Raw genomic sequence first — 60,948 nt, 5'->3', positions numbered from 1 at the left:
CCTCATCTGCCCAGAACATATTGACCCAGGTCAGCATACCGCCATATCCTTCCCGACATGCTTAGTAGCCAAGTCCGTAGAAGAGTGGATCCACACACTATGTACACAAATATACATTTGGCCACATTTTATTATACGATTAATACGAATTTATTAAACATGGTAACAAATCGGTAATAGATGGAACTGGTAGGCATATTATAAATTCGGGATATTAAATCATCCTGACCAGCCAGATCTGCGCATGGTCAAAGACGAGTATCAGACCGACGCAAACTGGCTTAGTCTCCACATCAGCCAGTTTGGTTCCGCCCTCCACAGGGAGCGTAACCTGTGTAGGAGACTCGGTCGGACCTGGTCGGACCTCATCTCTCCCCATCGATTGTATCCTATAATCCCCGACATTGCCCTTATGAAGTCACATCGCCCTGTATCAATGCAGGAAGAGAAGCAGAGCAGAATTCGTCAGACTTGCGTAATTAGTGAATAGAGAAATGGTCGTGGTTTTATGCTTTCTTTGATTTTTAATGGGCTATTAACGGCCGTATAAGTATAAGAAATATGAAGGTGAGGTACAATTTTATTAAAGTGAGTTATTTAAATATTTTTATAGCCCTGACCTTGTTAAGCTTAAGCCAAAAATGATAGTCATGTAACGACCAAAACTCACTGCATGACTCGGCTGACTATCATTGAGGATTCTTAAGGTCCGTACTACCACCGCATTTGCGATGCGTTGCTTTGCGATGCGGTGCGGTGCCGCACTGCATCGTACTGCAAACTACTGTATTGCGATATCGCAATAAAGTTAAATACATTTTAACCTGGTCCTGGAAATGCGACGGCGATCCTGACTTTTAGACCACCCTCGCTATATAGGGCTCAAATATTACTATTTCATCAAGGTTTAATATTCTAACAAGCTTAAACTAAAAGTTTCATCTAAGGAGTCAAGCTTTAAACTATTAAGCAACAATATCCAACAAGCTAAAAACTATTTTTTACCCGCTTTTTAACAAGCTAAAACCAATTTTTGAAAAGAAGCTTTAACATCAATGTTTTCATTGTAAAACCATCTAAACAATCTTTAAAAATACAGTGACCTACCTAATATTACTAATCTATGTTTCCGATGATATCCAAGAAGGGTCAGTCCATGTCGAAACAGATTGAGTGTACACCCACCCTCTTGGATTTTGCTCTCCTTTGGCTCAGGGGTACCTTTCATGGATCCTTAGGTGAGGCCACAAGAACAAGATCCAGATTCCATTTCGTTTGAATGGCGGTCAATCAAAGTTTGGCGACCTCGACCAAAATTGTGAATTTAAGGGGTCCAAATGACAAAGTGCTCTTTTTGAGGGGCACTTTCTTCTTAATTGAATCAGTTGTGATCCTCTTTTTGAATGTGGTCACTCACTGGCTGTGTCTGAAATACCTAATGCCAAAAAGATAGATTTCGAATTTCGTTGGGATTTCAGAGGGGTCAAAATCAGCACTTCAGTACTGTTCAATCAAATTATCTTGATTTTGAAGGACCCATGATAATGTCACAGTGCACTTATAGGTCCTAATTATGTTCAGAATGGATTAACCATATGCCAATGTCTATGAGCAATTAAAAAAAAGAGAAATTTCTAGACCCCTACAGAATTTTAGGCCACCTCTAAAGTGGTTCAGCCACAAATGGCACTTAAAGTCGGCAAATTTTGACCCCTAATAACTTTAGGTGTACACCAGATATGAATTTCTAGTCTTTTGCATCTGAAAGAATGTAGTTTAATGTTACTAGGAACATAAGATTTGTTTTGTATTTTGTGTGTTTTAGTATTTAAGTTGACGCTTTCAAAAATAGTCATTTTTGCCTAACATACCATGCATACAGGATACGGTACAAAATACCAATTTTAGTATGATATTTTTTTATATTTTTGATCACTTTATAGCCATTTGTATTATTTATCCTGATATTTCAAGTTGCTCTTGAGTCAAGTAATAAGAAAAAACTACTTTCTAATCCTCTGTATGGATTTTTAAGGGGGTCAAAAATGCACTTCCTGGCAACGATGCACATGCAAAGTACAGGTTATGGGGTCAAATTTTCAGAATGCTCCCAATTATGTCAAGTAATATATCAAATTACTCAGTATGGTCATGAGGATTCCAAAATGTATAGTTTGTTATGTGTCAGACCTTTCAGGAGGGCGCTATGACGAAAAATGTTCATAGGTCAACGACCTTTTTGAAAGTATCAAACACAAAAAATACAAAACAAATCTTATGTTCCTAGTAACATAAGACTACATTCTTTAAGATGCAAAAGACTAGAAATTCATATCTGGTGTACACCTAAAGTTATTAGGTGTCAAAATTTGCCGATTTTAAGCCCCATTTGTGGCTGAACCACTTTAGGGGGGCCTAAAATTCTGTAGGGGGTCTAGAAATTTCTCTTTTTTTGAAATTGCTCATAGACATTGGCACATGGTTAATCCATTCTGAACATAATTAGGACCTATATGTGCACTGTGGCATTATCATGGGTCCTTCAAAATCAAAGGTAATTTGATTGAACAGTATGAAGTGCTGATGTTGACCCCTCTGAAAGCCCGGCGGAATTCCGAAATCAATCTTTTTTGGCATTAGGCATTTCAGACACAGCCAGTGAGTGACCACATTCAAAAAGAGGGTCACAACTGATTTAATTAAGAAGAAAATGCCTCTCAAAGAGAGCGCTTTGTCATTTGGACACCTTAAATTCCCAATTTTGGTCAAGGTCCCCAAACTTAGATGGCCCGCCATTCGAAACGAAATTGAATTTGAATTTTTTCTTGTGACCTCACCTAGGGGTCCATGAAAGGTACCCTGAGCCAAAGGAGATCATAATCCAAGAGGGTGGGTGTACACTCAGTCTGTTTTGACATGGACTGACCCAGAAGCTAAAATATTGTGAAAGAGGGCAGGGCTTGAGTAATGAGGGAAATTACGGGTAAAATACATCACGCTTTTTTCGAGAAATTCGCCATCTTGAATAAATGCAGAATTGCGTCATGCAGTAAAACGATGTCAAACGCGCTTGAAAATGCATGATACGCGAGCGTAAATTACCGTCAAAATGAGCGTACATCAAGCGCTTGTGCTACGCGAAAACTTCGGAGCTGGCATCACCGGTTTTGTAACCAGCTCTTTTACGTCAAAAATAGCTATAAAAACGTGAATTTTTGAACAAAATAAAGCTTGTTTGATGGAATAAAAGGTATGTTTGTACAGTTAAAACATGTTTAACCTTGTTGCGAAAGTTTAATATGATAAATTTGCAATTTGTACCTTATATAGCGCGGGTGGTCTAAAAGTCAGGATCGCCAATGCGACGAGTTGCGTTGAGTTGCGGCAAAAGTAATCGATATATCGGCATCGCAAAGCAACGCATCGCAAATGCGGTGGCAGTATGAACGGACCTTTAGTCAGTGGGAGTGGTCTAGTTCGTAGACAGTAGACACATTTCTGATTGGTCAATCGCATGATTTCGGGTGCCGTCTATCAGGGCAGGCCGTAGACGACCACACGTCATCATGCGTCTTGATAATGCGTAACACGCGTGTAGAGCTAGAGCCGAGGTGCGCGTATGTATCGCGCTGGATGCGTAGACTATTGCGGTTGGCTCTCATGATCGAGAATTTAATATTTTGGCTATAGCAGTACGCGCAACAGAATACGTGAAGTTGTAAACAAGTTTCGTTCATTTTATAATGAGGGGAGTTTTTATGACGGTAACTTAGTTTTTGCTTAAAAAATTGTTTACAGTTATTAAAATAATATTTAACTGACTAAGAATGAGAATAAACGATAGGAATTTTTATTTTGCCTATCCTCTACCTATGTCTGATAGACGACACTGTCGCAGGGCTTCAACTGGCCCTATATTTCCTATATTTTTGAACTTTTCCTATATTTCCCTATATTGTTGTAAAATGCCCTATAATTCCTATATTTTAATTGTTCTTCAAAATGTTCGTATTTGTTTTTACGTGCACTGCAGATATTTGATCAAATCATTATTTCTACTTTATAATATTGTGTTCCAATAAAGACAACTGAGGGACTCTATGACTATGTGCTCTTTTATATTTTGGGCTTCAAAATAGCAGCACTAATCGAATTGGTTAAAATTAACATTTCTTATTATTTATGGAATATTTAAATCGATATGAAGTTTCGAAGTATGAAGTACACTGCAAACACCACATAATTTGGTATAGGTGGAGAAGGTAATTTACTGGTATATTGTTTTAAAAATCACTATGATTTTAGCTGACATTCACATAAAATTCTTATTCAGTTAGTGTGTCTTGTCAAGAATACACACAATTTGATGGTTTCAGCTATACATAATGACACGATACTGGATAGTCACAGCGCACACACTGCCATGCAATTGGGACACATGGGCTTGTAGATTTTCAATGCAAGTGCGCGAACTAAGATGGGCAATTCCACGTTACTCGCGTTACATTTTTGATAAAATCAGCACATTCAATGTCATATAAATACAATTGAACAAAGAGTTGGTTTATTCATCTTCTCTCCACATGTACTTACTGACCCAACGTATCAAATCACATGAACTTTAATTTTGTAAATAACTAGATGAAACATTTATTAGCAAAATGTGATTGTGACTCACATTTAAAAAATTACACCTTCAAAATTAGGCTTTTACTTATTCAATATTTCTCCTCAAACAAACAGCTGCAGACAAAAGTTTATACCACTAAGTAATTACCTTATATCTCAGCTGTATTACAGAAACAAACACCAAGTATATTTGAGATTGGTATTTTTAAAATGGCCAACTTTAGCTAAATTGGTGCGTGACTCAAGCGTTACGTGACTCACAAGCACGCTCACTATTTTGATTACATGGTCCCACTTTGAAAGCTTTAAACACGCTCAATTTCATTTCCATTGTGGTCAGTTTTACTTTAGCACTATAAAAATACTGCAATTTAGCATTAAAAAGGACCCTCCCCTCTGGGGTGGGGTGGTGGTGTGGTGGGGTAGTGGTAATGGGGGCTAATGATGGAAATTTAAAAAAACTGGCAATTTGAATAAGAATACAATTTTCATATACATTTATTACATAAAATGCATTGAAAAACTGTATGGAAACATTCATATACACCAGGCACAAAAAGAAACTTGTCAGTTATAGTCATCCTTGCTGTTCAACAACCTGATCATTTTGGATTATTCTGAAATATACATTTTGTTAATTGGACTTTGCTTTCTCACTTGACACCCTGTTCGTAAAAATTGAACAAGAATTGACCACGACATGCGCCTCCAAACTCTCAAACCCCAAAATTAAAAGTTGCAATTTCAACTATTTTCAATGGGATGCATCGTTGTGTTGTACACAAGCACCACGGGCCGATCAATAAAGCACACAGTGTAACAGGCACAATTGAATCGTTAAAATTGCAACTTTCGATTTGGGGGGTTTAGAGGCCATATCTTGGTCAATTCTTGCTCGATTTTCATGAACAGGATGTCAAACGAGAAAGCAAAATCCAACTAACAAAATGTATATTTCAGAATAATGCAAAATTATCAAGTTGTTGAACAGCAAGGGTGACTATAACTGACGAGTTTCTTTTTGTGCCTGGTGTATATGCAAAACTGATATAGACCATTTAAGGTTTGCAAAATGGGTTCCTAAAATTTTTCCGTATGTGCAAAGAGGGGTAAGGATTTTTTGGCAGGCCGAGAAGAGGATCAAGCAATTTATGGCAGGCTGAGAGTGAGGTCTGCTTATTGCAGAGCCCCTAGTAGCAAAATATAAAAGGCTGCCGCTGATCAACGTGGAACACATTCCTCAGACTTGATTTATTCATCTTCTCTTTCCATGTATCAAATCACGTAAACTTGTAATTTGTGAATAACTCTATCATGTAACGATGTAACATTTATTGGCAAAAATGTGGTTGTGATTTTGGTTACAAAAATTGAGCTTTTACTTTTTCAATATTTCTCCACAAACAAGAAGCTGCACACAAAAGTTGATACCACTAGGTAATTACCTTTTACTGCAGAGTGTGATCGGAATCCGTCCCTCACGTGAGGGACGGACATCAATAGATTAATTGCTGTGTTTAATTAACCCTTGTTAGAATTTATTCCTTTAAGTTAGGTTAATATATAACCCTTCAACCAATAGTTATTTCATGCATGAAAATGTTGCCACATGTGCATCAATTATTTCACTATACAAAATTTTCACGTGTGAGGGACGGAAATCAATAGAATAAGCAATCACCACCATTAGTTACATCTTCAAGTTTTCTATTGAAACTTATACACATGTTTAATCAATATATACTTTTCATGAAAGAGTAATGTTCCATCTCTCCAAAAATTAAGAAATTTGACCCAGTTTGTTTTCAAGGCGTCTATGAAACGGGTCGAAAGTTTATGTGAGGGACGGACATTTTCTATGTGAGGGACGGACAAAATGTTACAAAATTTCAAATTTGGCAAGATTTCTCCAAATCCACCACTAATGCTATCCTTGACATCTAAATGCAATGCAGTTGTCAAAATAATTCAAGTTCAGTGGAAATATCATATGATTATACCCCCTAAATACTTGTGTGAGGGACGGACAGCTTGTCTGTGAGGGACGGACATATGATGCCTAAATATCTTATTCAGTGTGTATTTCACTTTTAATTTCAAATTACACAGAAGTTTTACTTCATGCTGTTTGTTTTCAATACCCAATTGTAGTTTTACTGATAAAGAAGCAGTAATTTACAATAATATTAATTGTAATAAGTTGGTGTGAGGGACGGACAGACCCTCTTTTTTTGCAACAGGACCTTCAATTCCAAATATTTGGGAGCATGACCTTTAGGGATTGGCCTGAATTTGTTTTAGACAGACTCTCTGACTGGGTAGAAGAATTGGGTTTAATATTTAGTGGCCAAATATTTTCACTCAACATACATTGGTACCTGTACATCCAAAATAAGTTGGTGTGAGGGACGGACATGTCGGTCCCTTAATTAATTAAGGACTAATAACTCTCAGATTTAAAGATTGGTAATTTTAGTTTCTTTATCTCTAGTAAGGTGAGCACTAATATTGATAGATAGGGTGTATGCTATTTTAATTCCTTAGAATATTTCTCAGAGAAACAGCTTTTTGGACTGAGGGACGGACAAAATTTCTAGCATTCACCTTCCACGACCTCCAACTCTCTTCTGAAAGACATCTAATTAAAAATCTCATTGATATTTCATGTGGCAGGGGTTGCACTATTGATATGTAAACAAAAATATTTTCACTCAACATACATTGGTACCTGTACATCCAAAATAAGTTAGTGTGAGGGACGGACATGTCCGTCCCTCACATTAATTAAGGACTAATAACTCTTAGATTTAAAGATTGGGAATTTTAGTTTCTTTATCTCTAGTAAGGTGAGCACTAATATTGATAGATAGGGTATATGCTAATTTAATTCCTTGAAATGTTTCTCAGAGAAAAAACTTTTTTGGATTTTTATCCGTGAGGGACGGACAAAATTTCTGGGGTTCACCTTCCATGACCCCTCCTATCTTCTGGAAGACATCCAATTAAAATTCTCATTGATATTTCCTGTAGCAAGGGTTGTACTAATAATCTGTAAACAAAAATTGACAATAGCATATAATCTCTTTCTAAGAGAAGTATTTTCATAATAATGCAACATAGTGTCCGTCCCTCACGCTACAAATAATGCACGCAACTTTAGCGGCACGGAAAACACAAAATTTGAAACAAATTTTTCTTTTTCTGTTAGATTATTAAAATATAATCCTTTCCACCAAATTAAAACCATTTTTTATGGAAATTTGAATAAATCCTATTTTTTCACCAAATGTTACCCAATTTCCGATCACACTCTGCAGCTATACTACAGAAGCAAACATTAAGTACATTTGAGTTTGGTATTTTTAAAATGGCCAATTTAGTGTGTGACTCACGTTACCTTACATGACTGTTACACTCACTATTTGATAACACAGCCCAATTTGAAAGCTCTAAACATGCTCTATTTAATTTATATTGTGGAAACAGTGGAATTCAACTTTAAACATGTTCTTCTGTTCTGGGGTTAGATGGAGAAACTGGGGTAGAATGGTGGTAGTGGGTGTTTATAATGGGTGTTTATAATGGAAAGTCAAATTGTGAATTTGAATTCACAGAAGGGGACAAAACGGTTTCCAGTCCTGCAATTTGTTAAGTGATGTACAATAATTATGAGTCCTGGGGAGGGTAAAATTAGGAGGAGAAGTTTTAGTGATTATTTATGGATTATTTTCTAGCCCTACTGTATAGAGAGCTGTATAATATGTGTGACTCAAGTTATAATATTGTGACTCAAGCGTTACATTGTGACTCAGCGTTACCATTTTGAATAGTCTGTCTCTGGTGGTACAATTGTAGCAAACCAAAAACCTTATGAAATAATTATGAGTTATGACCCAAACCAGGAGGAAAATGAAAGGGAACATTTATAACCCTTTAGATTTTTTACTGCATTAAAAAGTTGTTCTTTCTGTGACTCGCGTTACATGCTTAACATTATACAACTTGCCGTTCCATCCTGACCATTACCAACACAGCTTCCTAATTTTTTATTTTTTATTTTGACAAATTATGTATCAAACAACACTATCACAAAAAAATTGTTTTTGTTCCATATATTAATGAGAAAAAAAATTAATTACTTTTGACTATCTGCTATTAACAAAATGTAGGAAAATACATTAAATCCTTCAAGTCAATGAAAAAAAAATACTGCAGCTGATATTCATTTGAAAATTTCTATTTTGTTAACTTTAAAGGGTGTATAATCAAAATATATCATCAATCATTGCCAATTGCAAAGTTCATATTTTTGAAAAAATGTCATTTTAACATGGAATTGCCCAGAACATGTTTCAGCAGCTTAAGATGTGGGCAGATTTGGTGAGATAGTTCATGTCCATGTTGTCTAGCTGTGACTTATAAGTATAAAAGGTGATCAAGTTGGTGCGCATCTGGTGGTGTCAGGAAGCATGTTCCACTCTGGGGTGATCCAAGGATATAGTGACTGCAAATAGCCATTTTGGTTGGCTCTGATGCAGGTGTAGAGTGACCTGAAGACTGCCTAGTATATGTAGTTTTCGGAGTTTTGGTTTGGATGAGATGTGATGTTACTGGGTATGATGTCATGAGTCTCCTTGTAGATGGGACATAGGCGGGCTTTGGTGCGTCTTGATTCCGGTTACTCCCAGTCAAGGCGTCTCAATATGTCAGAAGCACTTGTCTTGAATAGTCATTATGGACAAACCGGGCTGCACACCTCTGAATCTTAATTGTTAAGGGTGTCAATATTGTTTCTCTGGTGAAGATCACATATTGTCGTGACAATATTCCAACAGTGGGCAGACAAGTGCTTTTTACGCTACCTCCTTTGTTGACTTGTCACAAGAGGATAAGTTTCTTCGAAGAAGTCCCAAAATTCTATTTGGTTTTATGGCAATCTGATTTATGTGTCTGTTCCAGGTAAGGCTGGATGAGAGCTCTACTCCCAGGTAAGGGTAATGATTAACTTCGTCAAGCAGACTGTCTCCCATCTTATAACGGTTGGTCCGGTTTACAATTGGCTTGTTTCTTTGAGTGATTCTCATTAAAAAGCATTTGGAGTAATTGATTGAAACCCATTTTCCAGTTGGTTTCCCAGTTACAGACTGAGATGGTTTATGTCATTTTGAAGAATCCTAGAATCTTCAACAGATTTGATTTCTTGATATACAATGCAGTCATCGGCGAATAATCTCTCTCTCTCTCTCTCTCTCTCTCTCAGACAGGTTGTCAGGCAGATCATTGATGTAGATTAAAACAGCAAAGGTCCCAATTAGTGTAATTTACTATGTGATAAACCAAAAGGTCCACTGCACTTCCATTACATTATACTGTGCAGTAGAATATTACAATAATTTCAGTATCATTCCTAAAGTCATGTTGTTTCTACATTTTTGTCCTATTGTCTGTTTTACATGCGCAAGTGTAAGGTCTTACATATACTTCTAATAAAGCAAATTAATTTGTATATTTTTGAAAAATGTGATGAATTACTGACACTTTTGTGTGATACAAAAAACAATTTTGTCAAAATTTGAGCAACACATTTATCCCCAATTCATTACACATGATCATAGGCTTTCTTGAGTGGTGGATAGGAATGGCCAAGGGGAAATGGAGGAAGCCATTTCCTGTGCAAATTTGCACGCACTAGTAAGAAGAAACTGTTAAATACAGTGAATATGGTACATTTTGTGTAAAATATGTCGATAAAAAATCCTCTATTCTATTATATATCCATCATTTGCCCTATATTTTACTATATTTTTTCCAAAATATTCCTATATTATCCCTATATTTTTTCGCAAATTGGCCCTATATTATCCCTATATTTTTGCAACAGTTGAGTTGAAGCCCTGCTCGGACAGGCGCCGGCATCCACTACTCAAAATATTGGACCTGCCTGTCGTCTATCACACGGTAGAGGATCTAGGCAAAATAAAAATTCCTATCGTTTATTCTCTAATTCTTAGTAGCCCTAGAACTCTGGCCATAGTATCCGTTTTTTACTTCTACTAGGGCCAGAGGCACTTACATTGAAAAATTAAATTTGTTGGAGATGCTTGAACGATCCAGTATAAAAAATGACAGCATTTCAATGCTTGATCGAACCAATACAAATGTGTGTCAGGTCACTAATTAACATGATAAAACCCACTTGAGAACACACAATCGCCGGTCATTTCTAAAGATGCATTTATACTCCATCGCTTTTGCAGAAACCTGAATCGCACGCATGATCAGTGTACTAAATCGCCGTCGTATTTGCCTGCTGAGCATGCGCATGATTCGCTGTTTTTCAAAAGCGACACGTAGGCCTATATTGACACCCTCTGTCGGTCAACGTTCTCTAAAATTATACACATAACTTGTGTAGTTAGCGACAATGATTCAGTCTGATGATGAGTAACCCATGGGTATAAACACATCTTTACACAATGACTAATTTACATAGGCACAAAAGACCGTGTTCATACCGCTACTCAGCCAAACATGGCAGAGTAGGTCCCGGATCTCGGTACATGTTCCTATCTCCTCAACGTTATACCTTTCCAACAAGGAAAGAGATACGAAAGGCTAACGCCTAATTCTTAGTCAGTGGGAGTGGTCTAGTTCAGAGACACATTTCTGATTGGACAATCGCATGATTTCGTGTGCCGTCTATCAGGCCGTAGATGACCCCACGTCATCATGCGCGTCTTGATAATGCGTAACTCGCGTGTACATGTAGCAGGGCTGTCAACCTTTTGGAATTGCTTGGCGTGAGACAGAGACGTACCGGGATTTGCGGACTCCAATGTTCATTTTGTACCAAGAATATTTAAGCCACGGCGCTCGGGGATGTAAAAAGGGGGGGTAGGAGCAACAAATTGGCTTGACGATGCGTGAGATTGTACTCATTTTCCAGCTTTTTGCGTGAGATTTACTACCTAGGCGTGATATTATACTACCTTGGCGTGAGACCGTGAGAAAGTGACCCAATGCGTGAGACTCACGGCCAATGCGTGAGAGTTGACAGCCCTGACATGTAGAGGTGCGCGTATGTATCGCGCTGGATGCGTAGACTAGTGCGGAATACGTACGCGAACGCACTAGCAATAAGCGCAACAGAATACGTGAAGTTGTAAACAAGTTTCGTTCATTTTATAATGAGGGGAATTTTTATGACGGTAGCTTTTGCTTTAAAAATTTGTTTACAGTTATTAAAATAATATTTAACTGACTAAGAATGAGAATAAACGATAGGAATTTTGATTTTCTGAGTAATATACCCATAATTAATAAACTTTCCAGTAGAAAACAAGCTAATTCCTGTGAACTGTGTGATAGCCTAATCTATTGGTTCAGCACAGAACCGAATATACCCAATTTGCTGTGTGCTTCTATACGGAGACCCAAGCACCTCAAGATTTCAATAGAAAACATATTAACATAACATACTGCAGGCCTTGCCGTTTGAGGCAAGCGATCGCTCTCGTTTGCCACCGCTCGCCCAAACTCGATTTCTAGTGAGCGATTTTCCACTCGCCATGGACACTATAATATCACTTGCTGCGAATCTCACAAAATCAGCCAGCGAATCTGCAAATTCAGTATTTAATCGATTTTGTACCCCTCATCGCGAAAAAAAAGTACAAATTGAAGCGCGCATTTGAATGTGAATACCATTTTAAAACCGAAGCTCTACTTGATTATATACCCCAATACGTGTATTGTGAAAATCCAACCACTCGCCTAGCATCGATCATGCAAGCGAGTGATTAACCATTCCCCTTTAAAATTTAGACGGTAAGGCCTGCTAGGGGTCTAATCAACAGCGCCAAATTGGGTGGTAATGTTGCCGGATCATTTTCTAAGATTATAGATGCCAAACATGCATGGCTAAAGTCACTAGGTGTCGAGATAATATCGGAAATATCCATCTTCATAATCAGTTGCACACCGTATGCTGTTTAGTTGTCAGCTTTGTAAAGCACAATAATTTATTTTTTCTGTGAGAAATTAAGCGGTGCTGAGAACCGGTAGAACTATTGGACCAGCCGCCTCTGTAAGACACCGATAGGGCTATAGGACCAAAAATGATGTCGTGCCTTACCAGATATGATCTAAAAAGTATTCTATTGCGCAACCACAAAAAATTCAGATTGTCATTTGTCATACATGTTTTAACTTTATGCTTTTGTTTCTAATTTTCAGATGCAATGCTAGAAATTGTTTGTCATCAACTATTGAAGTAGATGAGTGTAGTATACCAGATCTATAAGCAGACATTGAAGACCAACAGAAAACCCAGTGTGTCAATATCCTACTCAACAATCCAGCATCACATAATCTTGCACTTCTGAGTCAAGAGTTTACATAAAATAAGCTATAGCGCTCCTACTGAGAATGGAAATTCAACACTGCTTTAAAATGCAACCTTAATTGACAGAGATGCTTTTTTAATGAACACCTCGTGCGGTAACACAGAAGTCAGAACAACAATGGAAACTTTGTGTAAAGAAGAGGGACAAGGCGATCACATAGGCAGTTTAAAAATGTCCCATGATGTAAATCAAACTGAGGGTCAAGATTCGGAGAAAGGTAGTTGTGAAGATGGTGTTACAGACCCACAGATTGGGCCACAGGGTGATGGTGAAGAAGTGAAGAGCAGTGAGTGTACGGAAGAAACTAATGAGACAAGCAGAAGGGAATCAGGTGCAGATAGCCAAGAGTGTGATGCAATAACTAGTAACCAAAAAGGAATTACACGTCCGGAAACAGAGAATAGGACTGTTAACAGTGATTCAATGGTGTGTGAAGCCAACAAAGATAACATTCCAGATTTGGAAAGTAATACTAACAACATGCCAGATGTGCTTTCCAAACAGCTGGAATCAAAAATGCAAACTGCAGAAGAGGAGGATGCGGATTTTGTTGATGCTCAAGATACTTTGGAAGAGGAAGATGCAGAGAGGTGGCAGGATGCGAGTGAGCATGTTGTTTTGGAGTCCTCCTCACAAGGTCAAGATGTCAAAGTGCAATGTCAAGAAAGTGACACAAGAACTACATCTCAACAAAAGCAGAATGAGAATGCGGCAGTTGGGGAAGATGAAACGCCTTCATCCGACTCCGCAGATGGGCAAGATGATGCAGATGCCTTTGTTGCCAAAGCGATGGAGGAGGAGGATGAGAAGAAAGATGAAGAAAAGAGTATAGAAGTAGATGAAGCAGCCCGTTTAGAGATGGAAGCATCCATGACGGAGGAAGAAAAAGAGGTAAATCAGATTAGAGTAGGAGTGTAGCCATGGGGACAAATTGCCACCCTAACAGAAATTTTTCAGAAATTAGTTCTTTTTTGCCTGGGGAAACACCATCAGTGCTTATTAATAACAAAACAAAATACATCAAAATCCTTTTAATTTAGTATGACTATTAGCATTTCAGGGATTTTATTTCAAAAGTCATTTTCCAGCAATGTGTGTGTTCTTTCATACATGCTGGATTTCACATGTTCATATAGATGCATGTAGAGGGTGGATTTGAGTTGTTCTTTTATAAACAACAATTTCCCATGCTTAACTCAAAGTGTGGACTTGGGTGGGTTTTGTATTCAGGTATTCAATTTTGTCCTTGATTTATTCTCTCTACAGGCCAAAAGAGATGAGGCTCAGGAACACAAGAAATCTGGCAATGAGATCTTCAAGACAGGAGGTGAGATTTAAGAATTACCTGGTATATAATGAAGGGACTGCCTTTTTAGAGGTGTGAGAGCAATCACTGCTCTACTTCTTAAGTTGCATTTGCAAGAGTGATTTATAGCTCCTCTAGATGACTCATTAAATTCTTTATGCTTTGGCCATAGGTGCAAACAGCTCTTCTAATGAGAGACCAGAGGAGCATTCTACACTAATCTACAGGTCTTTTCTAATTTTCAAAAGGCAGTCCCTGATAATGATGTACAATATACCATTTAAATGATTACATGTAGTTGCTTGTTATATGATTTCAATGTAAATTGTAATCCATAATAGAGCTGTACATGTATGTATCACATAACACCACACTGATGAGTGACTTGCTGTTTCGTAGGTCAAATTTCTGATTTTATATCAGTGTGTTTCCAAGCCACTAACTAATCTACAGCTCCTTTCTAATTTTCAAAAGGCAGTCCCTGATAATGATGTACAATATACCATTTAAATGATTACATGTAGTTGATTGTTATATGATTTCAATGTAAATTGTAATCCATAATAGAGCTGTACATGTATGTATCACATAACACCACACTGATGAGTGACTTACTGTTTCGTAGGTCAAATTTCGGATTTTATATCAGTGTGTTTCCAAGCCACTAATTTTGCAGCTGGGCTCAATAGAATGAACCAGCAGACTGGTGATTGAGATGCGATTGAGATATTTCATGTATCTGAACACTTCATATAGGCCAATGTCAAGTCAGGCACTCTGTACTGGTTCAAACTTACTGAATTGTAGTCCCCTTAACATAGTATCGTGATGAAATGGGATTGTGATTTCTGTACCACCTGTCAAATCTGTGTACCTGACGAACAGTGAATTGTGTATTTTAATCACCCTTTGCATGGATCCGCCATCTTGATACCAAAACGAGGTTCTCCTTGCAAAATGTATGCACAAAATGTGCAATTTTGTTACTTGTGCCTTTCTAGCAACGCGCTAGAAGACTTTTGCAAAGCGTACGCTGTAATTAAAGCATGCGTTGTAACAGGCATACGCACACCCCCACACAGCACACACTTTGTGCTAGTAAAAGCCTGTTTTGAGATGACCATGCTCTCAGCCCTCCTCATAATAAGTCCTGAAGTTCACGTCTTTGTACCACTCGCAGGACAGAGATTGGCTCACCGACAGCCTTATATGGGCATAATAATTTGTTACATAACAGCACAATGTCCAACTCTTTGCACAAGTTCCCGCTCTTACACTGTCCTCAGTTTTGCGAGCAGAGTGTAGTCTTTCATATACTCTCAGGTTAAGTTGTGAGTTACAAAATATGTTACAAAAGCTGTTATTATGCAATACAAATTACAGCTAAGCCATGGGGAATAATAATTTTTTGCTTCATATTGTTTATCTTTCAGAATTCCTGGATGCTGTGTATGCTTACACTCAGGCACTTGAAATCTGTCCATTATCATTCAAGAAGGATAGGTCCATCATGTTTGCCAACAGAGCTGCATGCCATGTCAGGCTGGTATGTACATGTATATTTAGATATGAATTTTTGTTTTAACTGTCCTAGTACAGTGTGATAGAGGACAGGCAGGTCCAATATTTTATCGTAGTGGATACCTTTGCATTCTTAGTCAGTTAAATATTATTTTAATAACTGAAACATAAAATCATAAAAACAACTCCCCTTTTTCTGAAATGAAAGAAACTTGTTTACTGTTTTAGTTGAGCGTACAGCGACCTCATTTACGTATTACGCTCTAGAATGTGCTACATGTACATACTTATGTCTCGACAATCGTGTTCCTCATTGACGCAGCAGCTGCCGTCAACCGTGTGATAGATGACATGCAAAAACCAATTAAATTCAGGGGTTACAAGCTACATGTAAACCAATGACTAAGAATAATTATTCATAACCTCAATAATATATATGGATAATCACAGATAATAATATTTAAATATGTGTGCGGATGCAAATGCAGGTTATTAAAATAGTACATGCATAATGATTAAATCTCTTGATGTATTACATAAGTACATGTATGCTCTACAATGTCATGTTGTGGGATGTGTACCACCAATAAGCCCAATCGCCATTCTAACTTCCGGTTTTTGAGAGCAGTTTTGGGACACTTTGACCTCTGACATATCTGGAAAATTGACGTAATTATTATTAATTTTCTTATCATTGTCATAATTTTGATCATTAAAAATACCAAATAATTAATTTATAAAATACTAATATTTTTCATATTTGTTTTAAATATTGTAAAACATTTTAGATTATATTTTGTACGCATAAAAACCCAATATTTCTGAATTTTCTGAAAGGTCAAAGGACAAAGTGTCCTAAAACTGCAAAAACTGTCCTACAATGCATTGCAAACTTCCAATGCCGATTGGGCTTATTAACGTGGGTGCTGATCGCCATATCTTGGACATTGCATGATTTTAGTGTGATTGGTCACTAGCAGTATTTCCTTAATAAGCTTATTTGATTTTTTACAGGGAAAATTAAAGATAAAGGTCAAATTGGATTTTCTTTTCAAATTTAAAAGAAGACATTGGTGATGCAGATGCATTTAAAAAAGTGAAAAGTGACAGATATTAATAAGGTTAATGAATTTGCAGCAGTTATTTTGGGTATTGTGAAAAATCTTAACATTCACTTGGACCTCGGAATGATTATCCTTCAGGGCCGCATCCCTCAGGGCATTACAAAAATTGGTCAAATTATTGGCCTCTAAATTGTGATTGGATATCATAACAAAAAGGGGTATATCGCATAATGAGCCAATCAGAGATGTTGCTACTTATAAAGTATTGAATACAGAATTTAATCCCCGCATACCTGGAGATAGTGTAACTGCTCTTTTCAAATTGGAATCATGTATTGCTGAAATCAAGAATTGGATGAATGTAAATAAGCTTAAACTGAATGAAGATAAAACCAAATTCTTTGTTGCTAGCTCTGCATATAATTTGAAATATATGAACCAACTCTTAATGTATGTGGAACAATTATCAAACCATCTGATTCTGTACGCAACCTTGGAGTTCTTTTTGATTCAACCATGTCTATGTCATCTCAAATATCTGCTGTCTCTCGCTTTTAAATTATCATCTTCAGAATATAGGACGATTCGCTGTTATATTGATAACGATACTTGGAACCATGCTGTCCGCTCACTTGTTATTTCTCGAATTGATTATTGTAACTCTTTATTATATGGAACAACTGTAAAAAACACACAAAAACTACAAAAGATACAAAACAGAGCTGCCAGACTTGTTTTCAAGGCAAACCGTATGGAACACACCACTCCTCTGCTGAAAGAGCTTCACTGGCTTCCAGTAAATGAGCGTATTACCTACAAACTACATTACTCACATTCGCTTATAAAAGTAGACATGAAACAACACCACTGTACATGGGCAATTCCACGGTAACTCGTGCTACACTTTATGGCGTCCTTTTACATACTTTGTGCTCCAGCTTTTAAATTGATTTGATTGGAATCTGTATTTTTTGTATTTTAATACCCAACATTCAAGGCTAGATCCTCATAGTATTGCTAATTCAGGATATCAACTTTTGTATGTATGGGACAGCTGTAAAATCGGTAACTTCGTACTACGAGCAGAGGACATGCTTAAAAATCTTTCATTTTTATTTTGATGGTGTGCTAAAACAAAAAACACTAAAGCCTTATTGATTATATGATAAGTAATTGCTATAATAAGGTTTGTTTTGGTATACCTTAAAAAGTTGTGCCCCTCATAGTTTTACATTGACTGGCAAAAACATGGTAACTCGTACTACGGTAACTCGTGCTACAGTTTGTCCGCCATATATAAAATGGTATTGTTCATCTAAATGTCTTTTTTTTTTTGATAACAATTCCTCAACAACTGGTGTAATGATCAAATAACTCAATCTATGTACAAATAACCCCCCAAATAACCCATCTATGTACAAACAACACTATTCAGTGTATGTACCAGCATACAATGTACCACACACATTACATACAAACATCCCAGCGTTACATACGCCTTGCTTGATCCTGTTTGGATATTTTATTCTAGGGCTTAAATTTAAACAGTTAAATTGAACAGTCAACAATTGATAAAACTTTTACTTCCATGTTATTTGACTCTAAATTCCCTCACAAAACTTGTAATGTTCATGGTTATTTGCTCTGTAAGTTTTTTTAAAATTGCTTTCTGAGTTATAGAATGTTTGGTCATCTTTTGGTTGAGACCATTTCCTGCTTGGTGCAAATACTCTAGTTTGCCCGATTTCAATCACTTCACTAAGCTGGAAAATGAGCCTCATTACACTCAACAACAAACCAATTTCCAATACAAATCTCAGAACTATACAAATCTCAGTATCAACAATGTCACTGTGGCTGTTAATCTCAGGATTTTCAGTATCTATTTTGTTTGTTTTATTTCTTCTTTTGCCTGGGTTACTCATTCAGTGGATGTTTTAAGGTATCCTCTGTTCTTCCATGAGGCCCATATTAATTGATTATGCTGGTTCTTAGGCTAGATCCTAGGGGTGGAGGGCTAAAAATGTTGGTTGCATCATTTTGACCAGGTATTGATAGTGGGATATATGCTAAATAGCATGTTTTTTTAGAGAGACTGTACAGTGTACAATGTAAAGTCTTTGAGCTTTAAAAAAAAGGACTTTATTGGTGTGTGCAAAAATTTGGTATAAATAAATTTACACTATTTTGGCACATGATCGGGGTGGAAACTGGCTCCTTGAATCTTATCTCTATCTTTGCCTTCCATATTTTTACTTTTAATTTTCCCATGCGACAGGCTGCAGGACGCCACTTTTCTCTTTAATTTTTGGCCCCCACACCTGTGTGGTTGCCTGGTTGTTTGTTTGTTTTTTTCTTTGTTTGGCTGTACGGGCGGAAGCAAATTCATGAATCCACTGTACAGCTCCAACACAATAACTACAATCTTGGTACTGGTATGGTGGTAGAATAATGGTGGCTTGATGTGCTGTGTAGTTTTGTGTTATGTTATTTGCATATTTATGAATATTAATGAGCTTATTTACAAATTTTGCCTACATTTTCATTAATCCACTTTGCAGCATTATAAACACAATAACCAATCAACTTCAAACTTGGTTTGGTTGGATATGGTGGCCTGATGTGCTGTATAATTTTGTGTCATGTTATTTGCATATTTATGAATATTAATGAGCTTATTTGCATATTGCATATTATTTTTTATTTACAAACCTTTATTATTTACACACTTTTGTGTGTGTGTGTATGGGCACCTTAATTACGAACTGCATAATTCTAGTTTGTCATGGGGCAGGCTGCCCCCCCCCCCACTGGCTACACTGCTGCTAGAAAGCTGTTACCAATATCATGGTCACATATAAATGCATATTCATGTAGTTGGGAGATCCTCTATTGCTGCCAAGTGGTAGATTTTGCATTACCTTTGCTGGTACAGGGGGAAGTGGGCTATGGTAACTCGTGCTACATCGGTAACTCGTGCTACTGGTAACTCGTGCTACAGTTTTAAATGGGTCATTATTATGTGATGGATAGTGTTTTGTATATTAATTTCTTATTTTTACTCAAGGCACTACTAGTAGAAGGAAAATAATAAGTGGCATCAATTAAATTGCCAACATTTTGAAAATATATAAAAAAATGCATCCTTCGGTAACTCGTACGCCATATTTAGTGCTATGAAAAACGCAATGAAAGAAAAAAAATAGTTACCAATACCATGGTCACATATAAATGCATATTCATGTAGTTGGGAGATCCTCTATTGCTGCCAAGTGGTAGATTTTGCATTACCTTTGCTGGTACAGGGGAAGTGGGCTATGGTAACTCGTGCTACATCGGTAACTCGTGCTACTGGTAACTCGTGCTACAGTTTTTAATGGGTCATTATTATGTGATGGATAGTGTTTTGTATATTAATTTCTTATTTTTACTCAAGGCACTACTAGTAGAAGGAAAATAATAAGTGGCATCAATTACATTGCCAACATTTTGAAAATACATAAAAGAATGCATCTTTCAGTAACTCGTACTACGCCATATTTAGTGCTATGAAAACGCAATGAAAGAAAAAAATTAGTGGGGGATTATTTAAAATGTGTTGGATGTTTCTTGAAGACCATATTTCAGAGATATAAAATGTATCAAATTTAAAAGAAAAGTGCCCATGTTTAATAAAATAGGCCCACTTGGAAAATATCTAAGTTGAACAGGAGTTTTTCACTTAAAATACACTCTCCAAAGAAACTTTAAAAAAAAAACACCAAAATGTTAGAAAATGCCGAAAAAAGTTTATAACTTGAACCTTACATCTGTTTGGAATAATATAAAAGTTAAAAGAAATATATATTGGCAATTTCATTTTTTTGAGTCATGTCCACTTTTGCTTGGAATTGCCCACATACAAAATCTCCTAAAATCTCACACATTTTCTGATGGTATGTTCCTACGATCACATGCTGATGGCAGTCTGCTTGAATGTAAAAGAACTCACACAACATATGGGAATAATGTCTTCTGCAATTCTGTGCCAGCTCTCTGGAACAAATTACCTGTAAAACTTCGTACTTCACATAGTCTGGCCACTTTTAAATCTAACCTGAAAACCTATTTGTTTCCAAACTAAGTTTTTTATTTTTAATTAAGTTGTACATTAAGTGTAGCCTAAGATGTAGTGTAAGTTGTACTTTTAAGATCATTGTAAAGCGCTTTGTTCATACTTATGCTAAGGCGCTATATAAATTCCGTTTATTGTATTGTATTGTATTGTATTGAAAGCTCTATTTTTGATTGAGACTTACATTGGGTATGAGCTAAACAGAGAAATTGCCATCTTCAATCAATGGTGATAATCAAATTTTTTGCTGTCATGTAATTTTGTCTTCTGCAGGAACATCATGATGATGCAATTCAAGATTGTACCAAAGGTAAGGCACTCTCAAGAAGCATGTCAGAACTTCATCATAAATTTTGACGTCACATGGGGTAGAAAAATTCTCATACTGATGATGATACAGTGACAAATCATCCAATTGAATGATACGTTACATGTAACCATCCACCACAAATAGGCTGATAATCAGTGTTGCCAAAACTTTTCAGCATTAAGGCGCGGCACATTGGCTTGTAAGGTCGTGGTAAAGGAGTCTCAAGTGGCCAATTTTTAAGTTTAAAAAAGCACCCAATACTGGATATTTAAGCGGATTGACCCGAATTAAGAAATCACCCAATTGGGCGGAAAAGCACTTGACTTATAAACTTCTGGTAAAATGGGAAGTTATGGACCGATCAATAAATGGTCACAAATCCCTTTGTAATTGAACTTTGAAGCTTCATCAGAGACTCAAAATCTTTATAAATCGACTAAATTGAAAGGAAAATACATCAATATATTGCCACGACCTGACTTTTGCAAAGTAGCCCAATTTTAGGCAAGCAGCGGCACAGTTTTTTGAGTAGCGGCAAGTGATTGCCAAGTAGCCCAATTGTGCACTTAAGGCGGACTCACTCCTGATAATTCTGACAGTTTGTTTTGAGATATTCCATTAAACCTCCCAAAACAATAGAAAACAAAGGATTTCAGAAGATTTTTCTGATTTTTACTACCTTGCAAACAACCAACAGGGGTATCATAATACTAATCATGGTGTGTCCGTCCGTCCCTCTGTGCGCGTGCGCGCGGTTCACGTTCTCGCGGTGCACTATCGCGTGATGCGTTCGCACGGTGCACTATAGCGTGCTCGTGGTGCGCTATCGCGGAGTATTGAGATTGTACAGTGCGTGCATCGGAAAGCATTACAGTGTGACTAACAGTACAGGTGCATAGGCTTATTTTCAACACATATTTCAATACAGAACACATGCATAAATAGGCCTATTCAGCAGAACATGGGTCTTGACCATTGAGAGACATATTTCATAGTAGTTTAAAAGGTCAGGGCAGGTATGGGTAACAGGTGTTGGGTAATGAGAAATAGGCCTATCACGAGAACCGCCCGACCCGAGAACCGCGAAATCTAGTGTAATATATCGATGAAAAGCTTATTTTGAGGAAAAATTGCTTGTTCATGTTCAATATCTCAAAAGGTGAAAATGTCAACTGTGCAGCCCATTTGGTGGTGGATGGGCACATAGTCATTTTGTTCAAAGATAGTTGTTTTTATTAGTAAATCCATAATGTATGATCTTTTAAAGTAACTGTTGGTTAATTTTTTTCAAACTTGATTTATTTTGCAAATTTGTAATGTTTAAACATGTCTTAACTTACACCTAGTTGAATTCAGCCAAATTCATTGTTCTTGTAGGAAAACTGAGTAATTTTGAATTGATGTCAAAGACATTTTCTATTCACTTTGCATAGCAGCATAAAAACTCTTCAAAAAAGTTTGGAAACTTTCTAAAATGGCTATATATCAGAAATATTTTCAATCGATTTCCATATTGTTTCATATCAATACAAACATTGTTCTTTCCTGTCAAAAAAGACAACAAATTTGTGACCATAAGGGGATTACATTCCACTCTCCTAGCAAGGTCTGTCTTAAACTAGCCGAGGTGGTTTGTTCTGTCACTTTAGTGCGCACAACCGACAAAATTGGTCTAAGAGATTTTCTATAGGATTTTAGTCCGGGCTATTGACTGGCCACTCCATTCGTTGAATTCCTTCATCTGGCTGGAAATCATTTACAACTCTTGCCCTGTGTGGTCGATTGTTATCATCCTGTAGAACAGCCTTCGGTCCAAGGGATTGCAGAAATGATATACTGCAAACAACTTTTCATTCATTCTTTATTTACCCATTCAAAGCAATGAGATGAGCACGTACAATGGTCAGTCAGACCTCTTTGTCTTTCAAAGAAAGTTACTCAGCCGTGGAATAAGTTATCGTCACAAACGAGGTGTCATTGTTGACAGGAAAGAACAATGTTTACACTGATATGAAAAAATATTGAGATAGATTTCAAAAATTTTTGAAAGTTTCCAAACTTTTTTTGAGGAGTTTATGTAGTTCATTGTATTTTTAACTCAGTGCACCACTAGGAATGATGCAGCGGCTGCAAGTTAAGAGGTCTGGTCTAGTGCCTTATTGATATCTTGACTACTAAGACCTCCCAAGTTTTTATTGCTGCACCAGCTGTAGAGTGGATACAGTGAGAGGCCAGTGCTAGTGGTCACCTTTAATTTGCATATTTGTAATGATGCAGTGACCACATCTGGTCAGGTCTAGTGCCATATTGATATTTTATGACCCACACCTATTTACCAGTGTACAGCATTTCCCAGCCAAGCTGCACCCACAATGCTTTGATAAGCTCCCATTGCATGAGGGATTCCTCAGCCAAGCTGGGGAAAGCTGTGCACTGGTATTTAGATATGGGCCCAAAGACCTTCATGCACAAATACAGAGGGAGTACAGTAGTGAGATGGCAGTAGTCATCTTTAATTTGTCTAAAATGGGCTATTCCATTTACTATCCTACCCCCTATAGAAAATATGACTTTAAAAATCACCCACATATGGAGTGTGAATTTCAAATGGGGTTACCTAAATGTGTGACTCCATTTGAAATCTACACCCCCTGTGTGGGATATTAAGTTCATATCTTCCACAGGGAGTGTATGGATTTCAACTGGAATAGCCCAGTGTGCAGTGTGCTGAGGCTTGTGGATCAACGTCTAGGCGTTGTGCCTGTGCGTAGCGCACTATAAATCACTGCGCACTATAAATCACTGCACTTTTCTTTTTCTTTTTTGTTCACAAAACTGTAATATAGTAGTCATTTTCATACCTGTCTTCATTTTCACAGCATTATACCTGAATCCTGTTTATCTGAAAGTGTACTTGCGTCGTGCTCAGGTGTATGAGTTAACCGACAAGCTTGATGAGTCCCTCACAGACTTCCAGAAAGTCTTAGAGTTGGATCCTGGTAACTATGAAGCCAGGGCAGCATGTTTGGTAAGTAGGCATACAAAATGTTGTACTAATAGGTTGAAATAGTGTAGGTAGGTAGGGAGGTTTAAGAGTTGCTGGATTTGGCCTATAGTTTCATCCGATGGCTTTACATTATACATATTTTGCTCTTTGCACCTTTGTTCCATAACCATTAAAGGGGCATTTCGTGATCCACAGCCTCATCCCCCACTTTTCTCAAAAAAGTTGAGATTTTTATATCACTGGAAACCTCTGGCTACATAATGTTTATGTACAAAATATTTCTTGCAGATTAATTTGTTTTGCAAAGATATCGTGAAATTTGAATTTCGTTCTGGTGCACCAGAACGAAATTACAACGCATTGTCTATGGAGCAGTGTAATACACATAATCATGCATAACTCGCAAACGCAAAATCGGAATCAACTGAAATTTTGGGAATAGGCTTTTTTCGTGGATATGTACTGAAAAATGTCATAAAAAGAGGATGCTAGGATCACGAAATACTCCTTTAAGGTATAGGATATTTTTTTGTTTTTGCTATAGCCCCCGAATGAAATGTAATTATGTTTGTACTCATTCAGGTAGCATTGTGTGTGAATTTTACATCCGAACTAGGTGCTATTCTTTTTTATGAGCATTTTAGTGTCTAAAATGGCCCAAAATGAGGGTTTTTCAATATTGCTGTCCATTTCTAATCGTCACCCCCATAGACTTTACATGTAAAATAAAAAGGCTCATAAAATGTAATAGCACCTAGTTCGATGTAAAATTCACACAAAATGCTTTTTGAGTGATTACAAAGATAATTAAATACTTTTCATGTGGGGGCTATGTGGAATTTTTTTAAATGTATTCTTTGTACAATGAAATTTCACAATAAAATGTCCATTGGAAACAAAGGTGTTTGGTACTTCGTATTAAAGCCATAATGTGTGATTTGTGCTCCATATAGTGAAGCCCTTTTTCTTGAATTTCTACTTTTGCATAATTGCAATGCTTAATTGTGTACTAAAATACCTGAAGTGCTTTAATTACAGTAAAATTAAAGTTTTATAATAAACCCAGGGATCCCTTGTTTATTCACTGTGTTCACCTATTGTGTGACGACTGACACATCTTGTGCATGTGTATCATTGAATCATTGCCATATAAACTGTGTGTATATTGCTATAGAGTACCGAAGTGATGACGTCACAGAAAACTTTTTTTGCATTTCAGCGTTTTGAATACCATGTATCGGTGGAGCATGATGAAAAACATCCACAGTCAAAATTTGGTGGGAATCAGATCATGAGGGCCCGAGATATGCCCGCATGAATACCTAATTAGCCCCATTGAAATCAGTGTAAATTGGCCTGGTTCATAACTGTTTGGAACCAGGCCAATTTATTTTGTTTGAGCCTGGTCCCATCAGGACCCAAGCGTGTCTCCATATGGAGCGACCGTTGAAACAAACAAACACCGATTTCAATGGGGCTATTAGGTATTCATGCGGCCATATCTTGGGCCCCCATGATCCGATTCCCACCAAATTTGGACTGTGGATGTTTTTCATCGTGTTCTACTGAAATATGGTCATGAAAATGCTGAAATGCAAAACAGAAACTTTTATGATGTCACACTTCGGTCTTAGCTGCATGGAGCTCCGCTCAATACTATCAGCAAGCTAATGTACACATGCATATAATTATAGGCACTGGAATGAAACCCCAATTTTCTCTGTTTTACTTCATTTGTTGGCTCGAAATTAAAAAGGGACATAATGTGATCAGTGAAAACTAACATTTTGTTGAAAGCAAATAAGACTGAATCTATCCCTTACGGAAATTGCGCATTATTGCTTTAACTTAGATTCATCAAGAAAGAAGTTTTTTTGCAATAATGTTGGACTCATTTGGTGGTATACTTCACCAATTACAAATTATGTTTGCATTATATTTTGATCAAAATTGGAATAAACATGATTTTTCTGAATTTGACAGTGTCACTTTCCCCTTTGGGAACCACTTTAATTTGTAACTCGGATTCACATACATGTATTTGCATATTCCAATTGAAAACCATTCACCCCATGTGGAAGACATCTCCCATGGGGTGTAGATTAGAACTAGCCCCGTTCCACAAACCGCGACGCCTCTCGAATAGCGAGCGGAGCGAGCACCGATCCTACAGTTGGAAAATCATCATAAAGGTATCAGAGTACAGCACAGAAACCAGTGCTAGTGTAGATTTCAAATGGAGTCATCCATTCAGGTAAACCCATTTAAAATTCACACTCCTTGTGTGAAAGATGAAGGTCATTTCTGCCATGGGGGCGTATGGATTTCAACTGGAATAGCCCATAAACGGGAATGATTGCCCTCATTTGGTGTAATGTTTTTATCTATTACAAATTGGAAAACTTTTCGTGATAAAAACTCAAAGGGTGGTGATGCTTTTGCAAATTGCATTTTTGCAAAGCTAACCAGGGTTCAAAAAATAGGGCCTGGTTACTAAAACTATCGCGTACATGTATATCTAAAGCATCATTGTTGAATGTTTGCGCATGCATTTGCGCGATGACCATGGGTTGCATTGCTTTTTCCGCATATTACTCGTTGGTTTGCCTTAATTGCGCCATAATAAAATGAAAAAAAGTTGGGTAGAATATACACAGGAATATCAAAATGAACAATAAGAGTGCATGGGTGCCACACAATCCACGAAACATGGGTGACCATCAAGCTTTGCGAACATAGGGCAAAAATAAAAATTTATAGCCGTTATAATATTTTGGGGAGCATTACTGACTTTTCAAAAAACAATTTACATTTTATGTGTTCACATTCACCGAAGAAGAAGTTAATTAAAATGAGTGAATTAAATGAAATGACTGATCAATAATTAATAAATCAGAAAATTATTGTTTTCAATAAAAAGGGTAATGCATTTGCAAATTGCATTCATTTACGAAGTGCGAAAGACGGGTGACCGCTAGTAATTAGTTTGCACTCTTGCAGGAACATATGTGACCTGTTACAGCAAAAGGTACCTTAAGTCGGGAGCTACATATGCCCCATTTTGCTAGTAACAAATGCATTCTAAACCAATCATTAATCCTATTGTTGTAGAGGATAATAAGCTTGTACCTGTCTATAGAACTGTTTGTTATACAGCTCTAGTCTTTATTTGATATGGCTAATCCCTGTTCAAGTGGCATGAGTGGTGGGTTACAAAAGCATTGTATTGTATTTGTATAGGTATGTATTAGCCACCCACTAACAATGAGAGGACATTCCTGAACCTCGTTGACTTGTAGATGATTTGAAATGACCGCCACTTCAGATTGTCATTATTGTTTGATATTTTCTGCCAACAATGGGGAAAAGGAGACACTTGTAGCAGCCGACATAAGGTACTTTTCGCTGTAACGGGTCACATATATGCTTTTTGCATTTCACTTCACTTCTTGAGAACCTTGAGCATAATTTTCCTTAAAATATTTATTTTCACATCTAACCTACTCTGCACTGATTTAACAATAAACATTATCAAGTAATGTGTTATAGTATATCTATTGTAAATAGTACTTTTGAGGCATACATTTCCATTTTGCATTAAGGTTTTCAGGAAACAATCTTGTGTGTTTTGTAACTTTAACCTGGCAGTCATACAAGAATCAATGCTCCAGTTTGGTGGTATGCCATCACCTGTTAATCAGTATGGGACCCATCAATGACACTCGGCAAACATAACTATATTCTCATAGTATAAATGCATTATATCCCAAGAGTAATATTCAGTTTCATGTCTCACAAAACCATCTAGGTGCAAGCACTCAAACAAGTATTTGCTGAGATTAATGGGGTAAATTTGGGATAACTAGGACTCAAGTTAGGGTTTAATTTAATTGGTAACCTGAGCATACAGTTTTAACAATGTTGATCAAATTTGGCTATTCCAGTTGAAATCCAGAGGTTGATTCAATGTAATCCCAGCATGCAGTATGATATTATGTGCAATGTAATAAAGGAGCCATTTTAACACCATTTCACATTCAAATTTATGTACATAATAAGAACCAGTAGTTTTGATGGAATAGTCATCGAGACTTTTATGTTTTGAATTGATAATTGGGTACGAGTAATGTTTGTGGATACATTGCTACCAAGAAAGTTAAAAAATTGTGTGTTTTAAAACAATTTTAGATATTTTAAATGCTTGGGAAAAGAAGGTAGAACCAGCGAAGTTTTCTTGCACATGCATGCATGCAGCGGCATAGCTTAATATCTTGTTGTATAACAACCTTGACCATGCACAGCAGGAGACCAGTGTGAATGTGTGATACCATCATGTGTTTCTCAAACATGCTGTCAGTGCCTGCAATGTATTCTGGGCATATATTTAAACAACCTCTGGTTGAAATCCATGATACATCTCCTATATGGAAAATACAACCTTAATCTCCCACACAGGGGGTGTAGATTTGAAATGGTATCACTGATTCTGGTTACCCCATTTTAAGTTCACACTGTGTGGAAGATTAAGGTCAGGTCTTCCATAGGGGATGTATGGATTGCAACTGGAGAAGCCCGCTCAGTTTCACATCTGATAAGGTGCAATCACTGAAAGTGTTTGCTGAGATTAATGGGGTAAATTGGGGATAACTAGGACTCAAGTTAGGGTTTAATTTTACGTCGTAACCTGAGGAATTCATCTTTCTATAGTCCCAGACAAGCTTATGCAAGTTTGAACAATTTTAAGTGCAAATTTGATTTAAGACTACTATGCAACCTCAGAGCCATGGGATTTTTACTATTTACTATTCCTTCACTGTGGTATTTAATCTTTTGTCTATATATGTGACACGATCAAGGGGAATGAGTCGGATGTCGCTAATATTGCTTTTGAGATATTGGCAAAGAAAAAGTTAAAATTCTTTAGTTTTATATTGTTTTCAGCGATTGATAAATTGACATATAACTTTGTAACAAAAAGTTGTATCAGCTTCTGAAAGCTCTAAATGTCCTCTTTAGAAACATATCTAAAACTCATTTTCGACCAGGGTCGACATGTGACTCATTCCCCTTGATCATGTCACATATGTATTTTGAATGTAACTGTACTCTCTTGTTAAATTATACAATATTTTGTCGCGAGGATGACATAGTGGCATATCACGAAAATGGCCATTTTGAGATAATCACATTTGAAGTTTTTGCAACTTTTAACCATTTGTCATACATTGCCTTGAGTAAAATGTCCCCTTTTCTTGAATGAATATGAAAAAATAAATATTTAAGTTACATTTAATGTATAAAATACACTGTTGTCATTCACCAACTAATTATAATTAGTCATTCAACTTATACGTCAGTATGTCAAATTTTTTTGAAATTTTTTTCTGTATTCAAAATGATAGGGTGGGGGTAGGGTGAGTATGAAAAAAATTGGTAAAATGCCTCAATGGTCAGCCTGACGATGTGTCTAGCATGAGATGTGATACTGTATAGTAAGTACAGATAAACAGATATATGTAGAGGTGGTGTGATCAAGCAAAATCAATCTGAAGTAGGACATATTCAATTTTCAGTTTTTTACATGATTGTATAAAGCATTTGCAAAGCTACATGTTGCAGAAAAAACGCATTGGAATTGAACATTTAGTTTTAAAGATATGAACAGTTGAAGTGTTTCCAAAACAATATGCAAAAAAAGAAATTATTGACTTTTGGCTGTATCTGAAAACATCCGACTTGAAAATTGAGTTGCTATCATTACGTCACCCTCATAACAAAATTGCCTAAGTCATTCTTACAGGTTACTCATTTGCAATTTTGATGTTCTGAGTAATTAAACCAAGTTAAACAAATTTGCAGCTGCATTAACTTGTGGAATACATCTTTTTGATGTTATACTTCAATGTATTAAGAAACACATCCAAGGTGAACATTTTATTGGTTTATTACTCAACAGAGTCAAAATCACAAAGTTACATGGAAAAATGACTTAGGCAATTTTGTTATGAGGCTGATGATAACTTTAATACACAAAGATTATTCTATATACCAAAAACAGCAAAAGTCTAGCATACTTGGTTCTAAAGTTCTGAAGTTTCATGGTGTCTATTTTCCGTATCTTATTGTTTTTTTACTCCATATTTTTGGAATTATCTCAATTTCACATTTGTCGCCTTTAGCCCCCATGGACCAGATCGTGTCACATAATTCATTTTATTATATGCTCATCTAGCTGGGCAATTGAGAACATCTACAAATACATTCTTAACCCCCTGAACACTACCTGCCAATCTGTGCCTCTGATTGGTCAATAGAATGGAGCTTTGCAAGTAATTCACCCCAATTTTTTTGCGTGGTGAAATTATTCTAACAATTTTGCTGATTGGTCCAATTGATAATGAAAACTTCTTTTAGGCCAATCAGCAGGTAGTTCACATGGGATTAATCAAATCTTGCCTCTTTATTTTATTTTTAATGCAGAGACTTCCAGATCAGATCAAAGAGCGCAATGAGAAGTTGAAAGAAGAGATGATGGGAAAACTAAAGGACCTTGGTAACCTCGTACTCAGACCATTTGGCTTATCAACAGAAAACTTCCAAATGCAACAAGATCCAAACTCTGGTGGCTATTCTATCAATTTTAATCAAAACCCGACCAATGGAAACTGATATGAATATAATTAACATAACATAACAACGGCGCTTGATATAGCGCAATACCAAAAATATGAACATTGCGCTTTACAAATATACAAAAATAACAACAGCAAAATACATTAGAAAATACATGTTTTAAGACCCTTTTTAAATGATTCAACTGTGAGAGCAGTGCGTAGCCGGTAACTGGTTCCAGAGGGTTGGACCAGACACACTAAATGAACCATCACCAATTTTTCTCTTTCTCTTTGGGATGACAAGGCGAGTAATATCAAGCTCAGACAGAGCGAAGGCCCTTCCTAGGTGGAATGTAGGTAGCGATGTAGTCAGTGAGATATATCGGTGATAGTCCATTTAGCACTTTGAATACGTGAAGAATAATTTTAAATCGAATTCGCTTATCAACCGGTAACCAGTGAAGCGAAGTTTATTTAATTACAAAAAATGTAGGTTTGATCATCAGATAATATATTGGAATATGGATCTCATTTCGTTATCTTCTCAAGTGAAACACAATTTAGTTCGAATCCGGGGTTGTTTTATGATACTTCAGCTTATTGGCGCTATAATTGACAAACAGTGGCAGCACCGATTGGCTGAATCTGGATCTCAAATTCCTACTCGTATTCCTGCTTATATATTATTGTAACTCAAATTATATCCAATTTGAGACTTTCAATGAGATCCATCTGTACACAGTGAATTGGCCTCTCAGAGATGTACACTGCCCTGCCATGACAAAAGGAAATAATGGCCATTTTTCATTTTATTGCTTATATTGCACCTCAGTAGATAAAAGTATCTTCCCCCTAAATAAAAGTATAGCTTAATAGATATGTCTCTAAAAAGTTGTAAAATCTAATGTTGAATACTTGCTTCCTTAAAATTTGTACATGGTCATTTTCACGGTAAAGGGTGTAACTTTTGATTTTTAGGGTCAAAATTTCAAACCACTTAAATATGTTTCTGTTTACTGTAATCATGCATCTATAGAAGCAACTTAAATTCCAGTAAAATAATGTTTCAAGGCTTAAACAAAAGGGCGCTGATCTCGAACTGCTGCATGTACTTCGGTCTCTAAGTAACACATAATTTTCATCGTTTTTACTGCTTATATGACTTTTTGTGATATATGATTATGATTGTAAGTACTTTGTGACAATTTTCGTGAACTTTAATTTGCTTCGATTTATCGCATATTTGTTGTTCTCCGATGTTAATCGTCGTATCATCTGATATAGTTTTGCATTGTACATCGTTCACCATTTCTTCATATCGTATGTGTAGTCTAGAACAAAGACTTGTTTATGTTGTTTTTGAAGATGAAACCACTTGTATACAACTCACTTTTGCACGCTCGACAAGGTGTGAACAACAACATTCATACATGTCATAATAAACCTTGGACAAAGTACTTAAATCACAATAAACCAAGAGGTTGCAGAGGTGGTATACTCAAACAGCGTAGTATCTCTTCTTGTTCAACTATCCCATCATGCAGTTCAAACTTTTCCACTCAGACCGGCGTAAATACAAACAATCTCATCAAGATTTCCACAACTCGAGATCTCGCCCATAATGCTCCTTTAAATGCGTTTAGCGACCTGGAACGCCTGATCTATAAATGCCCAAAAATAAATCTACTGCGTTATGTGATTTGGTTATCACACATCAACTTGATATTTTGGCAATAACAGAAACGTGGCTTACGGGCGATGAAAGAGACAATAAATCGCTTGCTGATATCAGAAACACCCTTCCAAATTACAATTTCTACCATTACCCTCGTCTTCAGGGTAGAGCTGGTGGTGTAGGCATTCTTGCTAGACATGGTCTTCAGGTGAAACTTAACGACCCCGTCAGATTTACATCTTTTGAACATATGGACATGCGCATCACGTCATCATCGTCTATGTTCCGCCTTATTGTCATCTATAGGCCTCCTCCAAGTAAAGAGAACAAATTGACTGATCTTATGTTTCTTGACGACTTCCCATCACTACTGGAGTCTATTCTTCCATCATCATCGTTGTTGATTACCGGTGACTTCAATGTGCATGTGGACAATCCTGAAGATCCATTATCTGCAAACTTCCTTGATATACTCGATATGCATGATCTGAACCAGCATGTTTGCTCTCCGACACATAAAAAAGGTCATACACTGGACCTTCTTGTAACTCAAAACAAATGAACTTGTCACTGATGTATCTGTGCACCGTGGTTTGCCATCCGATCATTCTGCTGTGAAATGCTTAGTGCGGATTGTTCGCCCACCTGCATCCAGACAACGCGTTCGTAGCCGTAAAGTGCGTGAAGTTGACATTGGCATGATACGGAAGGATGATACGGATATCAGCTCAGCGTTATTACCCAACTCTGACACTTCAAATGACATCTTGAAGGTTGACATTCTTACCGATCAGTTTAACTCCAAGCTTCGTAAAATCATTGACAGCCATGCTCCTGTTACTGAGTGATTCTGCGCCCACACGCCCATGGTACTGCGATGCACTCCGAAATGCTAAGCAGGAAAAGCGTCGCCGAGAAAGGAAGTATAAAGCCACTGGTCTTACTGTCCATAGAGAACTTTACAAAGAGCAGTGTGAAACCTACCATGATCTTCTCAACTCTGCCAAGACAATGTATCACCGTGACCAAATAAGTGATGCTGAGCCTCGTGATTTATTCCGTGTTGTTGATACGCTTACAAAGCCTAAGTCTTCTATTACACTTCCAGCTCACGATGACCCGAAAGATCTCGCTGATCGCTTTTGCGGACTACTTCCATCATAAGATCAGTAGCCTTCGTGACCGCCTTGATACCTCTTCCAACTCAGTTATCAGCTTTGAATCTAATGGTACTTGCTCCAGCTCCTTTGATAGTTTCCATTCAGTATCTGAAGAGGAAGTTTTGAAGATTATTAAGTCTTCTCATATTACATCCTGCAAATTGGACCCTCTGCCTGTTTCCATCACGAAGGAATGTATTGACGAGATGTTACCTGGTATGACGGCAATTGTGAATCAGTCATTACTATCTGGCTCTTTTCCATCCAGCCTGAAACATGCAATCGCCACTCCACTTCTTAAGAAGCCCAAGCTTGATGCTGATGAACTTGCAAACTACCGTCCGATATCTAACCTGACCTACTTAGGCAAGCTGATTGAGCGCGTCGCCATTTCTCAACTTCAGTCATATCTGCATGATAATGACCTCAACGCCTCCAAACAATCAGCGTATCGTGCACATCACAGTACTGAGTCTGCATTGCTCTGTGTTCAGTCAGACATTCTTTGTGCACTTGACAAAGGTAACGAGGCCATTCTTGTCCTCCTTGATTTTTCGTCGGCTTTCGGCACAATAGACCATCAGTTATTGCTTCAGAGATTAGCTGACAGATATGGCGTGTCTGGTACTGCCCATATGTGGATTAAATCATATCTTGAGAATAGAACACAATCTGTCGTCGTGAAAGATGCAGTTTCAACCAGTGTTTCTCTCAGCTGCGGAGTACCACAGGGATCGGTCGCTGGCCCATTACTTTTCACCATGTACAGTGCCCCTATGCAAGATCTTATATCTGCACATGATGTGCATACTATGGTGTATGCAGACGATACACAACTATATATGTGTTTCCACCCTGATGATCGAGCTCAGGCTATTGAAGTGATGGAAAACTGCATTGCGGATGTGAGATCATGGGCCGTTGCAAATAAATTGGTCCTTAACAATGCCAAGACCGAACTCATCCATGTCACTTCCCGCTTCTCGAACAGACCTGCTACAAACATATCGCTTGTAATCGGGGATTCCGTGATCAATCCTTCAAGTGGTGCGCGCAATCTAGGCGCTGTAATGGATTCCCACTTTTGTATGAAAGAGCACATCGATAGCATCTGTAAGTCTGCCCTAGTTGCAATTGTGAGAATTGGTCAAATCAGATACTATCTTGACGAGGTCAGCACAACGAGATTAGTTCATGCATTTGTTACATCAAGGATCGACTCCTGCAACTCTTTATTATACGGCCTTCGGATAGCTATATCTCCAAGTTGCAACGAGTTCAAAACACTGCAGCCCGGCTCGTCACTCGCACCTCCAAGTATCAACACATTACACACAAACCTTTTGATTTCTGATAAAAAATTTGACATTTCCATAACATTTTGGTGAAAATCTAAGAAAAAATGTATTTTACATAAGCTCAGAAAATTATGCCATGAAAGGTGGAATACATGTGAAATCCCATTCCAAAGTAACTCAACAGATATAAGTTCAATTTTATACCATGTTTTGCTATGTTTGTAATTGCAATTTTGAAAATTTTTAACATCAAGGGTCATTTGCAATGGAAATTTCCCAACCTTAAACATATTTTTTAAGTTTTAATTGGGTTCCTAAAATAATTTGAATGTCTAACTTCATGTACAAATACTACTTGATGAAAGGAACCTCCCAGCCAATTTTCACAGAAATTGGGAGTTATTTTTTAGAATTGGCACTTCAAGCGATTTGTGTTTCAGAGGCTTCAGTTAACAACACAGGTGATCATAAAAGTTAAATATTTGGCTAACTACTACAAGTTGAAATGAAAAAATAGGTTAAAAATATCACAATTACCAATGTTTATGCTTTGCTTCTAAGTATTGAATTTCAGTTGTGACAAAATTAAATTATCACAGCAAGTCATTTTTTTTTGTTTCGTTTGCTTCATGTTAACAATGGTTAAACATTGCAGAAGTAGTTTTTTTTTTTTCAACTCTGTTGGGATCATCTAAGCTGTTATTTTCTTGTGTGTATTGAATCAATGATTCTATGCGGCAGATATTGTAGATTTATAACATGGTAATTTTTTCACCCATTTGTTAAGTATGGTGTTATTTGCATGTGAAGCCTCCGAAACGGGGTTTCTTGGGTATCAGTATATTTTTCAAACATTAACCATAATATCAATTTTTTTTTTAATTTATGACATTCTGCACATATCAATTACAATGCAGATATCAATATGGAACACACCAATTTAGATATGCATAGATGATAATTAACCTTATTGTTGTTTCGGAGGCTTCATTTGTTTCAATTGTTAACGGAAAGTTTGTATTGGATCCCATTTTCAAACGGTGATATATATCTCCACAATTTAAAAACAAGTGACTTGAGGATCTACTTTGCTACATTTTGATAAATAGATTGGATGAGCTCTTTTATTTATATTTGCCCAAGCTTGCTGAACAGTTTGTTTCGGAGGCTTCAAAAAGTTAACGGAAAATCGGCTCTTTGAAGTCAAGATTTTATAAAAATTTTAAAAGCTTGCAAATCGACTAATTTTTGTTACCCATTTCAAGTTAAGATATCAACTGTTATGAATCAAGAAGAAGTGAAGAAATAACCAAGAATTATGAACCAAAGCTATACCCACAAAGTTTGTTAACAATTGTTAACGGAAAATGAAGCCTCCGAAACGACAAATCTCGAAGTCCGGTTCTCAAAAATACAGGGCTGATCACAATTAAATCTAATGTGGCAGGGTGTACTGAACATATGGCCGTACTTTCAGGATAAGAAAAATTATCCATGAACTACCTGAAGAAAACACAGGGTTTTACAAAAATGTTACTGTTTTTTATAGTTTTTCAAAATGGCAATATTAGGTACATTTAAGCCTGCTAAAACTCCCGAAGATGATTATGCTACCCAAGGTAACTGCTAACTAGATGACTTATGTGGCCAAAAATCATGGAATTCTGTGGCTTTATTAAAACACTACGGATCAAAATGTTAAAAATCCAAAGTTACACCCTTTACCGTGAAAATGACCACTGTATAGAAAGTATAGGGCAATCTCTGAAAAACCACAACAAAAGGAAGCAATGACCAAATAATCGTCCATTATTTTGATACTGTCACTGTCAATCAAATTCCCTACGATCCTTGATTGGTTAATAGCGCGTAAAAGGAAGGCCAAATTATCTGGTGCCGATTGGAGAAAAGTAATAGCAGAAAATGACAAAAAATTACGTACTTTTTAAGGCTAAAAGCAACTTCTAGGCATTATTAAACTTTTGAGACGGTTTGTATGTTTGAAGGTGCAAAATTAACAATAAGGCGCCCGCTTATACCGCTACGTTCAGCAAGTCATCATCACAACACTTATAAACAAATCATGCTCGAGTTTAATTGACAGATGACGTCAGACACGATTTATTCTTTTTATATCTGTCTTTCATTATAGCAACATTTGCACAGTATTTTTTGTGGGACCTGAGAACACATCAAACATATCAAATTACATTCTGAATATGAGGAATGTCCTTCTAATATCAAGTAATTGATTTTTTCAAATTTGCGATCTGGTACAAATAATTTAATAATTTTTCATAAAATTTGTATTATATCGTGAATTTCAAAAAATAAAAATTATTTGATATCAGAAAGACATTCTGTGTATTCAGAATGCAATTCGATATGTCTGATGTGCTCTCATGTCCCTTAAAAAATACTGTCGAAACGCTTAAAACGCTCATTCCAGATCCCTTAACAATCCTTGAAGTAAACTTTATAAATCTAATGTCATGTACTTACAGTGTATGTAGCTGCATGGGATGAAAAGCCGACCATCAATTGAAAAGTTTGACCTTTTTTTCCCAAAAAGACCTACATGTTTTTGGTGTTTTGGGGGAAAAATCTATATCTATAATATGAAAGGTCAAAATTTTCATTCCAGCTACATACACTTTAAATACATATCATTAGATTTGTGGAATTTACTTTGAGGACTGTTAATTTTCAAAAATGTGACATGATCAAGAAGATTGAGTCACATGTCGGCCGTTTTCGAGTTTTACATAATTTATGGTCCTAAAGAGGACATTTAGAGCTTTCAGAAACTGAAAACCCCATGTTGATACATCAATTTATCAATCGCTGGAAACAATAAAAACAACAAGATTTTAACACTTTCTTTGCCACTATCTCGATATCAATATTTTCTGACTTGGTGTCTGATTCTTCTCATTTGTCATTAGCACCATACCAAGGGACACACAATGTCTTGAGCAAAGAAATTGAGAACTTTTAAACTAATTGCATATATTAACCTAGAATGAGAGATGTTATATTGAAAGTTATATTCAACAGGACCTACTTTTTTTTTTAATGTCAAGCATATCTAGGCATTACTGTCATATTAAATGTACAATATATGAAATTACCGGTAGTTATTTTTTTCCAAACCTGATTTTTTGGCATATTTGTAATGTGTACACATGTCCCAACTTGCACCTAAATGGAATCAGCCAAATTTTTTATGTTTGTTGGTCAACAAGCAATTTCGACATAAAGTCATAATGTGACTTTAAGTCTCCCATTGAACATCATGTTAAACAGCCCAAATAACAAGTTGGGTTTCTTTCATTTTGTTATTTCAGCTTTAAAGCGGTATTTTGTGATCTACTCATCCCCCCACTTAAAAAAAAAAAAAAAAAAAAAGATTTGTATACTGCTGGAAACCTCTAGTTAAGTAATGTTTATGTACAAAAAAATTCTTGTCTATTGATTCGTTTAGTGAAAATATCGTAAAATTTGTATTTCGAATTGCAACACAGTACATAACTCTCGGAATCAAATGAAATTTTGGGAATAAGCTTTTTTTTTATATCTATTGAAAAATGTCCTGAAATAGGCCTACTCCTTTAAATGTACATAGGTACGAGTATACAGGTACGGGTACAAGTTTGGAATTTCAAATGGAGTGACTCCATTTGAAATTCCAAACTTGTATTGGTGTCATCCATTCAGGTAAGACCCCCATTTGAAATTCTCACTCCCTGTGTGGGAGATTAAGGTTACGTCTTCCATAGGGGTGCATGAATTTTAAGTGGAATAGCCCATCGTTGAATGACCTACATAATCTGCAAGTGCAAAACTATTTTTCTCGGTCTCGTTCCTCTGTGGTATGGAATAAGAAGAGATATGTGTTCCCTGAGATGTGTTCTAATTAGCTAATTCCGCTTCTTTTCCCCATTGTCACTGGTGTTCGATATGCGATCTCATATTAATATGAAATTGGTAAATTTTTTCCAAACCTATTGTTGTGGTTGTCAGGTTTTTTATTGTTGTTATTTTACCTCATTAGTCATGGCTTAGAAGCTTTCCTGGCAGTTGATACTAATAATATTTTATAATATTTGGCAAAGAATAACATAATTAAAATTTGACCACAGTTGTTATTATATTATGATTGCAATGACTTTAGCCGTGTGATAGTTTTTATTATATCACTCATACATAAATTCTAGACAGTTCATTGGTTGATTACCATTTATCATTTTTACCATCAGCCTCTCCTTATGATAGTGTTTACCATCATAGTGTCTGCTGTAGTGCACCTGCGCCAAGCCGTGCGCTGACTCTTAGACTCGCCGATTTAGTTATGGGGTGGATCCCAAAATGCGAAGTATATCACAGCAAAACATGGTGTTATGTTGATGAAAAATGTATTTCCTACCTTAAATAGTATTTTAGTAATAGAATTTATGTATGAGTGATATAAAACAAATATTAACTGTCTTAAATTTGTGTAATGGTCGAAATTTAATCACTCGGTGAAAGATGGATTGTTCCATTCCACTCGCCGTTCCGGCTCATGGAATGGAACAATCCATCTTTCACCTCGTGATTATATTTCGACCATCACACTCATAGACAGTTAATGTTTGTATACTATCACACTCATAGGCATGTAATATTTGTATACTATTACAATGTAATATCAAATATCCAGAGCATGATAATTCCATGATAACTAATAGAGCATGATAACTCACTTCACATAAATCATTATGAGATAAATACTCCAAATCTATGCATCAAATTTTTCAAACTGAAGTAACAAAAAGAATTTGTTGCCGTATGGTGACCCTTTGAATAAAAAAGACACAAATTCAAAAGTGGCGCAACTTTATTGTTATTGAAAATGTTGCTTCTTTTTTTAATTAATGGAGTCACCATGGCTACAAATTTGGAGCTATCTAGTCAAATGAGGTATCAAATTTTTCCGTACTAATGTGTGTTTCTATTTGGTATTTCAGTTTTTTTTAACTTGGGGGGGGGCATGAATATGAGGCCTTTTCTGTGGCGCGAAATGGTGGGGTGGGTGGTTGCGGAAGGGGTGTGAAGGTTTAGAAGTGCACGCATTTTGTAAACATGAATTGTACTGTAAATTATGAATAATGCATTAAAATTGTGACCGTCCACTACAAACCACCCGTAAAGTCGGTTTTGTTTGATTTGGTGTTTAGAAAATATATATCATAAGCTTTAAAATGGTATATCATTTGATTCAAACGATATCCAGCTAGAAGCGGGGTAATGGTTTGTTGAACTTTGGTCCTTCAACAAAATGGTACCTTATTTCGGTTCTACAAGTCTCTTTTTCCACATTGCTGGTTATAAATTAATTAGCCTTGTTCAAGTTTCCTCCCTCATGACCAGCACTTGAATCCTATCGTTACTTTTGGGCTCGCCAAGCCCATGATATGAGGGCCACAGACTGCGGCTGCTTATATAATCATGCGCAAGTTGAACAATCGAACTCGGGTTGTCGGTGATTAAAATCTGCGATGCCCAACTTATCGGCATGCGGCAGCCAAAATAGCAAACTATATTTCGACGAATGAGTAATATGGTGGAAAAATGCCACTCCTTACTTCAATAATAATAAAATAGAGCATGGACATCGAACTCTCTGCCCGGGACTCTCTAAAACAGCTGATCAGATGCGAATTGACGAAGTCACCATGGATATTATATTAGTTGAATGTTAAATATTCATAAGTTGCCAAATATAGAACATATATCCGCCACTGACTTTGCGAGCCCAAAAATAGTTCAAGCATGGAGGAAATCTTGAAGGCCTTGAACAAAGCTAGTAATAAATATCAGTCCTGATTGGCGGTCATTTCAAATCATCCCCAAGTCAACGAGGTTCAGGAATGTCCTCTAATTGTTAATTGTTGGTTATACATACGTAGACAAAATACAATGCTTTGTAACCCACCACTTGAATAGGATTTAGCCAAACCAAACAAAGACTAGAGCTATTTAAGAATTCTATAAACATAGGTAGAAACTTATTATCCTCTTCAACAATAGGATAATTGATTGGTTTAAAAGGTGTTTGACTGGCACTATCAAATTGAGATGCATGTAGCACCAACTTGAGGTACCTATGAGGGGCTTAGGGTACAGACCCCCACCAATATTATTGGGAGGGGGGCTCCGTAACATTGCTTTTAAATTTTGAGTTATTGTCTCCTAACAAAGCGGGGTATTTACTTTTTGTGATGCCACCAATAAATTATGCTAGATATGTAGATAAAGAAAACCTTGAGCTTTTTGTCCCTATTCGGTTAGGATTTTTAATAATCTTTCAATCTCATCGAGGAGGAAATCATGCTGATTTAATCAAACGAGAAATCGTTATTATTTTACAAATTGAAAAGTAATAGTATTAGAAGATCAGTGAAAGAATAATAGAATTCCCGGAATAGAATTGCGGTAAGTGTTATTCTATTTACCCTAACTTTTGTTGATAATATATACCTGCCTTGCCATGTCGTCCTCTGTTTCTCAGCCGTGGGCGTATATAAACATCTCAAAAAAAGTAACTGACCCCCCTTAAATAATGACCATTATTCAAAAACGGGTGATTGTATTACAAATCTGTAAAATGCATTGGAAGCAAAATTTACTTCTGCACATTTTGACACCTCATTTGTAGCAATTGACTAAATATTGACGTCACACACAGGTGTTGGCCCTGATCATTTGTTCGCATATCCGCCATTTTGGATTTTTGCCTTTTTGTGTATTTTGAAACCAAAGACCAATTTTTTCTTCATTTTTTAAAGTCCCCAATTAATCTGTATGCAATTACCTATCATGTGAGACATGTTAATGGCTTGGCTTCGATTTAGTTTTCTTCTTCTGAAAATTTTCACTTTACGGCCGCCATCTTGGATTTTGAGCTGAATTTTCATAAATTTTCAAGTTTTTCCGGATTTTTAAGCCGAAGGCGAATTTTTTCTTCAAATTTTGAAGTCGCTAAGTAATCCTTGTACAATTATCTTTCATATAGTACATGCAAATTGGTTGGCTTCGACTTAGTTATCTTTTTTTGAACTTTTTTGAACAAGTGATCGAGCGGTCTATGTACATCAACCCCTGTGCACAGCATACATTTAAATCAATGTAGCTCAAGATCTGAAAGTTGCAGTAAATTCTATTGATTTTGCATTCAGTGTAATGGAACAAAATCTGTGTAATGATATCTGAGTGTTTTTGTGTTGTAAAAATTTGTATGTAAGTGCAACTTTCAAATCCGGACCTCACTACATTAAATTGACCGGTGTTTTATTGTTTTCTTAGCTATCGTATCAAATGAGGTGTCAAAATGCGCAGAAATAAATTCTGCTTCCAACGCATTTTTCAGATTTGCAATACAATAGTCCCTTTTTGAATAACGGCCATTGTTTAAGGGGGGTTAGTTACTTTTTTTGATATGTTTATTACATTATTAGCGTATAGGCCTGTTTCACACATCTTGCTCCTTTGTGCCGCACGGTTGTTTGATGGCATGCCGAACTGTATTCATTTTAAAGCAAAGTTGAACACTGATGGCGCTTATATATCTCAAATCTTATTTGCACCATTATAAGGGGTATACACTTGTATAATGGCATTAAAACATCGTAAAAGTGAGTAACACAAAGCAAGGACATTTTCAAGCTACTTTGTACCATGAAATGAAAGCAGTAACTCATTATTAGGCTAAATTTAATGAATATATGTAAATAGCGCCCTCAATTTGCACACAAATATACAGTTTTTAGAATAAAAATTACCACAAAAAATGCGGAAATATATGAAAAATTCGATAAAAAATCTAGGTTTAAAATAGCTAAACTATATTTGTGTATATTAGTGTGATAAGTGCCGGTCATGATGATATAGGCAATTTTGTTGTCAAAAGGATAGCAAATGAAATATCAATACCTCTCACTGTAATTTTTGAAGAATTGAAGATTGCAAAAGTAATCCCTATCTATAAGAAGAATAGTCATGACGTGTTCTCCAACTATCGACCTGTCTCTGTTCTTCCATGTTTTTCAAAGATTCTTGAAAGACTAGTATTCAACAGATGCATGAATTACATTAATAAATACAATATTTTAAATGAAAAACAATTTGGTTTTAGGTCTAATCATTCTGCGTATATGGCAATTTTGGAATTAGTTGATAAAATCAGTACTTCAGTTGAAAATAATGAAACTACAGCAGGAATATTTTTAGATTTGTCTAAAGCCTTCGACACAATTGATCACAGCATTTTGTTATACAAGTTAGAGTATTATGGGTTCCGGGGAAATGTATTAAATTGGTTTACAGATTATTTGTACAATAGGAAACAATATGTATATTACAATTCATGTAAATCTAGCTATATGAGCATTTCGTGTGGTGTACCTCAGGGGTCGATTTTAGGCCCATTACTATTCATACTGTATGTTAATGATATTGTAAATACTATCTCTGTTCTAGAATTTGTTTTGTTTGCAGACGACACTACTATTACCTATTCACACCCAGATATTATATCTAAATTTGACCTCATTAACAAGGAACTAGAAGAGGTCAATAATTGGTTTAAAGCAAATAAGCTGTCTGTAAATGCAAGCAAGACAAATTACATGCTACTCGGTACAAGTCGTAAAACATGTATTTATAATGATAGTGTTAACATTGTATTGGATAACACGAATTTGGAAAGAGTTAAAAATACAAAATTTCTTGGAGTAACTATTGACGAGAACCTGACATGGAAAAATCATATCGATAACATTGCAAAAAACATGTCTAAGGGTATAGGAATCATTAACAAAATTAAACATTTCGTACCTGAGCATATTTTATATTCATTATATTGTACACTGATACTTCCTTATGTTAATTACGGTATTATAGCATGGGGCAGCACTTGTAAAACATACTTAGATAAACTTTTCAAGCTGCAAAAGAGGGCACTTCGAATTGTATCAAAATAATAGTCATTACCTAAGTCATTCCGCTCCTCTGTTTCAGAACTATAAAGTACTTAATGTCTACGATACCTATGATCTTGAATTAAGTACTTTTATGTATAAACAATTTACAAATCAACTTCCAGAAGCATTTCAAAAGTATTTTGTAAGGCAGAGTACTCTGCACAAGTACCACACGAGAAATAATGAAGATTACCAGGTTCCTAAATCTAAAACGAATTTCGCTCATAAAACCTTAAAAACAGCGGGCCCAATTAAGTGGAATTCACTTGAGAAACATATAAAGAATATAAAGACGATCAAGCATTTCAAAACCAAAGTGAAAGATAATATTATTCTTAATTACATTTAGTATTTTATCTAATTTCCTTGTACGGCTTAAAGTAATTTAATTGTGTATCGTATTATCTGTAATATAGTTAATGTAGTATTTTTTTGCATATTCTTGATCACAAAACAGGCTTTTTTTTTTTGTTTTTGTTAGGGTAAATGAGGGTGGATGGGTTGTGTATTGACATTTTGCGGTATATTTTGTTGTTGTTGTTATTTTGAAACTTTTTGTTGTTGTTAGGACAGGGGGGTTCTTAATACAGGCCATCCGGCCTTCCGAGAACGTCCTCATTCAATGTATGTGTTTAATTGTTGTGCTGTTATATTTTATATTTGAATGAAATAAAGATGAATGAATTGTAGCGGAACCGGCCTTCGGTATATATGGTAGCGAAGTAAGGCCTATGATGTAGTAGGTGTACGAAACATATCGTACCTGACACTGGCAAAGGAAACACTCTCACACTCACAGATATGAGATCAATTGGCTCAACACCTTTATTGGGCTTCGGGCTGATCCAAGTTCGGAGTGGAATCAGGAGCGGAGAGCGGCGGCTTGGATGCTTAGAAGAGAGGGAGAGCTAATTGACCAGTCATCGACCAACCACACTTACGGCTACAGACAGACTGGCCCAGAGTGCTATTGCACCCCGCTTATATAGCCAATGAAACCACGTGACTGAAGGAGGCCCTCTATCGTCGACATCCATTTCCGCCACACACTCCCCTCCCCAAACCGATACGTCCCGGATCGTACATAGTCGGCCTGGGCGGAAAATGGGCGGTGATTGTATTTCAGAGCTGATCAAATCACACGCAACTGAATCGTTCCGACTCAGGAAGGATCGATCACTTACGCCTACTCGGAGCGGGGATCACCAAAAGAACCAGACAACGGCATGCAAGAGCAATACGGGAGGATACGAACATGGAACGATCAACCATGATCGTGCATTACCCTCACCGGTGCTCATACATATTGCTCTCGGATTCAATCGCTGCTCCGCCGGGTCCAAAATCCGGAGTAAATGATGTTTCCGTAAAAACTATCATCTTTATATTTAAAAGATACTCTTCAACACTTTATAACATATAAAAATATGTGGGAGAATTAACTGAATTTCCCAAAATATATCCAACAAGTAATTTGGCATATCCAAAACATATTATAATCCACTTTAAACTTACTTGCGGGCTTACTTGTTGCCATGCTTTGTGACACTGAATTGTTAAACAAAGCAATTCTAAATAACTTTACAGCATGTATATTATATGCTGGTAACCTTAATGACATGAAAGTTAGAAATCCGGAGCCGGGATCCGGAGTCGCCTTTAAAAGAAACTGTATCATTACTCCGGTACAAAACATTATCACTGGTTATTAATACCAATTATCATAACATAATGTTTTACTGCCACGATTAAATGTGTATTTAGTTTACACACAAATAATAGGAGTAACCATTTACTCCCTCACGGAGTCATCACATCAAAGAAAGAGCCGGCCAGTGAGGAGCAAGAACACAGGAGGAGTCATCATAGATCGTACATCTATGACAGGCTAACGCTCCTCGCTAGTGCACATACCACTCACCGGTAGACTCCCCCTCCGATCCGACGAATCTCCATCCGGAGCAAACAATGTATCCTATTATCATTTAAAACAATCATATCATACAAAATCAACCTGATTAGTTGTGTACACAAAATGCATGGCCATGCTCCTATAAGTACTTTACAAAATAATACAACAACATGAAACACTGTACATCTGTACATTGTAACTTCTATACAATCATGATAAGTCATGCACAGAGCAGCATGCAGTAATATGTTATCATAACATATGCTATATAAATACATCATTTGTACATCTTTACCCTGTTTTAAACATGCTAAAATATTTTTGGTACGCATACAGGCTACACATTATAATCGCGCTAACTGACTCCGAAATTCCGGAGTTTGTTTTTGTACCAATTATTGCAATGATCAAGTGTTATTAGAACATTGTAAAATTACACAATGTTATGGATTAGAAAGGTGTAGATGGGGATGAAAAAATGTATGTAGTGATATGTGGACGGATGATAAATGAGATGAATGGAATGGACAAAATGGAAATGAACACAATTTAAATATATCAGCGGCACTCAATTATGACATGAATTACTGTAATACATAATTTTGGGAGCTCTAGATGCATGGTTTCAGTTCAATGTTTTACTCAAAAGTATACTCTCTGGTGATGGTCTCTGTAATTCGCACCAGTTTTCCTCTGCGCCCTCCAACATCTGCAAGATGACTCATTGGGAGAAGTCCTGATGCTCCGGGGCTCCCGGTACCTCCCTTGGTAGTAGTAGTGAATGATGCCGGAGTCTTGGACTTACGCGCTTTCTTCTCTGGTGACATCCCCAGCATATCTCGGAGCCACTGAGTTATGCGCCGGATTTCCGGAGCCTAAAATAATTTGAGCGCTGGAGCATATGAGTCATTAATATCTTGGAGTAACTGTGCGCCGGATTTCCGGAGCTGAATATATCTGAGCGCCGGAGCCTGAAATTCACATTTTTTGTTTAATTTTTCAACCAGTTTCTTAATTGTTCACCTACGTATGGCTTGAGTCTGTCAAAGTGAACAACTTTGGGCTTCGACTGTGGCGATTTCTGTATTCTGTATACAACATCAGACAACTTAGTTGTAACTAAGTAGGGTCCATCCCACTTGAATTGGAGCTTTGGACATCGTCCTTTCTTCCTTACTTCCTGATGTAGCCATACAAATGACTCTACTTGAATTGGCTGTGTTATGATACCTCTGTCATAGTTCCTTTTCTGTCTCTTCGCTGCTTGTTGTAGGTTTTCTCTAGCTCGGTCGTGTACAGCTCTTAAATTGTTTCGCATTTCTTGAGCATAGTCCGTCTTCAACACTCTATCTGTTTCTGCCTCGACCGGAGTTGATGCTAAGTCTATCGGGAGTTCCATCTCCATTCCATACAACATAGCATGTGGTGTTTCAGAGGTTGATTCCTGCACGGAGCTTCTGTATGCCATAAGAGCGAAAGGTAAAACTTCTTCCCAATCCTGTTGGTGCTTCTGTGGATCCAACAGGACTGCAATCGTATTCAGCATAGTTCTGTTGAATCGTTCTATGAAGCCATCTGACTTGGGGTTCAGTGGAGTAGTCCGTGTTTTGTCTATTCCAAGCAATGAACATACCTCTGCCATAACTTTGCTTTCAAAGTTTCTCCCTTGGTCACTGTGAAGAATTCTCGGACATCCGTGCCGACATATCCACTCATGTGTTAACTTATTGGCACAGGTGACTGCTTCCTGATCCGGTATAGGATATGCGTCCACCCATTTGGAAAAGTAGTCTCCGACAACAAGAATGTAACGATTACCTTTTGGAGTTACGGGAAGTGGACCAAGGATATCCATGGCTATTCTCTGTCCTGGATGTCCTGCTATGTCTTGTTGTAGCTTGGCTTTTCTTCTTGTAGAAGGTGATTTCCGTTTGGCACAAATATCACATTTTCGGAGCCAAGAACGAATGTCACTGCTAATTCCAAACCAGTAGAACCTGTCGTTCAGCTTGTTTTACTCCCAAATGCGCTGCTGTTTTGGAGTTGTGCAATTCTTCAAGCACAGTCTCTTTGTACTTCTCTGGCATAATTAACTGCCACTTTATGACTTTACCATCATTAGACTCCCATCGTCGATACAATTGACCTTCTTTCAGCTCTATTCGGTCCCATTCTAGATAATAGACCTTAGCAGCTTTTGACAATGGTGATACTACTGCATACTCCGGTTTCTTGTTTAATTCCTTGGCCGTCCAAAGCCATGACAAATCGGAATCATTGATCTGCGCATTTTTCATTTCTTCATTCGTCCATTTTGGTGCAGGACATATGGCTCTTACTTTTCTTGTCTGGTTTACTTGACTGTCTGTTAATTCCACTGTTCCGGAGCTGTTTTTACTAACGGATGCTGTTCCGTGCTTCTGCGTATTTGGAACTGCTGAGCTTTCTACTTGATCTGAGTCATTACAGCTGGCTGAAACAGATCGCTCGGTAGCACTTACTTGATCCGTGTGTTCACTGATATTCCTCGGAGCAGCTTTACTGGATGTCTGTTTCTTTGGTACTATCCTCGGACTTGCTCCGGAATGGCTCCCATTGATTGTGTTAGTCGAGTCATGATCACCGTATTGCTGCGGGTGATGGTTGTTCTCTTGTCGTCCTTCTCCGGAGTTCGGAGCGCTATTTTGCTCCGGGGGAAATTGACACGATTTATTCAACATTGTAATGTCTCTCTTTGGCTCCGGCTCCTCCTCTATTGGAGTAGTGGTTTCGCTCTCGGAGTCGCTCCTATTACATTGAGAGCAAGGTTTTCTGGATAGAGAATCGGCGTTTTGGTGGCTCTTCCCGGCGCGATGTATGATTTCATAGTCGTATTCTCCAAGTATCTGTAGCCACCTAGCCACTTGACCCTCCGGATTTCGAAAGTTGATAAGCCAACGGAGTGATCCGTGGTCAGTGCGGATCGTAAAGTGTCTGCCATATAAGTACGGTCTGAAGTACCGAACAAAGAAGACTACTGCCAGTAGCTCTCTTCGTGTGACACAGTAATTCCTTTGAGCTCTCGTGAGCGTTCTGCTGGCATAAGCAATAACCTTTTCCTGACCGTTCTGTTCTTGGGAGAGCACAGCTCCTATCCCGTATGCACTAGCGTCCGTGTCAAGAGTGAATTGGCCGGAGTATGTAGGATATGCTAAAACAGGGCTTGTTGTTAAACACTGCTTCAATGCAAGGAAAGCCTCTTCGCAACTATTTGTCCAATTGAATGCGATGTTCTTCTGTGTCAAGCGGTTTAGTGGTCTGGCAATATCACAGAAGCTCTTCACATACCTTCTGTAGTAAGATGCTAAGCCGAGGAAGGCACGCACATCTTTGAGGCATTTCGGAGTTTCCCATTCCTGGATAACTCGGATCTTCTCCGGATCTGTAGCAATACCATCTCTTGACACGACGTGTCCAAGGTACAGCACACTCTTCTGGAATAACACACATTTCTTAGGCTTTAGTTTCAGATTAGCTTGTCTGAGTTTTTGAAACACTCTCCTCAATCTGTTTAACTCTTCTTCTATTGTCTTCCCGAACACTATCACATCGTCTAAGTAGATCAGAAGACTTTCCCATTGAAGTCCTGCCATTATGTTTTCCATGAGCCTTTCAAAAGTCGATGGAGCATTACATAACCCGAAGGGCATAACTGTCCATTGGTATAGTCCTCCCCGCACTACAAAGGCTGATTTTTCCTTAGCTTCTTGATCTAACTCCACTTGCCAATATCCGGAGGCGAGGTCTAGTGTTGAAAACCACTGCGCTCCGGATAATGATTCTAATGTTTCTTCAATCCGGGGAATCGGATAAGAGTCTTTAACAGTTACCTCATTCAGCAATCTATAGTCGGAGCAGAATCTCCGGGAGCCATCTTTCTTCGTGACTAAGACAATCGGAGAGGCCCAAGGGCTCTCGGATGGCTCAATTATCCCTCTCTTCAACATGTCTTTAACTTGCTTGTCAGCTTCTGCTTGCATAGCGGGTGCGAGTCGTCTCGGCTTTTGTCGGATTGGTGGAGCATTACCAGTGTTTATCCGATGTTTGACAATGCCGGTTCTCCCAAGATCACCATCTCCGGTTGAAAATACATCTTGATACTCCGTCAGCAAATCCGCAACTCCTGCGTGGTACTCTTTTGGCAACTCCTGTACGCTCGCTTCATACAACGTCTGCAGGTGCTCTGGTACATTCCTCTCCGACTTTTGTTTATTCATTTCTCGGTCTATCTTGTTCACAGTCTCCCAACCTACTACAGGGCTTACTGTTCCAATTGCTGTATTCTTCTTTACTGTTAGGTTTGACAGGGTTGGATTGAATACTCTGACGGGAATGTAATCAGGTTTTGTTGTATCTAGGTCTACAACCACTCTTGCTACCACAGCTCCAGCTTCTTTAAGTTTACTGCTCCCCGGTTCTAGAATTCCGAGTCCTTCAATTCCCGGAGTCTTATTGATTTTTCCAGGTATGAGCATCTCATGCCCCGGAGGAATTGTTATGTTCTGACGGAGGGTGACTTTGGCACAAAATGTGCGTGTACTTGATGTCTTAACATTGCATTGCACAACCTTGTCTCCGAATCTCAACTGCTCCTTATATGGATCAATGGTGCATTTTGACATATACATGAAATCCATACCCAACATAGCGTCGTTTGTTATTTCGGCCACTACTACTGGCGTGAACATAGAAGCTGGTCCAATGTGGACGTTCATTGATGCCCATCCTATAGACTTTAGAGGACTTCCATCTGCTTGTTCCGCTGCCTCTTTCATGGGAAAAAGAGCAGGCCTTGAGTCAACTGGAATACTGTTAAACATCTGGACGGAAATAATAGTGTCTGTAGTCCCTGTGTCCACTAAGTATTCTACTGAGCAGTTGGCTATGTGTCCTTCTACAACTAGAGAGCGACCACGTTCTACATTTTCAGATGTTGGGTTTATTGACGGTTTCTGTTGATTTGTAGTCGCATTTCTGTTTACTGTTGGTTTTCCGGAGCCCACGCTACTGATTTCGACCCTTCCGGGGCTCCTACGTTGGGCCGAAAATCGTTTCCCGGATGATTCCATCCTCCTCTCGAGCTGCGAAACGTTTGAGGACAGCTTGCCTTATAATGATCCAATGCTCCACACCTGTAGCAACCTCTGCCTCTGCCTGGGTCTTGTCTACCATTTCCTCGTCGCCTTCCGCTCCCTCTGCCGTAGTTAGGAGCTTGTGGGGCCTCTGCCGCTTGTCCTTTCTCAGTAGACTCCGACTGCTTGCTTGACTCCGATTTTGACGCCTTCTCTGCTACGGTCTTCAACAACCCAATGACTTCCCTCAACTGATCCTCTAATACTCTATCGCTCTGCTCTACACTTTTCACAAACTTCGTAGGTTGTTTTTGCTTTTCGGTTGTCAAAAACGCTTCTGTCTCTAATGCAGTCTGTAATGCTGCTTCCATAGCTGTAGGGCGGGAGAGGTGCACCGCTGATCGTATCTCCCTATCTCGCATGTTACCCATGAAGTGGTCTCGTGCTATCCGGTTCCTGGCTTCTTCTGCCATGCCGACGTAAGCATTATCTGTTAGTTTTCTAACAGCTTGTGCAAAATCTTGCAGACTTTCTTGTTGCTGTTGTTGGCGACCACGAAGCTGTGCCAAGTATAGTTCTGCTTGGCCGGAGAACGTGGTTTCTAAGCGCTTTACCAACTCCTGATAAGTAATTGTTCTCCACTCATCCTGCTGTCGAATCACACCTCTGGCTCGACCACGAAGGCTCATAAATAATTGCTGTGCCTTTTGGCTGTCAGTCCATCCGTTCCAAGTCGCGACAGACTCAAATTGGCTAAGGTATTCCTGAAGAGGCACATCTCCTTTGAATGCTTCAGGCGTAATTTGTTTCTGTTTAGGCCGCTCCATTCGGCTCCGGAATTGATCCATTCCTTTTATGCAATCTTCTCGCCTTAACCTCCATGGTCCGCTGCTGTGATGTGGCTCCTCTTCTTCGGAGTCGACAGATTCTGTATCCGACATTTCTTCTTTGACTCTTCTGATGTTGCCTTTATGTCGTTGTATGCTGACGTTACCCGGGGTCATATCACCTTCATTCTTCCTTCGGACCTCTGAGCTGACTACTTCATGTGATGTCGAAGCCCGTTTCTTATATTTCTTATGACTGTCGGATGGCACCTGACTCGTTAGCATTTGACGGAGCTCACTACTTTCTTGTTTCAAATTCTCCAACTCCAACTTCATTTGTTCTACCTCCGCGTCCTGATGGTCTCCGACTTGGGATCTTTGTCCATAATTAACACTTGCTGATGCATATGGAACCGCTGGAGTTTCATATCTTTGCGTCAGCTGCTCTTCTTTCATAGATTTGTTGATCTGCATCGGCTCCCGGATAAACACATCTGGGTCGGATGCCGTTGCTCTTCTGAATCCCGGTGGCGTTTCAAGTTCATGAACAATTCTTGAATCCACCATAACGCTCACATCTTCCATCGGGCTACACGACGCATCTTTTTTGTCCTTTCATGCCTTTTGTGACTCGATTTGTCCAACTGTCCTTGGTTGCGTTTGTCTGGCATATTGTTCAAGAGAATCGTTTGCATCTCCTGAAATTTGCGTTGCTCCTGCTCTTCTCCCGGAGTTAATGCTCTTGCATACTCCACGTGGTCAGCCTCATCTGAGCCACGAGCTGCAACATGCCTCTCCCCTCCGGAGACATTGACCGTCTCCCCGTACTGCTGCTGGGGATTTCTTTCAGCAGAAGACACTGTTTCTGAGCAGAACTCTGGCGGTGGCTCAATCATTGGTTGGCTTAAATCACTTGCTTTTTGTTTCTCAGTTAATTTTGTCCGTAAGCGTTTGATTTCATCAACGAATATCTGCCTCTCGTCTTCGCCATTCACTCTCAGTAAGTTGATCTCCTCTTGTAAATCCAAACTCCTTTTCGCTGCTTCCTTTGCTTGTAACTCCAACTGCTTATCACGCTCCCGGAGTCGTTCGATTTCCTCCTCTTGCACCTGGCTGTGGAAATCCTCCATCCAATCTTGATCATCGTCGAAGTTGGACGCCATTCTACCTGCTCGTCCTACAATCCCTGAGATGTTGATACTAGTCTAGTGTCACAAAAATCCCACCGCTGCCACCAAATGTAGCGGAACCGGCCTTCGGTATATATGGTAGCGAAGTAAGGCCTATGATGTAGTAGGTGTACGAAACATATCGTACCTGACACTGGCAAAGGAAACACTCTCACACTCACAGATATGAGATCAATTGGCTCAACACCTTTATTGGGCTTCGGGCTGATCCAAGTTCGGAGTGGAATCAGGAGCGGCGAGCGGCGGCTTGGATGCTTAGAAGAGAGGAGAGCTAATTGACCAGTCATCGACCAACCACACTTACGGCTACAGACAGACTGGCCCAGAGTGCTATTGCACCCCGCTTATATAGCCAATGAAACCACGTGACTGAAGGAGGCCCTCTATCGTCGACATCCATTTCCGCCACAGAATGAATAACTGGTGGTAGTGTAAAGGTCTAGAATTGAACATTATGTGAGGTTTTGTTACAAATACTATAAAATGATCATATTGCTCAAACAACCGTGGCCGGGGAGGGGCTGATACGATTTCGCCATTATTCACGTCGACATTGGATTAACACGTAGTTGTGAAATCTTCACAATTCTAAATCTTCAAAGTCTAGCTAAAGCAAAATTATGTTATTCTAATTTGTTTTTCAATTTGTAACCAAACCCCGTGCTAAACCGTCTCCCGAGCCGTCTATATTTGAACGGACTGTCAGCATTGTAGTTTCGTCAGCCTCGTACGTCATGTGCCGCATGCCTTTGTGCCAAACCCTTTGCACCAAAAGAGGACTAAATTGAAGGGAAAAAAGTTATATTTGTGTTCGAGTTGAACATTAATATTATGAAAATATTAGTGAAAGCAGGTCATTTCGTTTGAGGCGAGCGATCGCTCACCGCTATCCCAATCTCGATTTGTTTTTGTGAGCTCGCTCACTGAGTCACTATAATTGAATCCAATTTACGTTCAAGTTTCAGCACGGAGATCATACTACCGAATGATTGACCACTCGCCAAAACACAAAGACCCGTCTTTATTTAGTAATAATTATATTGAAATTACGAGGGTCATTCAAAAAGTTCTACATCTATCCTCATATCTCTGTTATCTTTATGTGTCATGATATGGAAATCGCCCATGCCATGATTATACTGCTAAATCTCGGCTACAAAATAAAAGTTATTTGATGAAAATGCAATTTTTGGTTGTTTAGATAATAGGTCTGTCACACTACACCGAATAGGTCTTCCGTACAAGAAACGGATGGCATTTTAGTAAATCCGTTGTTGTTCGTCAATGATCGTTTGATGTTCTTTTTATGTCCTGCTATCATCCGCCAAATGCGTTTCGTGTTAGGTGATGTTCGTTAAGTCCGTCGGCAAGTTTGTGCATGCACAAAACTTGAAACGGAGTGTACCGAATACACATGTTCGGTATTTATCCGATGTGCGTTCGTATGGTGCTGCATATTGCCGGAGTTTGTTCGCTCTCCTTTCGTTCATGTTCGTTCTTTGTTCGTTGCACTCGGCCCGTGTTCGTTGCAAATACGTTCCTGTGAGGCCTTCACCACCGGATAGCATATTTTTGCATTCGGTGATGTACGTTGATCCAGACCGTGTCACACTACACCGGATCGGTCTTCCGTATAAGAAACGGATCGTATTTTAGCAAATCCGTTAGTGTTCGTCAATGTTCGTTTTATGTTCTTCATATGTCCTGTTATTATCCGCCAAATGCGTTTCGTGTTAGGTGATGTTTGTTTAGTCCGTCGTTTTTCAAGTTTTGTGCATGCACAAAACTTGAAACGGAGTGTTCGGAAGTTGTCCGATGTGTGTTCGTAGCCTATATACCCTGGGTTTGTTCGTTATTCTTTCGTTTATATACCGCGGGTGTTTGCAAGGTTTCGCAGGCGCTTGTGCCGGATGTAGGCCTATGGCGAACATGTGCATCGATCATGGGGGGGCTTTCTGAAGGGTGTGTGACGCAATATCATATTTCCCCCAGTACTTTAGTGACTGACAAGTAGAAAAAAGGGGGAAAGGAGAGAAAAAAAAGAAAAGAAAGTGAGAAAAATTGAAGAGAGAAGAGAAGAGAAAAAGTTGAATTGCACGTAATTTAGTAGTAGGCCTATGCATGTAAGTAGTATTGAGGGAGAAGCACTTTCTGAAGGGTAGAGGACGCAATATCAAATTCCTACCAGTTTTAGTGATTGACAAGAAAGAAAAAAGAAGATAAAACATGGAAAAGGTTAAATTGTATACGTTATTGAGTAGGCCCAGGATAGTAGTACTAGTAAGCCTAAGTATAGGCCTGTGATTATTATAGACAGTGCTTAAATGTGGTTCCTTGGCCCAAAAGCCTGTGAAAATTACTGCCGGCCAGTCCATATGCAGGGCCCGTGATATGCAGTATTAAAGTCAGTATTTAAGACGGACTTATAGGTCTATTCCTGACTTTAACATATCAATCCATGCATGCTTTACCTGAAATTATGAGGCTGATGTCTTATATCTAAGTGTCAGTGGATCAGTGTAACATTTTAAATTTTTCAAATTCAAATCGGGCCTTCTTTGTTTTTTGTTTAAGGCAATAATAGTGTAAAAATGATGCAATAAAAACAATTTTCCAAATTTTCCATTTTTAAAACTAAATTTATACACAATAGGCCTAGGCCTAATAATGTAAATAGGCCCTACAGTCCCCGTGCAAACAGTCAATATTATTAGGTAAATTTTCACGGGAAAATTTTCTGGACATGTGACCAATGCGTATCAATGTGAGTGTAACCTCGAGCCTGATCTCTGACCCCCGGCGGTGACCTCGCTATTCAAGTCTTAGTAATTTTGAATTGGAATAGTATTTTTGACCACAATTTTGATAGAAATTTGTGCATTGCAAATTTATTGAATATTATGTTATCTTAATTTTTTCACAATATCATCAAAAGGTAATTTCAAAAATATCTATCTACGGAAAAAATATTTATCTACGGAAACTCTTACCATAACATTATTAACTTGCGACAAGTAACTTATTTTGCCTCAAAGGAAGAATTCTTCCTATTCAAATACATTGGAAGAACACCCGCTGTGCTCGGGGTCACATTCCATAATGCTAATATGTCTGCGCCCATGGGTGTCACGTGTCCAGAAAATTTTCCCGTGAAAATTTACCTATTAATTCTGACTGGCAAATGGCTTCAATTGGACCTTCATTTTCAAAATTGGACAAGTCTTCCTTTTTGCTTCTGCTATGGACATCCACGTGTTATTTTTAAAACGATTGTTTATATTATACAATAATGGTGAAAACTTTTTAGTGGCTTCAATTAGGCTTTCGTTTCACCAATTTGCGGCTGTTTCAAACTAAAATAGTACCCAATAACAGTGCTAAAATTGATCCAAAAAATGACAAATGGCTTCAATTGGGCCTTCATTGTCCAAAGGTTTCTCACCTCTATTGCCCCCGGACGCTGGTTGCCCTGATATATCAGATTTGTAGCCCTTTTGTACTTATTAGCCAATATTTGACCATTTTCGTCAAAATTTACCCCCTTAAAAGTTGTCTTTCCCACTTTGTTCACCCTCTGAAAAAGTACTTGCTACGTCATTGCCTCTAAGGGGTCAAAAACCCTCTCAAACACCCTCTCCTCCCCCACTTTTCTGATAGGGTGGACGTCGCTGTTGGTGCCACATGCGACGGATTCGCCGGTCATTTGTCGGACGTTGAACGATTGAATATAAAACGCCTGCAGGATTATTAGCGGCCACAACGCATAGAGAGACGAACGGGAATCGGACCCCCAAATCCAGACCTTTGTCGGACGTTGACCCCCAAATCCGGTCATTTGTCGGACGTTGAACGATCGAAAATAAGACGCCTGCAGGATTATTAGCGGCCACAACGCATAGAGACACGAACGGGAATCGGACCCCCAAATCCGGTCATTTGTCGGACGTTGAACGATCGGATATAAGACGCCTGCAGGATTATTAGCGGCCACAACGCATAGAGCGACGAACGGGAATCGGACCCAAAATCCCGCCGAATCTTCTGCCGGACTGGTGATTTTTCCACCGAATAAAATATTTTTGTATTCGGTGATGTACGTTGATCCAGTCCGTCGTAGTGTGACAGACCTATTAATGCGTACACATACTCGGTACGTCGGAAACGGTTAAAAACTGAAGCCAAAGGTTTAGTAAGCATCATGTAGCTTTGGATATTCTCCATAAATGTTTTTAAGATGCGGTTGTCCTATTGCTTACTAAGGGTAAATATATTGTTCTTATTTGAAGTCCCTGACATGCCTTGGGACACAATAAAAAACCCTTTTTTAAGTTAGTGTTTGGTTTAGAAATATCAGTACTCATTATTTCTTATGACCCATTCCATGTCAACTCCAGGGATGTGCACCGCAGCACCTCTTCATTTTTTTTCTTTTTCTGTGTGGTGGTAGATATTGATGAGAAAGTAAAATCTCGAAAATTTGAGGTTCATACTCCATTTCGTTTTCCCGTGGCATCAGTTTGAAATTTAGGGGGGTCAGCATAAAAAATGTGTTGTAACGCGAAAGACGACGTTTGGAGGTCCATAAATGTATAAAGGGAACCCTTTACAACTTTCAAAAGTATATATCCTGGGATACTTATTTGTGTAGAATTCAAATCTGGCATCAGAAAACTTATAACTCCTTTACTTTAAAAGATATAGGGCCCTCAAAATGCAACTTCGTCCATCCAGGACCAACTTTGGGGGGTCAGAACTCCAAAAGTAAAAATAATTTTAGTTTCCATTTTTTTGCCAGTCAGAGCCCTTTGCTAGGACATTACTCTTATCAATATTGAGCCTATTAGAATACTTTTAGCTGAGATATTACCCATGGAGAATGCCAATTGTACATTTTTGTACATTTGACCCCCCAAAACCAATGTCTTCTCAGACAATTTGATCCACCATCAACTTCAACATACCTGAAAATGATGTCCTTGGATCAAATATGCCTGAGAGATATTGGCTTTCAGGGGGGTCAAAATGTACAACAAATGTAAATTGGGGTTTCTCCATGGTTGTAATATCTCAGCTTGTAAATATTCTAATAGGCTCAATATTGGTTAAGAGTAATGTCCTACCAAATGGCTCTGACTAGCAAAAAAATGGACGAAAAAATTATTTTTACTTTAAGTTTTGACCCCCAACTCTATGGAGAATGCAAACCTTACTGATGTGTTGAAGCCATCGAGTCCCAAAGCCAATATCTCTCAGATATGTTGTCCAAGGACATATTTTCAACATACCTGAAGTTGATGGTGGATCAAATTGTCTGACATTGGTTTTCAGGGGGGTCAAAATGTACAAAAAATGTACAATTGGGGTTTTGAATGGGTAATATCTCAGCTAAAAGTATTCTAATAGGCTCAATATTGGATAAGAGTAATGTCCTAGCAAAGGGCTCTGACTGGCAAAAAAATGGAAACTAAAATTATTTTTACTTTTGGAGTTCTGACCCCCCAAAGTTGGTCCTGGATGGACGAAGTTGCATTTTGAGGGCCCTATATCTTTTAAAGTAAAGGAGTTACAAGTTTTCTGATGCCAGATTTGAATTCTACACAAATAAGTACCCCAGGATACATACTTTTCAAAGTTGTAAATGGTTCCCTTTATACATTCATGGACCTCCAAACATCGTCTTTCGCGTTGCGACACATTTTACGCTGACCCTCTAAATTTCAAATTGATGCCACGGAAAACGAAATGGAGTATGAAGCTCAAATTTTCGGGATTTTACTTTCTCATCAATATCTACCACCACACAGAAAAATGAAAAAAAATGAAGAGGTGCTGCGGTGCACATCCCTGGAGTTGACATGGAATGGGCCTTATGCTAAAACGATTTTGGAGGTGATGCGATGTGTATTCATTCATATTAAATCGTGTACATTGTAACTGGTTGGTGATAGTCTTGCCATTTCCGAATGAACTCCTAACTAATATTCAGCATCATCATCCTAAGCCATCGTCGACCCACTGCAGGGTGAAGGCTTCTCAAGGTGACGCCACTCTGATTTATTCCACGTCTTTCTCATCCAAGAAATTGTGTAATTTCATCTCTCCATCTAACTTTCTGTCTTCCTGGGTGCCTTGTACCATTTCTAGGTATCCATTCTGTAACCAGTTTGGTCCACCGTGGCTCCGGGCGGTTTCGTCAGTTTGGAGCCGGATTCTATTGTTCTAAACAATGGAACGCGGTTCAACCGCCGGCCATCGAGTTTGATTTTAGCCCTAAGGGCATTTGTACTGGAATCTGCACGACATGTTCTTGGTTCCAACATTCACAGTCCTATTATGTAAGCAACGGTCCTCTATTTGTGCCACCAGATTCTCTTAGTCCTTCAAGAATGACCTCGGCTATGGAGGGGGGGGGGCAAGCATGTTCGGCGAAGCAAGGCCTAGTAGCAAGGCCGACGCTTCGCTATAGACAGTTTTAAACACAGTTAAACTTCTGTCAGCCGAGAGTAATTCTTGAAGGACTAGATTCTCTTCCCACCATACAGCCCGACGTTATATTACAACTTCTAAAATAAAGTTTAAAAACCCGTTGGAAACGGCTTCAGTTTTATTTATTCAGTGACCTGAGCATTCGATCTTAGTAGAATCTTTTTATTGACTTTGCTCTTAATAAAGATTCTGCTAGAATTGAAATCTCAATCCCTCAAATAAAACCTTGCATTTCTTAAAACAATAACTAGGCTATTCAAACGCGTTGTAACAAAAGTAATCCGGCAATGTAGACTTGTAATACGGCAATCAAATAAAACCTTGCACTTCTTAAAACAATAACAGTCAAATGTGATGTAAGAAAGTAATACAGCGACCGGGTACGACCGGGTACGACGATGTAGACTTTCCAGTTGCTGGCTATCCTTTTATTAATACTACTGCTATATTTTGAACGTCAAGGATTATCAGCATGTGAAATCACCTCTGTAAAACAAAGAAAGTCTGTTTGAATAATGTTTTGAGCAAATTAAAATCCCCCGAAGCAAAAAGAAAAACAATATTACGCAAGTTGCTATTTGATCAGCCGCCAAGCCATATGCATTTATATTATAGCAGTTGAATAATTGAATTTCAATATTTAAGTTTCGATCACGTGTCGGTTTTGTCCAGATGCTCATTCAATCTCATTCATTCATTTCATTTATTCGCACATGTTCTTTCTTTCTTTCTTTCTTTCTTTCTTTCTTTCTTTCTTTCTTTCTTTCTTTCTTTCTTTCTTTCTTTCTTTTCTTTCTTTCTTTCTTTCTTTCTTTCTTTCTTTCTTTCTTTCTTTCTTTCTTTCTTTCTTTCTTTCTTTCTTTCTTTCTTTCTTTCTTTCTTTCTTTCTTTCTTTCTTTCTTTCTTTCTTTCTTTCTTTCTTTCTTTCTTTCTTTCTTTCTTTTTCTTTCTTTCTTTCTTCTTTCTTTCTTTCTTTCTTTCCAGTGTAGCCAGTCTAAATCAGATGACGTACTACCAGGCTCACTGACATCTACAGAGGTCAGTCACCAGGATATTGTCAATAGCCTCAGTCGGATGTCCCTCCTTCCATTATGCGTCTCAAAACTATTAAACAGGTCGGAACAAAATGGCCATGCATGGCTGTTGAGAACAAGTGGATTCGACCTACCATCATGGCGGTTTCTGCCATGAAGATATCGGGACGATGACACTCTGCTTGGTTTATCCCGATCCATGCTCACTCTAGCAGGCTTTCCCCGGCGAAATTACAGCGATAGCGATTTGAGACCTCAGGAA

General features: G+C 38.0%; 1 protein-coding gene across 1 annotated transcript; it reads left to right on the top strand.

The window, feature by feature from the left end:
- The first annotated feature begins 438 nt into the window (after positions 1-438).
- On the top strand, positions 439-31,186 carry LOC140162405 (uncharacterized). The gene is made up of 7 exons (XM_072185608.1): positions 439-567; positions 12,865-13,925; positions 14,301-14,361; positions 15,774-15,886; positions 21,313-21,349; positions 24,229-24,377; positions 30,837-31,186. Exons 2-7 carry the CDS (start codon positions 13,113-13,115, stop codon positions 31,023-31,025), a joined length of 1,362 nt encoding a protein of 453 aa, XP_072041709.1. The 5' UTR covers positions 439-567; positions 12,865-13,112; the 3' UTR covers positions 31,026-31,186.
- The last annotated feature ends 29,762 nt before the right edge of the window (positions 31,187-60,948 follow it).

This window comes from Amphiura filiformis, chromosome 10 (genome assembly GCF_039555335.1).
Source record: "Amphiura filiformis chromosome 10, Afil_fr2py, whole genome shotgun sequence".
Classification (NCBI taxonomy): Eukaryota; Metazoa; Echinodermata; class Ophiuroidea; order Amphilepidida; family Amphiuridae; genus Amphiura; species Amphiura filiformis.
Note: the sequence above shows the minus strand (reverse complement) of the source record. Positions and strands in the feature narration are given on the sequence as shown.

Coding starts and splice junctions, on each gene's coding strand:
- LOC140162405 (XM_072185608.1), top strand. CDS start 13,113: ATGAACACCTCGTGCGGTAACACAGAAGTCAGAACAACAATGGAAACT. Junction 13,926..14,300: donor TGACGGAGGAAGAAAAAGAG/GTAAATCAGATT, acceptor TTCTCTCTACAG/GCCAAAAGAGATGAGGCTCA. Junction 15,887..21,312: donor CTGCATGCCATGTCAGGCTG/GTATGTACATGT, acceptor TGTCTTCTGCAG/GAACATCATGATGATGCAAT.